This window comes from Taurulus bubalis, assembly GCF_910589615.1.
Source record: "Taurulus bubalis genome assembly, chromosome: 2".
Taxonomy (NCBI): domain Eukaryota; kingdom Metazoa; phylum Chordata; class Actinopteri; order Perciformes; family Cottidae; genus Taurulus; species Taurulus bubalis.
The window spans coordinates 6344597-6405544 of record NC_136590.1 but is presented as its reverse complement, the minus strand read 5'-3'; the positions used below and the strand labels follow the sequence as shown (position 1 = coordinate 6405544).

Here is a 60948-nt window from a genome sequence, read left to right as displayed (position 1 = left end):
AGCAAACAGCGTGAAGATGTCCTGGCCAGATTGCAGGCCCCCTAACCCCTTAATCCCACACAATTTCAGGCTCTGTTTGCAACATGGTTAATTTGAACTCACAGTTGGAGGATCTGCGTTTTTGTGATTGCGCTGCTCTGCGGCGGCTAAAACAACCCGCAGCCTCGCCGTCTTCCTTGGATGTATAGGAGCAGATACGCATCTAGCAGGAAATGGCAGATCAGACTTCCACATATTGCTTTTTAATGAACACGTGCACCAGCGGGGCTTCTAATGGGCTCACATGTGAGGCGTCATCTGCGCTGGACGCCAATATCAATCCCATATCACCCCGACGCCATCTCCACGGTTTGGCCTCGTCCCAGGCGACGCACAGGGTCAAAAGGTCAATACGGTGTGCATTTGATCTCCTTTGTGTATCGATGCGATTATCTCATCCTGCAGCCTGTGACAAAAAGGACAGTGTGATCATGTTGAATTTAAAGTGTGTCTGTCAAAGCAACGCGGAGGCTCCGTGGTCCGAACCAAGTCGGCTTACTTTATTACTGCTTTCAGCGTTTCCCAGATCCTATTCACAGTTTCCAGCCCAATCCCGACTTAAAACCAATCCAATTCAAGAAGAAAAAACGGCCAAATCATAACCGTGCCACAAACCACTACATGCCCAATAGAAAACACATCATCAGCGCACAAAGCTTCATATATGTATCAAATAACCAAATAATAAGTAGGGTATTGCAGTCAGACAACCTAAAACACAAATGGCCTCGTCAATGTCAATGAGCTTGACGTCAAAGTAAGTGGTCTTCTTATCCCGAACAACAATTGAACACCGCTCATGTCTATCAAATGTTCCTAAAATGAAATGCAAAAAAAAAAAAACGGCCAAATGTTGCCAAAAGCAGCCCAGATTTCCCCTGCCAGCCCTGCAAAAAAACATCATCAAAGGTGGTTGAACCAGTCCGATCTGGCAGCACTGACTCCTTCACATTCTTCCATTTCATAACAAATGCCATAGAAATATAATATTCGGAGGAGAGTATTTTGCATTTTGGTGGAATTAATTCCTCAAAAATCATATCCTCTCTAGTCCAGTGGTTCTCAACAGTGATGTATCCCCTAACCAGTGCAAAGCATTTTTGGTTGAAAAAACAATGTAATACACAGCGCTGTGCCATCAGTGTCTGATTTAATATAGAATATATACAATAACTTACACTTATATTATAGAATATTTATTAAATAACCAATTTTAAAGTTTTTTATTTATTCATGCTAATTTTAAATATACATTTTTGTAATCTCTTATATACTTTTGTAATATTTAAGTACCCCCTGGGGTGCCTTCAAGTACCCCACAGCGGTACTAGTATCTCCATTTGAGAACCACTATAAACACCCTGAGGGATGAGGTCCTTCATGAACAACATTTTCTACCAATGTTAGACTAATTAGTCAAACATATATCTATATAGATATTTCTGTATTCTGTATACGTCTGTGCACCAATCAGGATTTAGCAATATTTGAATCTGAATCTGATGACAGCTGTTGGGGTTGTGTGCTTTGTTGCGAGGCCACGCCCACACGATGACACTGAGGAATGAAACCAACTTTTCCGGAGGAATACATGTTGAATATTCATCTCCTGTTAAAACAATCTAGATGTGCAGCTCCATGTGGAGCATTTAAAGGCTGCTTCATACTTTAGTGACTAAAAGACACCGTGACATTATTGTTCTTGTACCAAGTGCATTTACAGATTCATTTGGACAATTGCCCTCTGGTTTTACGATGCCACGCAGCCAGCCACGGGAGCCATTGACCTTTTTTTTCTTTCTACACGAGCTCTTGTCTTTAAACCTGAGTCCCGGCCCATGGAGATGGACACACAACCTTCCAACTGGAACGCCGCCTCCCTCTCCGCCTCTCTCACAATCAGCTGCATCCTGCTGCCTCTCGGAGGAAGGAATGTGACACGAGATGTGAACTCAGCACACACAAGCTGCACGCTTTGGCGTCACACACACACACACACACACACACACACACACACACTGCGTCAGAAGGTTGTTTAATCTGGAACGTATTCACCTCGATGTGCGCATGAATTAATCGCCCTGTTGCTTTGAAGCGTAGCCTGTGGAATCAGGTTTTTAAACGTATTATAAAACGATCTTTCAAGGCAATTACTTACCCTTGAAAATATTATAACATGCATCAACTACATATAAACTAAATTATAGCGCCCTACCAATTAAAAAAAGACACAACGCTCATCATTTCGTGACATCTCCTCCTCCGCTGCTTCCGGCAGACATCAGCAAACACAAATCTTCAGACAAAGCATTGATGAATGGATCGTAATTGCATGTGTGCGTATTACAAATTGGCTGTATGCTGACATTTTTGAGACTATTTAGAGAAACAGCCCACTTCAGATGAGCATTAATCTGATTAAGAGCACCATTTATTTGGGTTTCCGTGCTCAATAGAGACCCTTCCTGTTCGGCGCACGGCCTGCCAATGAAGCAGAAGAACCCAACCTCAATGAATGGCCGACAGCTGTGTATATAGAACAAGTACATTTCCCCTTGCTGAGAAAAAAAACAACACCCTGTTTCAGTAAAACATTGAGTCATTGCTCAGGCACCATGCACGTATGTGTAAATACAGTGTTTCACATTTGCATGTATTCTCTAATGCCATTAACAGGTCGTGTGCCAAGGACTTTTTAACAGTTGCATCTGAATGTATTTTTTGAAGATATTTTATTGCCATCTGGGTGGTGTTGTACTGTATATGTTTTAGTTTTCTTAAGTTCCTACTAACATACCTAATTGAGCTCTGAAGTGGGCAACGCCATTTCAATTTTTCTCAAAATGAGATGTTTTTAGGAGATGAACGTCTGGAGCCAAGGAGCTGCCCGGCTTGTGTGGAAATTTGTGACGCTGATCTTAGTTCAGGCACGGAACATGTCGTAAATTATATCCATACAATTTCCATGTGTAAATCTTGTTTTTACTAGCTGCATCTGTTTCTAACCATGGAGCATTGTGCCTTTTTATTCTTTCTTTTTTTTGGGGGGGGACAATATTTCAATAGCATCAATTTTAGGGGCTGGGCATTCAAAGCTGAAAAGATGAATATTGTACCGAAAATAAAAATATTTTATCGCCACAGATTTCGGGTCGAGAAACATAAAGCCATTATGTTGGCAGTAAAGATGTCTCCTCCAAACTGACAGCTCCCAAACCTCAGTTCATAAACCTGTCTAGAAATGATGTGCATGGCTGAGACACCCAGTCTAACTACTTGGCCGGCTCCGCAATGGAAACAGTTTCTGCATGACTGTATTCTCGCTGGTGATGTTGCATTTGAGAGAATGAATGCACAAGTCTAGGTATGGTTTTTACATTTCCATGAAAACAACAATCAGATGCGGACAATTCGGCCGCTCCCTATTTTGGTTTTGGCCTGGGCAACGTGTTTGCTTTCCCATGGCATGCCCTGGGAATATATTCAATATGCAAAGAAAACTCAAGATTATATTCTAAAGTATAATAAACAGTTTGTGTTGTGTGCTCCCTTTAAACTTAAAACCCCAACTCTGCATCCAGGATTCCAAAAAGGCTGCGTAAGTGTAACCATAGTGCTGCAATTTGGATAAATGGCGAAGATGAAAGCGGAATTACGTTTTTACATGCCTTCGAGACTGCTTGCACATTTTTTTCTAAAGGCACAAATGTCTGGGTGTGTAATTACACACTAAATGCTGTTTTTTCGCCGAGGAAGTATACGTGTCGCTGCACAGACACTGAACCCGGCTGAAAATGGGTAAGTCGCTCAAAGATCTGCTGGTGGACTAATCAATGATCTTTATCGGCGGCCCCTCGTCACGAATGTTTATGTCTCGTTTTGAGGGGAGCAATCAGTGGGCGAAAGACTTTTGAGGTTCTCAAATATACTTTTTATTCCATTATATTTCATTTAAAACTTTGTAAACATTGTCTTAGCTTTCAAAGCAGATGATCATTTTATGAAAAATGACACATTGCTTGAAGATTGCTACCGAACAGTATTCGTTATATAATATCCTGTTTGTTATCAATTGAAGCAGGGAATCTTATATTCTATTAAACATTATATATTATATTAAAAAGTAGCCCGACCTCGACCAACTGCAACATTACAATTCTGCTTCCACATTAATGCATCAATATTGATAATATACCATAATTTACGGGGGGCATTTTCCTACATTTATTTAATATTACTTTTTAAGTAGTTTTATATTGCAGTGTTTTTACTTTTACTTTAGGAAAGGATCTGAATACTTTCTGTACCATATAGTGCGTGAAGAAAACATTCAAATAATATTAATATATAATTAAATAACACTCAGAAAGTGTCCATTCTTCAGTAAAAGAACTTTGACTGGTACTTGTAACCGCATATTTTTATAATGCAGTACTACAACTTTTACTTATTAAAGGAAGTATTTATTCCACCATTGAGGTAAACTATCCACTATTTAAAAAAAAAAAATCTAAAAAAACACTCTTATGTGTGGAAGACATTCATTTTGGATTCTGCCCTTTCACGTTAATCATGTCTGACCCATCAGATATATCTTGTGACCTTTGTAGGGGCTCCAGACCCAGAGGTCAGGACACTCTATTATTGTAGCTTTCATAACTGTTTAAATACATAAATAAATGAATAAAGCGTGCGAGCGCTTTATCCTGCACCGCATTTAATTTGTCACGAATTGAAAAGAGAATTACGGCATTATTTTTACTTTAGTTGTCTCCGATAAGAAGGCGTGTGAAGCCATTTTGACCTCTGTGAGGGAATGCTGGTTGTGTGTCATCACAGTGGGTTCGAGGGGGTCGGGACAGAGAAAAGACACGGGGTGTGATTTGTTAAATGCGGGACACCCCCTTGTATTGTTTGGACAACATGGGGGGACATCTGGCACTGGCAATGTAGCCCAGTGTTGAGGTCTCCATCCTCTTTCTCGAGCAGTGAGCTGTGCAGCATTGAAGCACTGCCTGCACATTCTCATGCTAATACCCAAAAGACAGGAGCAGATGTGAAACATTTGGTTCTGTTCTTGTTCACTTGTAAAGGAATAATGTGCCCCGTTATCATTATTTCACTGTTTTTGTTCTGCTGCGTGTCGTAAAAACAAGAGTTCGTGGTGGAGGGCATCTTCTTTGGTGGCCTGACTTCAGCTGCATTTTGGAGAAATGGCCCCGCCACCCCGAGTGTTTTGAAAATCGGAGGAATAATTTTAGAGTTTTGGCATCTCGAACCAAGCTGCTACAACTGAGAAGTATGTGTTTTTCTATTATGGTGCGTTTCATTTTCAGTGTATTTATATGCTTATGCTGTATATGTTCAATTTTGTGAAAATGTCTCGATTAAAACAAAAAATGTTGATCTCGGGGGAATACAATTTAAATTAATGAAATAAATGTACTGAATATGTATGTTCGTCTGCTTTTTCAATGCTTGCAAACATGTGTGTGTCATGTCTCTTTGTTAATTATGGTAGTGTGTATTTTAGTTTGTGTCTACGCAGCATTACCCGTCACCTCACAACTTTATGTTGTGCATGAAGAGCCCCCTCTAATTTGCCTGAGATGATCTGTGCATCAGTGGTCCCGCCCACCTGGAGTATCATTGGCTCCTGTCCGCTTCTTGTCTTCATCCCATTGGCCAGAAAAAGATGCCAGTCAAGCATCCTGACATGCGAGACAAGTTTACAACTCTATACACGTGCGGGTGGCACATCAGGGCTCGTGGTGGCATCCTGCACACAGCGAGGGAGGAAGAGCAGAGAGTTCAACACCTGAGTGCAGAAATCGGTGCACGCGCACCTGCGTGCTGTTATTTTCTTTCCTGCCGGTTGTGGGGCGTTTTCTTTCTCACCTGTGAGCAGCAGGTATCTTTTTTTTTCTCTCCTTTTTTTGCGGGGAGTGTGTGGAGGAGACAGACGGTGCTATCCTCAGCGCACTGTGGATGAAGACTCACTCCCCGGTTTCTTCATGGCAAAAAGACTCAATAATGTGTGCCTAGCATGGCTGTGGCTCCTGCACCGACCACCCAGGGACCGGTATGGCTTTTAGCCGCATCAGTAAACTGGACCCCCCGTCCCGAGGCATCTTCAGGAAAGCGGCGGTCATGCTGTGCTCCCTCCTCACCTCCCTCTTCCTCCTGCACTGCCTCGCCGACCGCTGCAGCCCCTCGCCGGTCAGGGCGTCCTCCCGCCGGGCCGCGGGGCTCTTCGAGGACTCGAGGTCGCCGAGGACTAAAAGACCGGCGTACGAATGGACCGCCGGGTCCGAGTTGACGGGCTACGGGGCCGCCAGGCGCTCCTCGCGGGTCCTCGCGGATGAGCGCGCGCGGCAGGTCTCGGAGCCGCCAGAGGAGTCTTTCATCTTGCCGCCTCCGGATTTAGTTGCGTCCTCCAGGAGAGTGTCGCCGAGGTTCGCAGGTAAACTCAGTCCGCTCGGGGAGGGGAGCAAGAAGCTGCCCCAGGCGCTCATCATCGGGGTGAAGAAAGGAGGCACCCGGGCTCTGCTGGAGTTCCTCCGGGTGCACCCGGACATCAGAGCCGTGGGAGCGGAGCCGCACTTCTTCGACCGCAACTACGAGAACGGGCTGGAGTGGTACAGGTGAATATGGACATAATTAGATTATTCAAGGGGGCAGAAACTCAGAATTTAAACACTTTTTCAAACATATTTAGCGTTAATTAATAATATGCATACAATGAAACTGATGTAGCTGTAGAGATTACATGAATTAATGCCCCTCTCAGCAGGCTGAACTTCTGTATATTTTTAGTAGTCATTAATTAAATTGCCATAATGATAAATTGTGTTTATCCAACTTTTTTTTAAAATTGTGTCTACTTCATCACTGATAACGATTAGTCTACACTACCCAGAGCTCTTTATTTAACGTCTCAACTTGAGAAGTATTGCTGCCTGTTGATTTATGACGCTGCATTAAGCCTGCTTTCATTAGATGTTATCGGGTTGCTCATTTTGTTGCACATTTTCGGGTTGACTGCCTTCAAGTTGCTCTGGTCAGGACCGGAGTGGAGTCACGGGTTACAGCTCGATTAGGCTGGGAAATAAGACAAGGACGAATGCTAAGTATGTCCAATTAAATTAAAGTGCCAATTTACTTATTTTTCTCTCTGTTGAAACATTAATGCCTTACATAACATCTGCGTGTTAAACCTCAAACAAGTTTCTGCACAATTTGTTATAACACATTTTTATTTTATTAAACTTTATTTAATATTAACACTGTAATGTCTGTGATAAGTATTGCTCAGTACACAGACAGCATCACTTTTCTACTTAAGTTCTTCTGCATTTTCTTGAAACCCATTTGTGCCATTAAAATTAGACCCTAATCGTACTTGTTTCAAATTAATATTAACATTTATTTATATTGTTTATGTCCATTTCCATTTGCAAGTAAGCTAAACTCTTCCTGGAGCTGCTAATCTATATGGTAGAGCAGTTTTTTCTTTTCTTAAAAGCCAGACTTAATGCTGTGACATGCCGACCCTTTAAAAAAAGTGCAAAATGAATTAACAAAAGTTGGAATGAGAATATTTTACTGCAGTTAAATTACAACAGGACAAAAGTTTGCCAATGTTTTTTTGCATCATGAGTAAATCTATTTAGTGCATCAAACAGTTTTTATATTGCGTGGTTTATAAAACCAACTTTGAAGGTCAAAAGCAAAAGTGTGTCGTCGATGCTATTAATCCAATGAGGCAGTTTCAGTCTTAATTTGCTTAACATTTTTGAGAAACTGCCCCCCATATAAACACACATGTACTCCCCTCCGACGTCTCCATGCCCGCATGGAGGAGTATGCCGCGTTCACCTCGCTCAAGTCGAATTTGTGATTGATTTCATCTGTCACTGCGAGTGTGTGTGAGTGAGCGTTGTGTGTTCACATTTCCACACAGGCCTGTGGGGAATAATGGCTCTCTCCCTCAGCGGTTCCCCGTCTCTAATGGGGCATTGCCGACATTGCAGCTCTGTTATTAAGAGGGATTAGGGCCATAATGAAAGGTTACCTGAGTGTCTCAGGAGGTATAATTCACCTTTTGATTGAGTTAACACCAAACAGAGCACCCTCTAAAAGCCTGGAAACAAAACTTTTACTCTCCCTCGCTGACAACCCCTCCTCCACCAAGACCCTCCTCGCTCTCCCCCTCTTCTCCCCCAAACGCTCTGGCTCTCTCCCATCTCCCACTCACACACCTCCCTCTTTGTGCCTCTCTGAGAGTGAACATTCTCTTTTCGCCATCACTCTTTCACACCCTTCTGTTTACCTATTCATCCATTGTGGGGTTTTATATCCATGAGGGTCCCATCTATCCCGAGGAGTTGCCAAGATTCTCTGGAATTTGGACCGTGCCTCCGAGGACAGACCTTAGTGCCGGTTCCCCCCTTAAAGCTGTCCCATTTAAAACAGAAGGACCCTTGAATTGAGAAGAGGAATAAATAACTGTTTCAACAGCGCGGCCCTCTCTGCAGGAGTCCATCTTGTCGGCTCTCCTCGACAGCGTCTGAGAGTCTTCCCGTCGATGGCGTTCGCGGAAGCTTTTGATTGAGTCGCTTTCGTTTGAAGTCGTTGGCCTGATGCCCCCAAAAAGTGCTTGTGGAAACCCAGGATATCAGTCTGATGGCATCCGCTTAACTTTTTCCCGACTCAACCTCGGAGCCACAGTTACTGTATCGATGCTTTTAAGATTGCCGTGGGCCGCACACTTTAAACATGTTGGCAAAGTTTTAAAAACAAACTCTCAAATGCTAAGAAGCAGCTCAATGATTCCAGTACATGCAGAATACTTGGTAATACTGTCCTTAAAAATAAAATAGAAATCAGTTGGTATCTGTGCGAAACAAGGCCAGATTTTCTGTGACTAATCACCGTGTCCAATTTGCTTTAATTATGCGAATCCTTTCATTAGCGGCAGTGAATACTTTAAAACGTAGCAGCCTCCGTCTCGGGAGACTCTTTGTTTATTGTCGGGGCCGATATGTGTCCTCGGCACCGAATCCCTCGTCTCCGCGTCCCGATGGGAATGTGCAGTGTACGGTAACACCTCTAAGCTCTCGATGCGACTCTTTTTTCCCCCAGCTTTCTCAGAGTTATACTTGTCTGACTCGTGACGGGACTTTCCATCAACTGCCCCGAATAAGTCCGCCGCACACCCAAAAAGCATGATGCAAAAGAATCTGTGATTTATTGAGGAGGATAAAATGTCCCGTTTTGACAGCACGGTTGTCAGAGCATGAAACATTGGTAGCTTTAAACTTTTAGCTCCACTTTTATGTGCACTAAGACTCAAAATAGTTGGGGTGAAATTCTGTTCCACCATCTGCATTTATTCAAATCTTGGTCACAACTTTATATAATCGTTTCTTCCTCTTTTTCCTTTTTTTCTTCTTTTTAAGTGTTGTTCTTTCATCTATGAATATAACTTCAACTCCCTGAATAAAATGCCGCTCTTCTTCCGGAGACTTTCAGTGGATTCGGGCCTTTTGTCAAACGGGAAACCAACACCCGGCCGTCAGTGTTACATTTCACTGCACATTTCTCAGCGGTGTATCCGTATAATCACATACAACCTGTTAGGCTTTTGTTGTGGAAATGGACACTGGGAGCGAACAAGGAGGTCAAGCACAAACACTGTGAACTAAAGCAGAGGTCCGTGCAACAGAGTAGTCAGTATTGTGTTTTTGGTCGACTTGGGTTACCGAACGCCCAGCTTTCACCTGTCTAGACCCGGCCGCAGTTTGTGTTTGATGTCTGCAGACCGGTTGGATTAGTCCTCACCAGATCCCTTAATGGGTTAATTATCCTTCATAAAAACATGTGTGACCCGTTAAACACAAGGGCAATGTGCCACCAACTCCGCCACACACACACATTTATCGAGATGCAAACAAACACAGCGGTCCTCAGCGCAGAAGTACGCATTCAACTCAACCAGGCTTTTGGTGAGTCTCAGCTTTGACTTGAGAAAAAAAATAAAAAATACAGGAAATAAAAAGGTTTATGTGTCAGAAAGTCATTTGTGTAAGTTGATCAGAGTTCGTGGATCCATTTCAGCTCCTCCTAAAATGTTAAAGCCGCGATAAATCAAACGAAAAGAAAAGAAAATACAAAAAAAGCACATTAAATTAGGGGTTTCCCTCTTTGTAAAGCTGGCTTTATTTGAAAGGACGTTCTGTAATGGTAATAAAAAACGACTCGATCATAAAAGCAGTGACCCAGCGGGGATTTGTGTTAGAAAGCGGCGGTGACGATTTGATTTGTGTTTCTGTGCCGTACATCGGTCTCGCGGCAGGACGGCTCGATAGAACAAAATCAAAGATAGTTTTTTTTTTTTTGTTCTCTTACACAAATACAGATCCAGATGTAAATATGTGGAATAATAATAATACGAACCCGATCTGTGTTTGAATTACATGAATACATCTTTTTTTTTTCTTTTCTTCATTAGTGTTTTGCATTTCCCCCTACATTAGGCTACCCGGTCGGGTTTCTTTACACAACTTTAAAAAAGAAAGAAAATAAAGACACATTTGTCGAGCGCTGTCGGTGAAAAGCTGCTGAATTCCCAGCATTTGAAATGAGGCCGACGTCCAATTTCTCATACGTTTTGGCCGTGTTTAGAGTGTGTGTCAATGAATTGGGTGGCACAGTTTAAACTCTGGCCTTATCCGCGTGCTGCCTGACGTTTCACTTGTCATCCTGAGTGTGGAGAGGTTTGGCGGACCGGTGGAAAGCGTGACACAACTCCAAAAAAAAGGGGAGAGGCTCAATGTTAATAGTGAAGAAATTACTTTACTGTCTTCTGGGGCGGTAAAGTCGTCGAAGCAGTCGCTCCAAATGCCACCCGTGCATCTCTCAACCCTCTGTTCCTACTGTATAATTGTGACCTGTTGGGCTACAGCACACAAAACAAGTAGTAACATGCGTCTGCACATTGTTTATTGCACCGGGTTGTCATGACAAAACCGCACACCAGCTGGAAGGAGAGGCCAGATTAAACCGAGCGTATACTACTTGTCCGCATTTATGTGAGCATGAAAACTCCAATGGGCTTTTGGCGCTCGCTGCTGCTGCCCTTGCATGTAACCCGGCCTGGAATACAGGAATGACATGTTCCACGGCATTTTAAATACAGCGATATAGAGTTCAAAATAGTTTCCACCACCCCGCTCCCCTTCGCACCACACTGTATGCCGACTCGAAGAATAAGTCACCCGCCTGTCTGGATTTATAAAACCATATCAGCCAAAAAATATGAACGTGAGTTTTTTCTTTTTCTTGCTGGTATTATGTGTCTGAGTGTGCAAACCCTTAAATATGTGTCTCCGTGGACTCGGCAATGAGGCTTAGCAGAGAGCCATTTGTTTTAGTTTTTCTCCAGGACACAGTTGAGATGTTGAAAACCGATTCAACCCCGTTTCCCCCGATTGATCCCCCTGATTGGTTCAGCCTGTTTTGACATTATATTGGAAAATAGCAAGCGGCCTATGACATACTCCTAATGGTCCTGAGAAACGGCTTTTGAAAGGTAACTTTCTAATGCAGTTAGACCTGCTTCGTCATGAAACAGGATGTGGGAACGGGGCTTATTTCGGAAAAGGTGAGCTTTTATATACTACCCAGTACATAAAAACATGCAGGTCTACCTTCACGTTTTAAATGAAGTCCGTTCCAAAATAAACCGTCTTTGGCAAAGTCTTGCATGTACTCATTAAACTTGTAACTTGGATTACAAAAAAAGGATCTCTTCACAGGACACGACTGGAAAGTGAACTAAAATGCCTTTTTGTGCAGAGTGAATTTATAATAATCGAAAAGAGCGTTAGGTGGCTCTGTTTTTTCCCCTGCATCTGCTAACATGGGGGCAGGTTTTGCGGACGGCAGGTGGAGCAGAGCGGACCGGGGTGGAGAGGTCACGGTCGGGGGTTGTGGAGGGTTGCTCACGCAAGCGGACGTAACGTGATCGCCAGAGACCTCCTGAGCGTGAGGCCCGAGCTGCCTTTGGATTGTGAAAGTGATTATCGGGGAGTATAATTGTAAAACCGGGACGCTCACCTCCTGCTGAAGGCATGCAACCCACCCTGCCAACTCCTTGACCTCCGCCACCCCCACCGACATCTTTGCATGCCCTTAGCAGCTGACCCTTGGAGGCCCCCCGTGCAGGGGAGGCAGATAGCATTGGAGGGGACTGTCCAAAGTAGTGCCTGTCAGCAGCTGCCCTCTGGCATGCTGGGAATCTGCCCCCCCCCTCCCCCCGATGGGTGAGTGAGGACAGGCAGCAGGTGCAGGGTGCTCTGCAGACACCACCTGGATCCCCACCAGACGCTCACACCTGATGTTTTCACCTGACGCACCTAAAATAAGAGCCTGCTCGCCGGACGTCTTGTAACCGAGCGAGGCGATGGAAGCTAGCCGGTTTACTTTAATGCACATATTTTGTTGCCTCTGGGATCAGGAACCCCCCCGGCTCAGCTTTGATGAACATGTGCAGAAAGGGGAGTGTGATTGATCACAGCACAGGAGGGTCACTCAGAGGGCTGCCACAGAATGTGCCACCCTCAGAGTTCACAATGCCAGCAGATGGTACTGTAACATTAGGATCGGGTTACATTGTTTCTAGGATTGTGTTGTTTATTCACTTTTGGGTTTCTGTGTACACTAGTCAGCAACCTGTTTGACCCCGTCGTATCTCAGGCCCGTTCGGCTTAGCAGCTGTTGGCCTCTTTTTTATGAGGTATTAGCCCATACATTATGTAGCATTTATTCTGGGATTCGTATTTCAAAAGAGTATTTGAGGTCACTTTTTTTTATTGTCCCTCGCTGTACAAAAATACATCGCTCTGTGAATTTCGCCGCAATCGTTTCTATCGTCCTGTCGTCTCTGAAGTTGAGATGTTTGACCTTTTTCAAGACATTCGCTTTGGGGCTGCATGCTCGCTATTTTTTTCGTGATATACCTGACGCCCTTTTACCAGTTTAGTGGTTTTCAAGCAATGCCCATGAATGTCAACGGTGTTTATTTTCTTTGAACTTCATGGAAACCCGGCAGGTAATGTTTTCTAACATCACAGCAGCTCTGCCTTCGGGCGCTTTATGAGCAGTACGACTTAAATGAAGAAAAAAAAAAGAAAAGAATCGTGTTTGCAATTTTTCTTCCCGTGCTGTATTTATGTTCCTCTGTGTGTTTTGAGTTTTTCTCCTTCTTGGCAGTCCAAGGTTGATGGAAGTTAAGTGTTATCCCTCCACAAACAAAGAGAGACTGTAACCCTATCATTTGGCACTGGCGAGTCAAGGGGCTTCGGACAAGACGGTTGCAGCTCCCTCACAAACAAACCGCGAAACAACCCCCAGAGTTTGCGCATATCAAGAGGTTCAGAGGATTTGCCAGAGAGTGCTTGAGGATTTTCAGAAACGTGCCGCCAAACCCATGCTATTTGGGCACAGAAGGGCTCGGTAAATGATGCATGGACGGAGCATGTACGCGTTACAGCCCTCCGTGGTGCGGATTGGCAGGCTAAACCAACGCCTCGGCGTGATGGATCTCTCTTCCCCATCTCGCAGGCAACAGCTTTATCACAGGACAGGGAGCCCTCCATATTTTCCACCAGAGAAAAAGACAGAGACAGACAGAAGGAGAGGGAGAACCAGAGCTATGGAAAGCCTGGGAACCAATAAAAAGAAGGAAGCCCTCTCTCCTCTTGGGTCCTCCATTTTTCCGTTCCAACTGCGATGTTTTCTTTAAAATACTTGTGCCGCATATTTAAGAAAAAAAGAAGAAAATGCCTGGCACACAACTCCGTCCTGTATTTCAATTCCCTGTAAAATTAGAGAAGAAAAAACACTCAAGTGTTTACTACTCGAGGAAGTTGGAGGTTCATCTTTCCAGCCCTTTACTTCCATTCACTCAGCAGGAAAGTCTCTCTCTCTCTCTTCAAGGGGCTTTTTTTCCCTTTTTTTTTTTCGTAAGGCTTACCGGACAAACACTGGATTGTTTCCCTCTCTGCTGCTGTGCTTAAAGGCACGGACTCTGACACACTCTGCCATGTGTGCTATCTGCAGCTGCCTGTGTGGCAAAAGGATGGCACCGAACATCCCTTTTCCCTCTTGTTCCATCGGGGCATAGCATGTGCCAGTCGCCTTGGCAGAGTCCGCCCCGGGGCTCCGCCAGACGGCACCTCCGGCACAACCTCCGTTTGACTGCCCAACCTCTGTCTCCATGCAAAAAACGCAGAGTTTACACTGCAGCTCAGCTCGAGGCGCGCCAGCGTATACGTGCGTGTGCGCGGAGGCTCTTGGAGTCCATCTGAAATGAGGGATTGGCATTTGTTTGGCGGGGCCGACAAAGAGGCCAACACATTATTTCCTTCAGATGTTATTTTCCAGCTTTCAGCACTTGCACATCCAGTGTATTCTGTGTATTCCTGCTAGATGACGAACAAAGAGTCGCATGGCGGCGATGAGGGAAATAAAACATGCTGAAGATTAGGCGGTTTGGCAGCGCTATAGAGCAGGACTTGAAATCCCGCACAATTTTTTAAAATAGCTAATAATGGAGGTGGTGAATGGAGGGAGAATGACAGAGTGGCATTTAATCTGCCTTGAGGGGTGTTTTTTTTTATTCAAACAGAAGCACCGCAGATCCATTGTATGTGTGGTTTCTGAAGAGCTACCTGGTTCCTCAAGTACAGGTCCAGCTGTTCAAACAAAATGCTTTAATACAGTCTATTGTACTTTAGGTTTGAAAGGTTGCATGGCACAAAAGAGCCATTCAGAGGACTCAATGGGAGGATTTCTCTTTACAAATGATCAGCAAAAAATGTATCACAAACCCTCGGTGGACTCGCACACAGAGTGCAGGGCGATTTCTCACAAGTCAAGCGAGGTTCGTCACAATTTTCTTCAATTTTCTCTAACGTTTAAATTCATCCGGAGAAAAGATGGCGGACAGCTTTTACTAACCACCTCCGAAATGCCAGGCTGCTTGATTAAAGAGAGGGAATGTGTTAGAAAATGAGTTTGCCACGCCGGACCAGATTATTGATAGATGGAGTGCAACAGCACAGCCTGCGTCTTTTCACATAAAGATGGAAGAGGGTGATAAAGGGTCTGTGTAGCGCACGGGCCGTGATTGATATGCCCACAGAGGAGTGCAGCGAAGCCACCCGGTAATTCAATTAATCTTAACCTGAACGCTGGTAATTGCTACTGTAACTAGGTCTGACTGTACATTAGACAGGAGGGAGATTGCTGTCAGAGGAGCATGTCCAGCTAATAGAAGCAGGAAGGAACATCCTCAGTGCTCTGGAGTTGCACAAAAGGGCTTCTCTTTCTTCCTTTTTCTTTTTTTTAATCATCTTTTCTCCTAAAGATGAGGATTTGCATGTTAATGAGAGGAGCAGGGAACAGATTTCCTCAGTTATGGACCGGCAACAGAGAAGTGAGAGATGAATCATGGAGTAGAAATTACGGATGCAAAATCCCGGAGAAGCTTTTCACTGCCCTAATAAGAAGACGCATTCTCGCAATAAAATTCTGTAATCATCTGTGAAGAAAATGTCATAGTCGTACAAATATTCCCCTTTTCTTGCCAAGAACGAGATGAGGAGATACATACCACCCTCATATTCCTATCTTATATTTGAAGTTACGGCCAGCAGCTTAGCTTATCTGAAAGATTGAGGACCCAGAATCAGAAATCAGAAACGGTTTTGTTGCCAAGTAGGTTTGCACATACAAAGAATTTGGCTTGGTGCTTTGGTGCATGACGATAAATACAGGGCAGAATCCAAAATGCGCAATATTACAATGGAGAAGAGAAAAATATATAAGATGCATAAATAGATCTGTTTTTAAAGTGGAAGAGCTACTGTACAGTTTGTGCAAGAATGAGCCAAATGTTGATGTGCAATGGTAGAAGTATGAGGTGCAAAGCATGTGGACTGTTGTGTTAAAAAAAAAAGTACATTTTTACGGAAGATTATGTGCTTGATATGACTACGTCTTGTGACTCTTTTGGATGGGTAAAAGAACGCTAAGCTAAGATAACCGTCTCCTGCTTGTAGCTTCATGCTCAAAGCTACGATCAGTAACTTTAATGAAAAAAAACGTTTGTCACTATATTGTGACAGTAGTGCATGAGACGGATACTCTGGCAGAATATCAGGCTTTTAGGGCTTCTAGTGGCATAAGAGTGGAGGAGTCTCTTAACGCAGCTGTTGACAGGTGTGAGACTCCTCCACTCGCTCGGCTCTGATTGGTTGGATATAGAGAGTTTATTAGTATTAAGTAGCTTTAATGTTGAAAATGGTATCGATCTTATCGTCTGAAAGCAAACATGTGCAGAATTATCCTGAAACTTGAAGGTACACGTTGTGTGTTCAGATGCTCAAACCAGAGGCGAGAGCCTCATTAAACCAACACAGGTGTGGTCTTCATCGTCTACAGGTCATTGTTTGTTCAGTTCCTTTGTGTCCCGCAGCCCTTGAGCTTTTTTGGGGGGGATTCCCCCGAAACCCTTTGTACACGCCCTGAGATATTGATCCCATTGCTTCCTGTAAGAGCACAACAGTGGTTTGAAGGTGTTAACCCGAAGAGACGGGACGTCTTTATGGGCAGGTTTTATGCATCCTCAGGAAACTCGACACCTCGAGAACGGCGGGTAAATCACGTTTACGCTAAAATCTATTTTCCTCGCCCTCCAATGACCCATTCTTCTTCCACCGCTACGTCTTCCCATCAGCTCTCGTGAACGTCAGTTCCTGGATCGCCAAGCAAAAAAAAACTGAACCCTGCTACATCTATTCTTTACGTCTAAATTTCCGCCTCTCTGCAGTTTTGTCTCACGCAGCTGGCGAGTTCTGGGTCAGTTTGGACTGAGGGTGTAACAACACTGGGGAGCCTGTGGGACTTGACATGAACCCGAGTCATTTTAACCGTCAAACATGTGGTGGGGCCGGGGCTCATTATATCATTATCCTGTCAGGGCGATTGTTTATTCTGACATTTACGTCTCACGCGCTCACGTCCTCCCCCTGCAGTCCCATCGTCAACAGGAGGAGGAAGCGGGTCATTTGGAGCCACCGGCACAGACCCATGTACAACATATAGCGCTCAAAGTCCTCTCCATCAGGACGGGGGCACGTTCTCGATCCACTGCCGCTCCCTCCCTCCTCCGCCTCCTCACACGCATCAATTATTAATCCAGCCAATTAGCAGGGCTGCATTATTCACCAGGAAGCTGTGATCACATCCATTAACAGCCCTGCCTCGCCTCATTGTGGCTCTCCCACGCGGCTCGATCAGAGCCCACAGACCTCCCCGTACATTGTGCCAAGATTTGACCACCAAATCGCGTTTCCAGCACTTCTTTCCACAATAAAATGAGACGAAAGCGAAATAAAACGTAACCTGTGAAAAGAAAAACTAAAAACACTTAAAGGTTACGAACTGACCGTGAACTGCAGCGTCTCTGGTTCGAGTGCGTCAGGGACCTTTTTGTTGCATTCGCTGTAATCTTTCTGCTGTCTGCAACGGAGAGAAGCAATATATCCGGTAGTCAACGGCAAGAGACAAATACGGTTTTGCCAAGAATTACACATATAATGTTTATCAATTTAAAAAGAGTCAAGAAAGCTGCTAAATTTTGCTGTCAAACTGTTTTAGTAAAAGACTGAAAACACGTAATTAGTAATAAAGGTTGCGTTGAGTGACGTCTCTCTCTCCAAAATGTTCTCACACCAAACTGCGGGTCCTGCTCGTTCTTCCGCCTCCCGGAAAAAAGACGAGTCGCTGGATAAAGTGCAATCGGGTAAGATAGCGTTACATTTGTGCATGAAACGTAGCCAAAGTTAATTTTGCATGCTGGCTGGAAACAGCCATGTGTGCATGACGGGAAATGATGATGCAAAATAAATATATATGTATGTATTATGTCGTCCGTTTGTAGCTCTGAAGAGGAAGTCATGTTTCACAGCGCTCTGCGAACAGAGCGGTGACCCTGATTGCTCGTCACTGCGATTTATGGAGCCTCAAATCTCAAAATCTCTTCCTGTTTTTGTGTTTTTGTGTGTTTACCGTGCACATTTGATAAACAAATACTTATTTTCATGTGCTTATCTGCTTAATTGATGTCCCCCAGGCCTCCCTGGCGGCCGTAATTTCATTACACAAACAATTTAGACAAGTTTGATGAGTTTACATGTTGTTCCTACATTGACCCTCTGGCTCCTCCCATGTACCACAGCCATTAGTAACCACTCCCCATCACAAAAGACAGTAAGCATGTATTAATTATGACTCATTCATCATTCACTGTGATTACAAAAGCGTCTGCTAACATTCGGAGCGTCAGAGCGCCTCTAGTGCTTTATAATCATCGCACTGTAATTTAACATGCGTTTCACACCTCGCCGGAATGAGCCAATACGTGGCCGATTTAAAGTCCTCGCCCTCAACCAGATTCTCATTACGACCATTGAGACGCAACCGTATTGATTTTTGTTCTTGTTTGGGATCCACCGCCGGCATTGATTTATCGCCCCTTACGAGGGAGCGGTGTGTAATTAGGCTCATATCGTCCAGGGTTCGCCCCGGCTGTAGTGCTCCTCATTGATGATTCTGTGCTTTGTTTGCTCTCCCTAACTGTTATGTGAGCGCTAATGGAGAGGCCCTAACACACACACACACACGCACGCATGCATGCATGCTCAGACTCAGTGGCTGTCGTGGGCAGGTCTGTTTCTGACATACCATTTATTACATCATATTATTTTCCGCTCAGGCCAGCAGCAGCAGCAGCATTGAATATTCTCTTTCACCGCCCTGTTTTTGCTCTTATGTCCCCGTCTCTCTTTCTTGCATCCAACTGGCTTTTAAACCGGGTCGGCCGTGGCAAGGCGTAAATCCAGCAGAAGGGCCCCCCCTCCCCTCCAACACACACACACACACACACACACACACTACCAACCCCCTTACCCACAAAGCTTTTACTTCTTGCAATCGAGTGCCAGTGCGCGTCTCTAGCTCTCCCCGATGAACTCTTGGATGCACATTACAGCAAGAAAAAAAACAAAAAAAAGGTCCCTTTCGAGGAGCTCTTTTGAGTCCCTAGGTGAATGTACAAACACGCACATGCAGACCGACACACTCGTGTTTGCACTCAACGTATCGCACACTTTGGCAGACCAACATGCACTCGCTGATACATTTTTTCTCTACATGAATTCACTGGATTTAACTGTTGCTTCGCCGCCATTCCCTCCCCCCCCCCAGGTTTACAGTTGCATTACGGGCGCGTAATGTAAATGCAAATGTGATTGAAAGTGGTTCATAATGGCCTCCATTCAACTGTCATGAATATGAATGGCACTAATATGCATTTCGTTTTGGTTTGTTTCTTTTCTCCGCGGCTGCGTCCTCTCGAGCGATCGCGCGCCTCCTCGTCATTGTCTTTACACTCACCTTATTTGTTTTTTAATTGCGATTTGGGGCCGTATTTATTCACGCCGCAGCCTCTATCTGCATGTGAGGCACATCCGTCATTCAAGCCTGGCAGAGTTTGACTCGATAACAGCGCACATATCCAGCCATTATCTCTCGGCGGAGCACTCCCTCAATGTTAATGTGTTTTTAGGACGATTAAATCAATGTGAATTATTGAAAAATAACCCCTCTTGATAACATGAATCATCAGGACTGTGTCCCCTCCCCTCCCTTGAACACCTCATTTACCATCTCCGTGGCAAAAAGCTGGGGAACTGCCGCATTCGATGGGGTTCTGGTGCCGGCTAAGTAATCAGATGGGCAGGAATTAGAACATCCGTTATTGGACCGACGCGAGCAAACGGCTGCACGGGCCATTCCTCTGTGAAGCCAAAACATAAATACGCCGCAGACGTGCTCGTAAAAGACCGAAGTGCAACATCCCTCGTGGAGATCGCCGTTCGTTTATCGCTATTCAAGAGGTTCGTCCGTCTTCTAGCTCAGCTCCAAGGTTTACCGGTTTAACAGTTCCTCTGGATATCGCGGCAGTTTAGGTAAATATAGCTTAATCTTGCTAAAATATGACAGTTGTCGAGCTGAATCGATTAGTTGGTCAACCGACAGAAAATGTATCTGCAACAATTCATTCAGAATGAATAATCAATTTGAGGTTTGAAGCGATTGCACAGTGGACGTTGCAGTTGATGCTGAAATAAATGCCGCAGCCTCTCAAGGCCAACGGTGTTTTTTTAACCAAAAACAAACAATGTCCACCGAAGGTTTCCTTACCACGGTCTGAAAGCCGAAGTAGGTTGGTTTGTCCGTTTTGGGCTCCTGTAGAAACACGGTGAGCACGGTGATGTTACATACCAAACTCTTGTTTCAGCTTCTAAGTTAAGAGAATTAGCATGTTTTCCTATTTGAAGAAATCAACCTGAGTTCATGAGAGTGCATAAACTATTTTTCCCGATTATTCCCGAAAGTTGACACGCAATAATATTGAATTATTGCACAGTTACATTATTGCCCATTATATATAAAAAGAAGAAGACTGGTGCAGGAGTTTATTGGGTGGGAAGCCCGTGTGGATTCACCTTGTTGCTGCATCAGCACTTCTTACAGGTTACACGCAGCACAAACCTTCCTATAAATCCGATGTTTCATATTATGTTAAAAAGACACATCATTTGCGTTTGTGGTCGGTGTCAGTTTTTGTCTCTGTGCTCAAACTCACTTTCCAGCTACAGCGGGACAGCTTTTTAGTTTTTGGCAGGGAGAAGGAGGAGAAGAAGAAAAAAACAGAAAAGCTCCACTACACTATTCGCATTGTCCTAACCCCGACAATGAGGCTCTGCCCTGTAATTACATTCTATTTCTAAAACCATCCGTCTTTGCTCGCCGAGAGCTGACAGGCTAAAACATTAGCACGTTGTCAGCGGCTTCTCAGAATGCCGCGGCTCTCCGTTACACTTCATATTATCTCGCTCCCTTCACTCCGGCTTCCCAGATGGGGTTACCTCTCGGCAGCCCGGGGAGGAAGAGGAGGTGTTTTTCCTGTTGCGCGGCGGAGGGGGGGACGGGGGGGACGGGGGCAGTTTAGCTCAGTCGTCACGGGGCCTCCTGGTTTTTTTTCTTCTCACTGGGGGTCTGTTGAATTCTGGGTCACAGCCCAGCCCCAGGCAACCGCTGGCTCCGCGTTAGCCATTCGGTGTCGTTTTTAGCCCCCGTGACACTGTGGGTGATTTTTCACCTTTTTTCTTTTCCGGCGACAAACCTGCTCTCCGCCGCGCCCCACCTCGCTGACGCTGCTTTCAATCGGTCTGTGTGAGCGACTGGCGCCGATAGCTTCACCTTTTCCTTACGCGAGGCACTGCCGCCTCGACAGAAACGAGCGGCACGGAGTTCCATTTCCCCCACGGGCTTTTCATTTAATGGATAATGCAAAGGATGGCAAAAAAAAATATATGGAAATCATGCTTCCGGCCATGTCTTTAACCCCCAACTGCATTCGTTCTCATCCCCGTTGAGCGTTAATCGTTTCGGCGACTTGTTATTACCGAGCTTGTATTAATTCTCCAGGATGTTCAAGAAGAAGCAAAACATATATATTTAAAGCTCCTACATCTTAATCTTCATCCGCCTCTACCGGTGTCTCTCTGGCGCCACGATCTCGGGGGGAAAAAAGCGAAAGAAAGGGAAGATTGAGCGAGCCAGTTTGTAATGAGTGAACGTCACAAGGAGCGATAAGAGGGAGCATTCATACATGATCATCTCTGCCCCCTCCGCCTCTCCTGTGGTGGCAGAGGGCGCGAGCCCGCCGGTGTGGCCCTGCTGTGGCTTGGCACGGAGACGGGGAGAGCGCCGCCGCCGGTGCCAGGCGCTTTGTACTCTGAGCCTGGGAGTAAAAGGATGGAGGGAGGAGGAGGGGAATTAAATGGTGGGGTGAGGCGCGGTAGACAGAGAGGAAGAGAGCACGGAGACAGTGTAATCACTTTTACACTCCCCGGTACTGCTGTCCGCCTGACGCTCGGCACTTATCCTCAGTATCTCACCAGCCGCTCCCTGCTTTCTCTCAGCAGAAACCGGAGCTCCCAGGGTTTTTGTGCGTATTGAATATGCGCAGCTATCTCGTTAACTTCGACTCTCCCGCGTTCGACTTCTTCTTGTGCTCCTAAAACTGGTGAACTGTCAAATATTTGGCTTTCGCTAAGTTGCCGCGATCGAATTTCATATGAAAATGATGTTTTACGGCCTCCCGCCCTCTGCTGCTTGTAGGTCCTGAGACAGAGTACTGTAAGAAAAATATGACTGTAATGCAATTCAACATGATGGCAGCTGAAACCGACACCGGCTCGCCGCTGCCGTGAGGCCGTCCGCGGCGTCTGGGAGGAAAATACAATGATGTTCTGAGTTCACAGGGAGGAGATGTGCCAAGCCCGTCTGCTGGCTGAGATGCTACCTGACTAATTTTGGCTTGGATATACGCTTATGTTTGAACAGGACAATGACTCCCTTTCAGAAGTTGTTCTATTTTAGAAAAATCCCAGGCGGTTTACAGTCAGAGCTCTCAGAAGTACGCCAGCAAGAGGCTTTCAACCTGTCAAGTTCTTACTTTTATGGTGCGCGCAGTACAGTACGGTATGATTTTGAGTCCGCTGTATGATTATGAGGGCATAAAATATGCTCCCCTGTGCGGTGGTTATGAGATGGAGGTATTGTTGGGAGATTAAAAGCAGGTATTCAGATTTAGGGGTTTGAGGCTGAGATCTTTTCTACAAGATTTCAGTCTAGTTGAAATGTGCACAGACTAATGTATAATGTAGCAACACACACACACACACACACACAGTCATGCCACCACATCTAGCTCTTCCTCAGCCTTCTTTAAATCCTCCCTTTTCAAACTGCCCTGGATTGAATCATCATTTTATCCTACTAATAGTTTTTTTAGTCCTCCATTGTTGCTCAAAACCTGTTACACACACACACACACACACACACACACACACACACACACACACACACAGATATATATATATATATATATATATATATATATATACATATATGTACTACTATATGTGACGTATCCTCATGCACGGCTCTCGTGATATCTTACAAAATCGTACAATTGCTCATTTGCTGTGCGTTCTCCAACGTCCAGCAACATTTGTCAATTTTCGCTCGTTACGATGCGATCCTTTCAAGATAAAATTCCTGTCAGCACAGGAAACAATTTATTTAGGTTTAGGAGCAGATTGTAGTTTGGTTTTAAATAACGACAGCTGTGTTTCTGCAGACGTTACGGGACAAGTATATCAACGTTGACACTCCCATCTTCATACTTCCTGGTTCACCATTTCATGCATTATAAAATAATAGTGCATAACGTCTTGTAGGTATATGTGTAACCGTGTATGATAACAGCCTGATCTATGAGCCACACGCTTTATGTGGAATCAATCCAACATGCACGCCCCGGCTGCCAAAAACAATCGTGCGCTGCAGCTGAAAATGGTCCCCAACAAAATGCCCAATTTTCTTCAGTTTCATGTCTTTGAAAGAAACCAATCGGCTCGGAAACAGAGTGCCACAGACTGCACGGGGAAGTCAGAATGTATCGAGAGACAAATTAACATTTTGGTCTTTTCGTGGGATTTGCTGACGAAAGCAAACATTCGCAGCCTCGCGCTTACTGTGACCGACTGGGGATGACGTCTTAAACGCTCCTCCCTTTAGGTAACCCCGACCCTGACATGTTTTCAGGAGCTCCCCACTGGATGCGAGTCGACCGTTCTGCTGAAACACAAGCCTTAGCGACTCCTGCCGCCATGCCTCTTACAGAATAATGGAAAACAGATGGAGCGTAAAACCACTGAGGGTTAAAAGCAACTCCGAATTTTAAATAAGCTGTGATTCATCGCTGCACCCCTCCACCCTCTGTTTCATGGTGTTTATAGCCGGATAGGTTAATGGAGCGACGTTTGATAAGGACACACGCGTCACTGACAGAAATAATTACACAGGTTTTTTAAGCGACATGCATGAATAACGGTGTGTTGTATCCACACGCTTTTCGGGGCGTGGCCACACTTTTCAACGGCAATTTCTAGAGCGTTCCCAAGAGTTTAATGACCGAGTGCCTTTTCCCCGTCTGTGAGACGAGCTCCTGAATCTGCTCACGTTCCGTTGCACCGATAACTATAATGAAACCTTCATCTCTGCTTTAACAAGACTGTTTAATAAGCCGCCTATCGGACCACGTATTAGATCACAGAGGAAGAGCTGACGGATGTCGAGAAGCGGATTAAAAAAACACCACCACCACCACATCTTTGTTGGGCTGTTCCTTGATTAAAGACCCCCACCAAAAAAAAAGTATATATAAGGAGAAAGATAAAAGTGCAGCACACCAACGTACAGAATATCCGGAACATTTGGGAGTTTTCCCCCCAATAAAAAGAGGAAATGTTAAATGGTTTAATGTCCGAGAAAGCGAGTGCCAGTGTCTCTCAGGATTGTCTTTTTGCCAGCCCATCACTTCATGTTCGTAGAAAGATGTGAAACTGGGCTTTAGTTATCAGACTTTAGCCTTCACATTTTTAAATCACAAGCTTTTATGTCTTCTGAGCTCCAATATGCCAGCCACTTCCCAGCAGTGGAGGCACACACGCAGGCGGCATCTGTGCCAGCAGAAATGTGGCTCATAACCGATATCTGTTTAGCGACAGTCTATGTGGCATATTCAAGCAGACTGAAATGTTTATATTGAATGTTTCAGCAGCTTGAGAATCACCATGGTAATGGTCCCAAAGACAAAAGCCCTAGCCTTTTTGTCACGGGTAATTATCGCAGAGCAGTCCCCTCAAAGCCTTCCATTTGGCTCTGAACAATTTCACATTTAATTTTGCTCGCATGCATTTGACAGTGCTTTTTATAAGAAAAGAACTGTATTCAAATCAGGCTTGAATGTAGAATTTAAATACCCATTGAAATGATTTCCGTTTGAGGCAAGTGGCTCATTTTTCTCCTCAGATTATTTCGACGCTAGAAACTATAGAGGAACGGATAAGGAGAGTTATAGAAAGACCACTTGGAATTTCCTAATGAAGCCACCTTCAGCATGGGAGCGAACATTCAGGAATCACAATACCTTGAAAATGAGCTTCAGTATTAAACCCAAGTTAAGGTGTCTTATCTCCCACAAGCTGTTGAGACCCTGAACACTGACTTGGCGGAAAGAAGAAATAGCATTGAGCTGCTGCCAAAGCCGATCCCGCCGAAGTGTCATCTCCGCACGCTCTGCCTCAAACTCCATGTAACTCTGAACAAGTGGGTCAGAGGAATATGAAAAAGTAATGTGTCTGAGAATCCACTCAAAGATACACACACCCTATGCAGTGACATTAGATGCAACGCAGAGCTGCTGCTATGGGTTGTATTTAGTGATTACAGTAATTGTCATGTGAATCACCAAATGCAGAATACAGCCTCCTCTTAGCTGTCTTTTTCTGGGTTTTACCAGAATCGTTTCTCGGGTAATTCGGACGTGGGCTTTTACTCTCTTCGTGTTTTTTTACACCTGCCGCTGAAATGCATCTCGAGTGATCACATGTCGATGTAATTGCACCGATCCGCGTGAAAATCCAGGTGTAAAAGCACCAGAGAAGCATTGCGGACAGATTAAAATTCAATTGCTCAAACCACCTGGGGAGGTGTAAAATGGAACAACTTCTCCGGGCCACATGTGCATTTTTTTTTTTTACACTTCACTCAAATCACTGTATCCCCGACAATGTTCACAGATAATTAGTGCTACGTTGTGACTTGATCTGAGCTGAAAACTGAGAGAAAAATAAACATCCTCAAGCTACAGGAGACCTATATAGACTCAACAGCAGAGGATAAATGCTTTTAAAGTGTGCGTACGTACAGGGGGGCATTACCTACGACACATGGCATTTTAAATGTAGCGCAACCTGGTGGTAGTGATGGTCGCTCTGTGCTCCACTCCCAACCTCTCGACAGGATGGATATATTGTCCAGTTCATGATCCCCAGAGGATGAAGCTCACAATGTTGCTGATCCCCGGACCTCTGCCAGCGGCAGCGTGAGGTTGACGTTTGTGGTTTTTGAGTGAAATGTCTCAAAAACTTATGGATGAGCTGCTATGGATTTTGGATCGGACATTTATATTCCCCTCCGGATTAAGGATGCACCAATTGGACTTTTTCAGTCCCGATGCACGACACATGATACCCGAGCTTTGGGTATCAGCCGATAGCAGTTTTTAATAAATGAGCTGAAGTGACTCATTCCTTTATGTGTCGGAAATGTGTGTTTATTGCACCGATCACTAAGTCAAATTATGTGTATGTGCAAACATACATGGCATTCTGACACTAGATATAGCAATCTCGCTGAGTCAGCATGATGCTTTAAAAGCTGTAGTGTGGTATACACTTGTTGTAAATGTGATATTTCTATCTGCGCCTGTTTTCTTTCTTCTATTTTCGGTCTCTCTTTCTCTCTGCCCCTCATCACTCTCACCCACTCCACTCCTCTCCACTCCTCTCCACACCTCACCCCCTCGTCCCTCTCTGCTGATACACAGTCTGGATCTGTTAGTTGAAGTCTGAAAGGCTTCAGACATCTTGGATGCTTCCTGCAGCCTCCCTCTCCCACCACAGTTAGAGAGGGTGAATAATTCACAAGCGCGTTGCCGTAAAGATAAAGCTTGTTTTTTTTCCCACCCTTAAGCAATGAACCGAGGACTTCCACTCAAAACCAAAAGAGAAAAAAAAGTATTCTGTTTAAAAATACTGCTGATACATTTATAAGAACATACTGCAAAGATAACTCTATAAATGTTTTACTGAATCCGATAGCCGTCGTATGGAAAGGGAGGGAAAACTCAATGCTCGGTGGTAAGACGGGTGTCCATCAGGGAGATTTATTTGTACAAGACTCCATGAAAAGAAAATGAAAAAAAGCTTTTTTCTACAGTGTGTGAAACACTATTATTCCTGTACTCCATTTATAATCAAGTGCACTCAGAAACAAATTGCATGTAGGTCCGATTATTTATTTTTCTTTTCCAGACATTATTTATGAGGACTCTAATATCTGAGTGTTTGTGGAAAAGAGCAGAAGTGTAGCCAGACGGTGATGAAGGACAACGGCAGCAGGCCAGCACGATTTTATAAACATTGTGTTTAAATGCTTTTATCAGCTAAAAGCCAATGCGACTAAATCTTTAATTAAGTGAGAAAAGGTGACTTTCCCCCAAAACTACTCTGTTATTTTATTTCCCTCCGTCTCAGTTTAGGGGAGGACAGCAGGCGTTCTCCATGCTTCCCACTTTGTCCCGGTCTCGTACTATCACCGGGAAGTTTTGAACAAAGTTGTTTTATTAACGACGCTGAGGTTTAGCGTTCAACAAGTTTTCCATTTCCAGTCTAATTTCCTGCTCTCCTGCCAGACGGAACCACCGCGAGCTTTTGGAAAACCATTCACATCCCTTCTCGTCTAATTTAAAACACACCCAATCATCAATCTGACGACGAATTTCCTGTTATTTATAAAAAGCTGACATTTTCAAACGTTTTTCATCCGCGGTGACATTGTTATCTTGTGTGTCCCCAGTGTCGTCCGTTTCTTTCCTTTCCTACTTACCCTTTATCAAAACCATGTCGTTTCCCAGGGGAAAACAGAAGTCCCTGTCCTCCCTTGTTGTTTTCCAAGAATAGATGACTCTTATCTGGTAATTATATGACTCTCAAAATTGCTTCCTACCTCCTACAGTTCCCACGTACCACTCTGATTTCACTCTTTATTCCAGGAGCCCACCGTGGTTACATTTCTACTTAACTCAAAGTGCAAATTGCTGATAAAATAAACTAGTTTCTTGAAGCCACCCTTTACGAAATGTGTCCATTAAGTCCATTGTTTTTTTTTTGGTAGTCAATCTGTAGCTTCCTTCTGTATTCAAACCCTCACATCCACATTGATGCCAACTCACAGCAGCAGTAGAGCAGCAGCTCCAGTGTTCTGCGAGGTGAAATGACTGTTTTTGTCAATGGAGTCTTGTAGCTTTGAAGTGAGCATAACAGCTTCACTTCCCCGTCAAAGCTGTCTGTCTGATCGCGAGATAAAGCCATGAAAATATTCTAAATATAGTGTTCACTTATACTGATATAGAATTCTTTTTTTTTTTTTAGACGGCTCAAATAATTGTATCTTTCCGTCAGACAGCCCTTTTCGATGAGCATCTGAAGCCGCTATGTCGTTCTCTTAAAAGACGCCAGACTCCATTACTAAAACAAGACATTTTAGCTTGGGAGTACACATACAACACCAAATCCAAACTTCACAGCTAACGTTGACTCAGCCGGTGCTCGTGTTTACGCTTATCGAATACAGATTGACTCAACCAGCTATTGTTTGGACAATGGCCCCATCTTCACCACCATTTCATATTGTGTCCATCGCTTCTCTACACAGCTACAGACAAGTCGGGAGTAAATTATGTGGAAAAACACGCAATGTTTTGTAAATATTGCCTTGACAATGCTTTTATGTTTTAGGTTCTTTCTTATTTGGATTTGACCAATTAGCCACATCTGAATCTAGGTCTATGTGAAAAGTCCCTCTTATGCCCTAATGTGTAGCTTTGTGTAAAGAAAAGTCAGAACTTGGTCAGAATTGATCAGTATGATGAAAACTAATGAGGCTCCCGTGAGAATGTTGAGGTTTTCCTCTAAAGCAGGGCCCTCTACTCGTGTACCAAGCGCTGCTGAGAGCGTGCAAACTGTCATTACAATCAAAGGCAACAACAAGTGATTTCAGTGTTTGAACCAGGGAGGGAAATCCCAACTGGCCTTCTGCAGGAATGAAGACGTCCAAAAGAAACCTCAAGATGCTCAATTCTCCTACGATTCAGACGGCGGTGATCCTGCGTAGCCGTGTGGGAGGAGTACTTAACTCTCCAGGAGATGGAGGGGATTTAGAGCTGTAAAGTGCAGGCACAAGTGACATAGTGAGGACATGAAGAAATGGTCAGGTTGGCTGATCCTGGAGGACTGAGACCGTCAGGGTCATAAAACAAGACGATTATCCGACTGCTCACACCTGTCATCCCAGCGTTACGAAGTGGATCTCAGATGAGGATGGAAGCCACATTGCACTGGCCACCCTTTAAAAAAAAAAGTGATTTATACAAAGGGAGGTGAATTACCAAACGTGTCATTTGGTCATTCATTAGTGTTTTCCATGGAGTCCTTTGAAACTCTGCGACTGCGGCCTGCAGGGCAGGTGTTGCTGCACAAGGCTGGCTGAGCAGTAGAAGCCCCGGGCTTTCACCTCACCGCGCAGCAGCCATCACTCTAAATCACCCCCCCCCTTCCTCCTCCTCCTCCTCCTCCTCGTCTCTCTTTGACCTCCGCTAGCATCCACTGACCCGGAAAATATCGGGTGAGTCCAAGCCACCGAGAGCGGCGCTGGCCTTTGCCTCGCCTGCTAACAGCAGAAATATTGAGCCAATTACAAGATTATTATCTGGTGGTGGTGGCAGGAGAACACTGTGGGAGTGTAGTCCTGCCTGCCAGGGCTCCCTGCTGGAAGAGGGGGAGGAAATGAATCAAAGGCTTGTGGGGGGAGAAGTGGACAGCACTCATGCCCACTTGCCTCCATGTCTTTACAATTCCCCGTCAATTGACAGACATTGGCCCGGATCCAAGCCGCTTTCCAAAAGAACCCGGGGTAACACCAGGAAATGGCCCGTTCAGGCCTGATCACTTGTTAGCTTTTTACTTCCCCCTAATTCAAATGTCATGTTGTCATATTATGCGTGCACCCGATTTACAGTAAATAAGACCGTATGGCGCATTCAGACTTGGCATGTATAACAGCAGGCAGACATGAGTCACAGCCTGTGCATGAGGGCAGAGTTGAGTTCAGTAGGGAAACGAAAGCAGTGATGCGTCAGGCCCCTTTATTCCAAAGTGGTCGCTTTATAGACGAGCCTACAAAGGACACATTGAGTGATGTACTGCGCATTACTGTGTACATTGGATTTTAGTTTTTTTTAATAGAGCTGCCTGAATGAGTCCTGGCATCTCCCTCCAGCTAGTTAGTTCCATATGAGAGGAATGACGTACAATTACAGCATGTGTTATGTTCTGTCATGTACACAAACTGTTTGTTATGTTCTAAACTTCTTCGTCACCTTAAATATATTTTCTGTCTCTCTCCAGTACTTTATGTGTGTGCCAAAGCAGTGAATTTGATTTAAAGGCGGCCCGGGGTTCATGTGCCGCGTTTCTTATTTTGTGTTTTTTGGGTCCGTGTCTTGTTTCGTGAGTGGATCCCGCTGCCTGTGTTTCATGCCTCAGTGTGCTCAGGGAGTCGTATTTTAGCAGCACGATGAAGACATCAAAGCGGGATCTGGAGCTGCAGTAAATATCAAGCACTTGGACAGTTTGTCATCTGTTACATCACCTTCTCTGCCAATAAAGTTTCATTAGAGCGCGCCGCATGCGTCTCCTGCCGAATGGAAAGAAAACCCCCAGTGGGGTTCACTCACTGCCGATCTGTAAGAAGAGTTTCTTGCTCTTTTGTTCAACTAAAAACCTAAAAGTTCAGAATTGAAGTGCTTTACTTCTAGAAACTTTGGTGTGGTCGTGGTCACGGAAAAATGAATCAACAAAATGATTTGTTTGGAAAGAAATGCTCCACATTGTCCAGGTTTCCACGATTAGCTTTCGAGGTCTTTATAAATGTTGGACCCGATCCAAAACAAGCCGTTTCTGAAAATCCGCCCGAATGCGACATGCATGAATTGATTTATGAACAATGAGACCTGATCCGCGGAGACCCGAGTGCAGTCGGACCAGATCCACAGAGATCCAAAGATAATTGCACCGAAAACAGAATGTGGTGGACCCGAAACACAGCACACACTTCCTGATTGGACGGACTCGGGTCATGGATACTGGGAACCACGTGGACGTTAATTTACCTCTGCTGTCAGTTTGAACCAGTATTTCTGAAAACCGAATTTCTTTGAGCTTTCTGACTTTTGGTTGGACAAAATGAACAATTTGAAGACGTCAACTTGGGCCCTGAGAACTCATTATTTACACACATACTTGACACTCTTTATTAAAGGGGAAGGTGCCGCATTCACACATCAAAGTAAATCTGTTTACAGGTTTTTTAGGAGTACCATTGCAGAATTTAAAATACCTACGCTGAGAAGGGTTGAAAAGGGATGGAGGGCACGCTTCATCTCTTCCTTGAGGCTAAAGGCTGGAGGCTACGTTAGCTGCTACTAACATAACCCAAGTCTCTGGAGGAGGAGGAAGAACGAGTGGGATAAAGATACAATAGCTCTGCTACATCTTTTTTATTTTCATTTATTGCGAGTTATAGAACGTTGTAGAAGTGCAATTAAAAAATTGCTTGCATACTCGTTTAAACAATTCATCCAGAATACATAATAACTCTTAATGTTTAGTAATTTGCCTCAGAAACAATCTAAATGACCTCTAATCAGAATCTGTCTCCTAAGGATGAACCTGAAAACATTCTCCCAATAACTATAAAACGTACATCAACCTGCGTACATGAGCCACTTCATGACTCTTGACCGCCTTGGACTTCCAATCGTGGCCGCCTTCACGTTGCACACCGTCCCGCATACCTCACCGACCCTGAAAGTCTCCCCGGGGTCGCCCTCGCACACCGACGCCGTGAGTGCATCGACCACAGAACAAGCTCGACGCACGCCATCAAATATGGATGCTTCCTGTAGTACGGGCTCGTTTCTTTTTCATAAAACAATAATGTTCTCTTTTGCATCATGAAGTCACGGCACACTGCAAAGGGCTTCTCTCTCAAGTCGAGCGGATCCCAGATCAGCGTTTTGCTCAGGAAGACTCCCCATCCCCTGTCAATAATTGGTCTCTATGTTCTCTTATTTTCGACGTGTCAGCTTAGCCGGCGTTACAGTCTCCGGTGGCATTGGGTTTGTTTTACAGCGCCGTCATACCGGCTCGCTCTGGCCTCTCGGGGGCGACGGGGCAGAGCTAATGCGAGAGGAAAGGAGCCTTGTCCGTGTTGCTCTTTACACGGCTGCAGGAGAGGTCGCAGATACCGAGAGGACTCTGGAGGTCAGGCGATGGTCAAAATGTTGCAGGCGGATGTCGAGACGTCGGTGCGCCTGTGTTGCGGCTCTTGCGCTTATCGACCGCTTCCTGCGGGGCCCTCCCTTGTGCTGACCCTGTGATCCGTCTCCACTCAGCCACACATAGCATGGATGTGTTTTGACATTGCCCTGAAGGTATTGACTTATGGCTTTTAGATCGGTTTCACTTCATACGATGAGCCGGCAGCCAGCAGCAGTTTTTAGAGCCACAAGGATAACTGGCACACACGTGCTGTCACCTCGGGGACCGTGGCTCTTCAGCAGTTTGGGATTCCTCCTCCGACATGGTTTCACTGTCTTAACTCGACTGATTGTGTTCCATGCAAATGAACATCATGTTGTATTAAGAAGACTTGAACCCAGCGATCGAGATGATGAACTCATGTTTACAATGTTTACTGGGGGATTGAATCCAGCAAGAAGTAGGGTCATTTTCTCATTGACTTCTATACAAGCGAAGGAGTCCCCTGCTGGTCAGTTGAGAGAATGCACATTTTCAAACACTTCCGCATCGGCTTCACTCAACAGAACCGGAGGTTGCTGCCCGGTGTGGAAGGAGGAAAAGACTGTCTTGAAAGCATAACTTGTTCCAGCAAATGCTTATATTCAAGTGGGAAAGATCTTTAGCGAGTCTGAAAGGAATAAATAACGTTGTTTAGAGCAACACAGTTGGCAGAAGCTGGAGATCCAGGGGATTGGATGGCTCAACAAAACGCTGGATGGGGATTTTTGGGGATGATTGTCCGCTTCCCATTTTCTACTGACAATCTTAGATTGTAATTGTTTTACCCATCTGCATCAGACCAAAACCAATGCTTATGTCTCATTCTCAAGGGCAATTTAAAACTTTGTACTTTGTTGTTTACTCTGGAGGACTTGTTGGGGGGGGGTGTTGTGAAACCAGCCATCTCGTTCATCGTGACAGCTGCCGTCTTTTATGAGCGCGCTCTGTTTGTCTAAAGCTCTTCCTCTGCAAAGATCTCCGTGCCCTCTGTCTCATCTCATTCCGTGTATGTTAAACGGAGCATGATTGTTTACCAGCCTCATTCGGCAAAAGGCAGGAAAATAAAACGGTGCCCGTCACATCAGAGAGAGACGCTCGGCGGTAAGAAAGAAGGCGCCGTACTTTGATAGCGCGTCCTCGTGCTCGCCCGCCGCATGTGAACACCAGGCTGAAGTGTTGTTTGTTTTTTTCAAGAGGACCTCCCCTCCTTTCGGGGTCTCAGTAGTTCTGTCAAAAAAAAAAAACTGCGTCCGCCCTGGGAGCAGCTTGGGCCACTTTGTCAGCGCCAGCCCTGCCTTTAAGCAGCACCAGCCAAGCAGATGAATAATTAACGCCTGCATTCTGTACTTTGGTGAATGTTAAAGCTGTATTCTGCAGGGGCTCTAAATGGCAGAGGGAGGCCGCGTTAATCATTCATAGGCTGCTTTTACCCGCTTTGCTTAAGGTCGCAGTCCTGAAGGCAGCTAGGTCAGAAGCAAAGTAGAGAGCGAGGAGGAGACGGAGAAGGGCGGTGTGGGGGGGGGGGGGGGTGATCGGATGGTTTCCCCGTCTTTTCTTTTGTGAGGTTGTTGCTGGACTCAAACGCACATGGCGGGATTTTTATATAACTACAACTGCAGTTGTTCTGAAACCCGTATCTGAAACACTGGAGTCTATGCACCAATCAGATATCCCGTTTTTTTTAAAGAGTCTCGGTACTGCGTGTGTGTAAACTTGTGCTACACATCTTCGGTTAAACACTCGTGCACCTTGCTTTTTCCCCTGATAATGTTCGAAAACAGATCGGTATTGAAATCGACAGGAGAGCTAGCTAACGTTGGCTGTTGGCTAAATAAACGAGCTAACAGCTAACGGAGGTTCCATTGAGTTACATTATGATGCTTTTAAGCTCCATAAAATATGAAACATGTTATCGATAATACAGTTGTTTGAGGGAGATGTTTTCACAGCAATATAAGTCATTTAAAATACCAATATATGGCCTGTGTGTGTGTGTGTGCTGCTTTTTATTACAACGCCTACAAACAGCAAATCATGTTTCAAATGAGTACAATGTTAAACCACAAGAACATTTCTCACTATCCGCCAGAGGAATACCTTTCTGATGCTCTCGCACCATTTGTTGCACGAGTGAAGGAGATCAATTATGCTGGGAGGGCCTTTCGGCTCAAATATCAATATTTTATAAGCAGCGCTGCCATAGTATGGGTTTAGAGATTGACGTTCTTCTTTTCACGCCGTATGAGGGTGAAGAATACACCCTTTCAAAATGGCCCCCGGGGAGTCCCCTTCTTGATTTCATAAGCCCTCCGGCTACATTAAGGAACACTTGCTGTAGCATCTGCATACCATCACCACTAGAATGTGTTGAACATCCGGAGCACGGCGCTGCGCCAAAACTGCAAATCAACATTTTGGTCACACCGCTTGGCAGCTAATTGAGCTCAAAGACACCTGATCGAGATCAAATAAATACCCCACTGCAAACAAACCGTTTCCAGTGTTATTCTTGATTGATTGGACTCAACGTTTTTCCGATGACATAGCTGTCCGGCTGTACTGTTTATTGTAATAAGAGCGGCTGTACGACTGCAGCAGTCGCTCCGTGCGGTTCAGTGCAGGTCAAACAAAAGGCTCACTTCCTTCTTCTGTTTTTTTTCTTCTCCTCTCAGGGAGCTGATGCCCAAGACTCTGGAGGGCCAGATCACCATGGAGAAAACCCCCAGCTACTTTGTGACCAGAGAGGCTCCGGCCAGGATCGCCGCCATGTCCCGGGACACCAAGCTGATCGTGGTGGTGAGGGACCCCGTCACCAGGGCCATCTCGGACTTCACGCAGACGCTGTCCAAGAAGCCCGACATCCCCTCTTTCGAGAGCCTCACCTTCAAAAACAGGACTACGGGGCTCATCGACACCTCGTGGAGCGCCATCCAGATCGGCATCTACGCCAAGCACCTGGACAACTGGCTGCAGTACTTCCCCATGGAGCAGATCCTGTTTGTGAGCGGCGAGCGGCTGATCAGCGACCCGGCCGGAGAGCTGGGCCGCGTGCAGGACTTCCTGGGGCTCAAGAGGATCATCACAGACAAACACTTTTACTTCAACCAGACCAAGGGCTTCCCGTGCCTCAAGAAGGCCGAGGGCAGCAGCAAGCCCCACTGCCTGGGCAAAACCAAAGGGCGGACCCATCCCAACATTGACCCCGAGGTGGTGCAGAGGCTACGGGACTTCTACAGGCCCTTCAACATGAAGTTCTACCAGATGACGGGGCGCTTCTTTGGCTGGGATGACTGAATGTGTTTTTCACTGAGGACTGTCAGAAATACTGGAGCGGAGTATTAGGAGCACTCTACTAAGGGGGGAATAATATTTTCCCAAAAAAGTCATGATCTTACAAGAAACATGTCTAATATTACAATTTTAATGGACATAAATTGTAAAATGTATGAAAAATAAATTGTGTTTTGGCAAGCAAAAATATTTATAGTATTTATGGAGTCAGGCAATGCTAAAACATGCACATCTAATTTTATCAAGCTTATGTAGTTATTTTATTTTGTTGTTCTTGAAATCATAACAGTTTAGTATAAAAGTTCTAACTTATTCTATCATTATTATTATTCTTACTCGTAAATATGTTACCTCATGCTTATAATATGACTTTGTTGGACTTCATTCTAGTCAAATATAAGATTAAAATATATTTAATAGGGTTAGTTTTAAATTCACAACATAGTTCACATAATATATAAATATATATTCGAGAACATAACAACCAAAATGTTACAGTAAGTATTCTTAAAATATTTTTGCCAAAATACCTGACATTTTCTCAAAATATGGGATTTTATTCTTGAAATATTACAACTATTTTCCTCAAAATAATATGACTTCAATCCCCAAACAGTGTTCCTAGTACTCCGTCCTCAGCACTAACCCTAAGCAATACAAGAGAGGAGGAGGCTCCCAGATATGCAATATTTCACTGTTACATTTTTCATCGTCAGAGCTGCCTCTAATCCACAATCACGGAGATATTTTCTTGTTGAGTTGTTAAAGGATCTGCGTCACATCTCCCTGCACTATCTGAAGTTGTTCTTTCTCCCAGTTTGGGAGTCCTTGGCTGCGACACAGAAATATTGTATGCAGTGCTTCTTTACGAAGATGGGTGAAATCACATTGTGTCCAGGGGCTTTTGATAAAAAAAAGCAGTGTTTTAATGCCATATTTTAAACATACATAGCTGCTTTCAAATTTGAAATTTTTTCTAGCAAAAAGAAGAAAAAAAAGAATATGAAAATATATGTATTTTTGAAATGTATTTATTCGAGAAGTACACAAGCAGTACGTATGTATGTTGAATAACTCCTCAGAGATTATTTGCTCTCTAATTTTTCTTCCCATGCCTTTTTTTTTTTTTTTTTTTTTAGTGTTTTCTTTTTGTTTTCTACTAAAAACAATGTTATCCTCATTTTAATTTCAGGTTGTCTGAACGTTGATTTGCTGTCCCGTTGGGAACGCTCGTCTCCGCTCGGCTTTCAGTGCCGGAGCTGCGAGTTATTTTCCCTCAAAGGCCCGCCCGCCCGCCTTCAGCTCATGAAGTTACGGGCTAAAGACAGCACTCACTGTTATTCAAGCAACAGCGACTCCTTCCCAAACTGTGACTCAGATTTCCTCAACATGCCTCCTCGTGAATTGAATACACTTGATGTCACTGGCCTTCCTTGGCTCGAGGCGGTGTGTGCGTGGAAGTGTGTTTAAACCCGGGGAGCCGGAGAACAATGGCTGAGTTGTGTTCCTAATTTCTGTCTACTTGTATTGTGAGCCACTTTCTGAAAGCAGATGTGCCTCAAAAGACTCAAAACCATGTTGTGTTTTGGTGTGAGCGTCAGAGAAGAAGCTAATATAGATTTTCTTTGGTTGGGGGTTATATTACCAATCTAATTGTGCTGTTCTGACTGTTGTTTTCTTAAGATGTTGGGATTTTTAAGGCACTTCTTGAATAAAAAAAAAATGCTATATGTAAATATTTTCTTCATACTGGCCTTGAAATATATATATTTTTCAACTTCTTCATGGAAATGATTCCATCTAAAAAAAACGCATGCATACAGTGTAATAACAGACCATATGGGCAGCATAAGGGACTCATTACAGTGCCGCTCACGCAGCTAACAAGCTCCGCTTCCTGCAGCATCGTACTGCACTCCCTCGCTCCCTTCCCTATCTCCACTGTTACACCTTCACACATTGTCTCTGCTTATCTCTGTCCAGCCTCCGGGGCTCCGCAGCGTCAGAGGACTTGAAAAGACGCTCGCAATCTGGAAGCCTTAGTCCAGCTTTCCTGGCAGCGAGAAGACTTCGAGCTGTTTGGGGGTCACAATGTCAAGAAAGTTGGAGTGGCTCTCTCTCCCGGCTCAGAAAGGCAGCTCTTCCTTCCAGCTTATGTGTGTCATTTGACGTAAAAGAGCACAACAAAACTGAAACAAACAAAGCAGATTGTTGTAATACCTAAGCTGGGGAGACACTGTTATTAATCGTGTGTGTTTTGATAACTCGCATTACACTTCTGCGTGACTTAAATCAGGGTTGGCCAAACGTTTTTGATTGAGGGCCGTAGACAGAAATATCAAAGTCACGGGTCAAACAATAGTGCGTTCACAAATCACCCCATCAGTCATAGAAAACTCATTTTCAATTAAAATAACAGTTTAATGTTTGATATTACCGTATTTATCGGTGCTCCCACATATTACAAAACAATAAATCTGTATCTGCTTGCTCCTAAATTTACATTAAGTGAAGGAAATACTTTTTAAGGGCCGTCTTAAAAGACTACAAGGACAATTTGAATATGAGATGTCAATCTTTGAGTTTAATAAGATGTAACAAACAGAACAGGCAGGAATGTTAACATGTTGGTTTCAGTGCCGAGAGGTTAAGACAAAGATAATTCCACTTAATTCAGTCGACAGCTGGTGTGTAAACTAGGTGCAATGGCCACTTAAAAACCAGCAGCAGTTTTGTTAGCAGATTTGGTTTTGTATAGCGATACCCAGTGTTAACCCTGATATACTGATGGAGGAATAAAGACAACGTGGGGCATCACTTTAGTAAAACTTTTTTATCACATGTCAACTTGACAACTTGAGCACCTAATAGGCTGTTCAACTTGTCCATCACAACAGTTGCTGGATTAACCCCATAAAGCCTGCATATGGCAATACACATAACAACATATAGTTGAGAACACACTTTGTGTATGTTAACAAGTTTGGTCACCAAGGGTTTGATCGAACTCCCGGTAAGTTTTATATAATTAAGTTGTATTGAAACAATATGGAACAAAATGGCGGTTTGCTCAAAATGTTGACGAAAAAGACAGATCGGCAATAACATGGGAGGAAACCAAAAAAAAAAGGACAGGTCAATTCGGACAACATCTTATTTCCATTTCATTTAAACAGTCTGCAGTTACACATCTGGTTGTGCAGCTACACAAGCAGGCTGTGTATATTCTGTGTGTTGATTAATCTGGGCTTGACTCCGCCTCCTCCTGGTGATGGTAAAAGTGACGGCTTGAAACAGCAAACACCTCCGTGACTGTGCAGAATAACTGTAGTCTTAATGTAATGGTGCGTTTATACAGTGCATCAATCACAGCTTGTGCCTGAAGGGACCAGCTGTCATTTCTCCTCTCCCCGGTCTCCATCTTTTCTTTCCTCCTCCCGCTGCACCTGTTTGTTTTTGCTTCGCTAAAAGGAATCTCCCGGCCTTCTTCTCCCTCAGACTTCTGCTGACGGATTTGAGAAATTGCACTGACAGGCGAGAGCAGAGGGCGGTTAGGGGGGAGAGGTTGAAAAGGACCTGTTGAAAAGTCGACAAATTTCTGAAGCGGATTCACGCTGATCGTCTGATTCAGAGTCGTGGGAGCAGAAGGGAGCGGGAGGCCGACGTCCATTTGTTGACTTGTTCAATTTGCTTGTGTATTCTTCCTGAGTGGGTCAGCGGGGCGGCGGCCTCTTCAGAGACGGCTCCTCGCCGTAATAAACAGAGACAGTTTTCATCCTTTCCCAGCTCAATCCCCCTGAAGGGCAGCTAAGTATGAAAGAGAAAATGGAAGGGCCACATCTGCTGCGGGACGGCGCGCAGATCAATCCTGTCGGGGAGCATTTGGCTCAATATCAGGGTTGGGGAACTTCAAGTCCTGTCTATTGAAAAACAGCTGACCGCATGTCGCTGGGTTTTTTTGTGGGTAGGTCGAGCTACTGCAGAAAGACAGGAATTTCTGGTAGCTTCAAAAACCTCTTTGATCCGTTTTTCTTTTTTCCTTCTTATATTCCCCCGTTCAATGCTTTTTTTGCCCATTCCATCAACATGGCATCACTCTCCCTCACAAACACACACACGTATATATAGACGCCAGAGCACCTGTGTGGAGTCACCTGTGCACAATTAGCTTGCGCCCCCGCCACCCCCCTTTAAACTCTAAGTAAGCCACCAAAACCTCCATTCATCCAGACCCTCTTCTCCATACACGCAACTCTGAGCCTGTTTTTGCACACACGGACGTTAAAGGAGCGTGGCAAGGGATGGGTGGGCTGTGCAATAACAACCCGCCAGCACTTTATAAAAACAAGGTTCAGAGCATGTGTGCGTGCGTGTGTGTGTGTGTGCTTACATGTGACCGTGCCATGAGCCTCATATAGGCCGTGTAAAATGATGGAGCGAGGGGATCAGAGAGGTCGCTTTGAAGGAGAAGAAGAAGAAGAAGAAGGCAGCATTGACAGCATGTGTGTGTGTGTGTGTGTGTGTGTGTGTGTGCACACTTGGAGTCGTCGGTGCATCTTTCCCTTAAGTGCACACACTTATGTAGATACATGCAGACGTGGCCTCACACTGTTGTCATGCTACGAAACACCACTCGCACACACAAGCGCCGTCGCCACCCACTCGTGCCCCGCGGAGAAACATGGAGGGGATCAGACCTCTGTTTTCTCTGTACAGCAGAGGAGAAGCCTTTAATCCGCGGCCAAGTCTGAGCGAATACCTCCGGCAGACACGTTACACAACCTTGATCAAAACAGCCGAAAGGGCGACCGAGGCGTCGCACTTTCCATTTTTTTGTTTGCTTTTTTTTGTCGAAGACCCCGTATGGTAAAGAGACATCAGAGCAGAATGTTGCGGGTTATCCGGTGCACTGTGGCCAGTAACCAAGAAACCTGTGTACATTCAACATAAATATACATTCAACATAAAGTATTTTATGCATCGACTGGGGACAGAAAGACTTTCTTGTTATTTAATTTCGATATTTTGGTTTTGAACCACACTGTGGATTTCCCCCACTGTGACAGAACATTCGGATTGCGGCCTGCAAACAATGTACATGCTGCGGCGAAAATGTTGTTTTTTAAAGTTTAAAGTCATCCTCGTGAAAATGACCAATTGAAAAGGCATTTCACCACCGGTTTGCATGCTTGTAGTAATAAGGAGGGGGGACTGCTCTTTGAACTGTCACTTCTGTGCGCGGCGAACAGCAGACAACGTACAACAAAAATGTGCAATTAAGATCTATCTGGGAGCGGGACTCTTTCCAGACATGTGTGTTTTGACTTGGAGGTTTTCACGCATCCTTGCTGAGGAGAACCCTCTTCAAAAGAGCTGCCTGCTTCTCAAAAGGCCGATAATTGATCCTGACACGTGACTAAATGTGTGTTCATGTCAAGCTCAAATTTTCCTTCTCCTGGATGGAAAGCAGGGTGACAGAACTCGAAAACCAGACAGCCAGATCGTCTGAGAGGGCAGAGCCCCCGAACGTCCTCAAGGGAGGGGAAGTTTGCCCCGTTAGCGCAGGGCTCAGCACTGGACCTTTTTAGTCAAAAGATCACGCATGAACGCTATAGCGTCTCGGTTATATCGGGTCTATGGGAGCGTCGTCTTCATGTGTTTTACGCAGCATGCACACAGAAACCCAAATATGCTACAGGCTACTTCTAAATAAACTAGAATACCGTGGTAGAGTTAGCTGATTTGTTGACTGAACGCTCATAAATGTGTGCGTTAAAGTTACTACGAGGAACTTTTAACAGGTTATGAAAACGTTCTCAGATTCATTCTGATGCCTCGGTACGACAGAGCTCACGACTGCCCCTCTGCTCGGCCCCATAAGCAGATAGCATCCACCCTCCGGGTTCCCCTTCAGGTAAAAAACGTTAGCCACGTCAGCACTTTTTTCCGTTGTTTGAACTGTTAGCGCTGTCAGCACTGTAATCTTTGAGCCGCCGGCTCTACTACACCACGTTGAGAGCCATTGAGAGGCAATTGAAATGCTCCCAATCTCATAACTAATAATAACATAACATAAGTTGTTTAGTGCCAGGAGGCAATTAGCTTAGCGTAGCATAAAGAGTGAAAATTGGCGGGGGTGGGGAGATAGCTAGCTTAGCTAAGGAAAATCCACCTACACAAAACCTCTAAAGCGCACTAATTAACGTGATGTATGTTGTTATTTAATTTAACCGCACACACAAAAATAAATTCAAATTTTTGAGAATTACGTGCTTCAACTATTTCCTAGCTAACGCTAGCCAGGCGCAATGACTTCCCAGAGTCTGGCTGTCACAGTGAGTTTGAAAGGCAACCAGTGGAGACTCTGCACAGAAACATTTAGGGAGTTGGATAAACTGTTGTTTGTCACAAAATAGCACGTAACTTCATGCACAGTAATAATAGTAACATGATAGGCAGTCAGATTTAGTCAAATACATCCAGCGGAGAGTGATCAATGCAGCCAGAGACTGAAGGATTGATCCAGAACTGAGTTGACAGGAAAAAGTTCCACACAAAATGGAAACTGACAGAAAGCTGATTAATGTTCAAATATTCAGGCAGATGAACAATCTGGGAACTTTTTGTTTGTTTTGTTTTATGCATTAAGATGATTATTTATGTGTATATGTGATAAACATCGAGTTCATTAATTTACGTTATCTAAATTATAGAAAGGGGTAGGACCTTATAAGAGTTCACTTCTGCCTACTCATTTATAACGACATTTAAATATGTATTATTTATGTTCACTGTTCATTTTATTGGTTATTCATGTTTTGTTTTCTTCTCATTTGCTACATTATCATTTGAAATTAAATCCATTTTATCTAATCAAAAAAAGCTGTTGCATTATCTTTATTTTCTGGGTCATTAAAATATGGGTGTTATTTTGAGACAACACAAAGGCGGAGTAGAGGGACAGAGTTGGGGAAAGAGTTCTGTTTGTTTTTCGGGGGAAATTAGCCTGTGTGGCCTGAAACAAATAGCTTTAAATAAATCATCACACACTTATTCCCATTCACTGCACACAGTCTCTGTTTGCCTTATGAATAAATGAGAACTCACCCCTGTTTACCTCCCACTCATTATAGACATTTGGCCATAATGCTCAGAGGCCCTTACACACACACACACACACACACACACACACACACACACACACACAAACACACACACACACACACACACACACACACACACACACACAAAACACACATGCACAAGCTGCATTATTGCTGAAAAACTCAGCAACCTTTTTACACTTTGGATCACTTTAAGCACCTTTCCTCTCCTTCAGAAACACTCGGACTCAAAGATATAAACTCAAACACAAACACAAGTGATTTGAGTACAATCATCTGTCAACCCACATTCATGCGGGCTACCTAAAGTTTATTCTTTTCCCCCTGTGGTATTATTCGCACAGAAACAACACAAGAATCCAAACACACACAGAACACACTGAGGCAGAAAAGCAGCTTGTTAATAATTGACGCTGTCAGAGTGCCACAGCGCTGAGCGAGGGGACAGCATGCAAACACCACGGAAGAAAAAGGCAAGACTCCGACGAGTAATTATTTATCACCCGAGGCTGTGGATGCAAAGTGTTACTGGAGGGAGCCAACGTGACGAAGTCGCCTAGAGGAGAGCCTTTACGAGGTGCTGCAGACAGATTCAATATTTCCTCTCAGAGTGTATTATGGTGGAGAAGGCGTTTGGGAAATCGGAGCTAGTTGGTCTTCACTGCAGAGAATTTAGGTCCATTTGTCCCTTTGATTGGACTGAGTTTGATTTAGTCTGTTGCTTTTCAACCTGCTTTGGGAGTGGGGTTGTTAATACTAAGCACCCTATGACATGCAACACTGTGTGTGTTTATCCAGCGTCACTCCCCATTCTGTCACTCCAGCCAACTTGGGGGGTTTCTCCACTCCCACGGTTTTGGTTAATGTTTGTCTCGCTCTGACAAACGAGTGCTCCGTAGGGGTCATTGTGTTAAGCATGCCCCGAGCTCCGGCTGCTACAAACAGAGGCCCTTGCACTCATGAATATGACAGGTATGGCAGTTTGTTTCTTTTTTTTTTTCTTTCTCCAAAGGAGTGTGTTGCCACAGAGGCGTGGGTGTAATCAGGTGATGGATTTGTTTCTGGGGATGCCACGGTAATCAGCGAGGTTGTCTGGAGGATCATTTACACGCGCTGTCAAGTGTTTCGCCACTCGCTGACTGCTGCAAGGTATGTTCGAGTGTGATGCATTGCTGCCCACAATGCCGCCTGGCTTTTATAAAACAGTCGTAAACTTTGTGGACATTTCTTATTGTGGCGCTCTTTTCTCAGCGGGCTTCGTGGTCATGCTGGTACACGGCATCTAACCTTTATTTGACAAAGAAAGTGAGATTTCAAGGGGTATCCTGGCTGCACAACAACACTGAGTTAAAACTGTGACACAAATACATACCACAAGACTTTCACCCAGTTGACTGCTGTCCATGTCCCGTGTGAAACTACGTCAACATTGACTTATTTTAACGTACTTTTGTTACGTAATTTACGTACTAATCTAAGGCCATGTGCGTAACTTAAGTAAAAAACATAGTAACAAACTAACTTCAAGCCAAACCACAATCTTAACAAAGTACTTTTGTTGCCTTAACCTAACCAAGTAAAACTGCATTGGAAGTTTATTTTGAAAGGACTCTACGCATGAAATAAGACTTTCTTCGGCGTCATAGTTTGAAGCGTAGGACCACTGACCACACGTCTGTATTTATTGGAATAAGAATGTGTTTTATGAATGACATTGGGCACCAGTACCAGTGGTGGTACATCTGGTTTGGTTGTGCATTCCAGCACACATTTGGCCTTGTTTACTGGTTGGAAACCATTGAGGAAACCATTGCTGCAAAAATACCACAGCTTCCTCCATTGTTTCCAATGTAAACACAGTTAGTTGGTGCTGCCACCTGATTGGGTGATTGTTCTTCTTTTTATTTGTCAACCACAGATTTTGTTTTTATTAAGAAACCTGTAATTTGACTGGTGTCTTGAGAGTCCTGAATCCATCGCCTGCTGAACAGCAGAAAGGAAACAGTGAAATAAAGAGAAACCCTTCAAAGTCCGATTATCCATTCTGGGCCAGCAAACAAAGGTTATGATATTATATAGCTGTCAACTTGCTGTTTGAATGAATGGTGTCATGTTGCGAAGCCTTTTAAGTTGCCACCTGCTCTACTTGGCTATGATGAGATCAGTGAAGGTGCTGTCCATTAAAAAAAAAACAGAACATGCATGGATCATGGATGTCATGGATCACATGGCACATAGCCGTCCACAGCAGAGTTAGCTGTGAGACAAATGGACTTTTCAAAGTGGCCAAAGAAGGTGGGACCCTAAACAAAAGGACAGCCTAAGCCTCCAGTCTTGACTCAATGTTTATTCCCTGACAGAGAGCGATGCTTGCATGACTATACTATCCAGTAAGAGTGAAAGAGGGATACCGTTGGCATCTGCATCTTTGTGTGTGTGCAGCCCAGTCTACTGTACATGCGTGTCAGGTAAGTGATCCAGGTGGATGGCAGCAGAGGGGCTCGGGTGTCCCGTTTCAGGCAGCAGCTGGTGAGCGAGGCCCGGCCCGAAGGTCACCCTCGGGGGACCCTGCCCCCTCGTCACCTACCGCCGGGCTCCGCTCCACACTCGGCCTGTCATCGTCATCTGATCCCCGCATCCATCGGGAACAGCAGCTCCGGCCGCACGACAATGGAGCTCTTTTTAATTATCGGGGACAGTGTCCTCGCTCAAGTGACGACGGCTAAAATGCATTCGCCCCAGTCGTGGGACGAGCGGTCCGGGAACTCGGGCGCGTAGCCTCAGAAGGCACGGTGATAATTGATCACATTGTGGAGGCGTGTACGCGACACAAAGGCCACGGTGAGTCGTGTTACTTTTAGCCCGGATTACCACAGTGTCGAATGCGGTGTGCATATCTAGAATAACAACGGGTTGAAATACATCCTCAGATGTGAACAGAGACCTTGGAAAAATCCAACCGTACAATGTAAACAAAAGAAGAAAAAAGTGCGGCACCAAGAATCACGAGGCATGTGATGCAACAATGAAGTACTACACACACTACACAACCTCCGCCGATACGGGACGTGCTACAAAAGACTTCAGCCGCAAAGACACAAATAATGTTTATGAAGAGCCAACTTATGAAATCAATAAAACGCCATAGCCTTAGTGTTGAAAAATGAAGTATGCCACAGCTGCGCATTCCATGCAACTGTCTCGGCATGTGCTGTATTTTATTATGTACTTTATTACAATTGGAGTGTGTCTTTTGCTTTTATATTGCCATACTTGATGAGCATTCTATAAAAGCTATACTGCATTTCAGGCTGTTATATGTGGTTCAATTCACCACCTTCGCTTGTCTGTATACTTCAGAGCTTCAGTGTTTGCCACAATGACCAACGTGCAGACGCTTCTATGGACGGAGGAAGGCTGACTTGCTTCTCCATGTCTTTCGCTCTAGTCCTATACATGCCTATAACTTGATGGTTCCATGCCAGAACCCCTCGGAACCCCTTAGAACCCATCCAAACCCCTCAGAATCCCCTTTAGAATCCCTCATAAACCCCTTAGAATCCCTCAGCTAACAAGAAAAACACGCCCAACAAGCCGCCATGGCACTTTATACCCTGACACAGGATGTTTATATAAAAGCAGTCGGTGCACCAAAGTTAATGTGATAGCTTTCTGTATTTTGAACTGTCAATCTGTCCGTTCTGCATCGTTAAAAACTGTTTTCCGTTGGTCATCAGTGTGGATCAATCATGTTTAATTCACAAAGTTCAACTTTATGTGAATAAAATGCGTACAGATTGCTGCAAATTCACTGACCGGTCATTTGATTGAAATGAAATGATTTTGCTAAGAAATGTCTCTGCAATAAACCGTATTGTGAGCAAGCTGGTGGACCGCAAAATCTGAATCGCGTGTGCTTTTGTTCTTTTCTTGGTTCCCTCTCAACCTTATATGACAGTGTAGGGCAAGTATCATAGAGCCCTGCATGTATGGGAACTGTTAAGAGCCCTCATGTAAAATAACAGATTGGGCTTGCTAATAATGAGAAACGGGGTTAATTTGTTTGGCCTCATTTCCTTTGCTGACAAATTTTCCACATTATGATAACAACATAAAGACACAGACGGATGGCAGAATACAGAGGGTGTTATTATTACAGTTACAAAGGGTCAAGACTCTGGGATAGGCATTCTTCTGCTGCCGGCTCCTCGGCTCTGTCGGTCTGCACCCGAGTGAGAGGTTGAGGAGGATACTGTATGTGGGACAAATTAAACGGGCTTTATGCTCTGGGTTTTAAAGCATGGCCTCTTCAGCTCACCAAGGAAATTGAGTTTGTGACCGAAAAAATGCACTTTCCTCTTAACCCCCTGACCAGCCGTCACAGACACACAAACTTTCTCTTTGAAGGCTAAACGGGCAGAAACGAGGGAGGATCGGCTGTTCTGGGGAGTTATGGAAGCCCTGATCCTATTACCCGCCCCCCTGAAAAATGTGTCTGCAGGCCCCAGGAGCTTTTAACCTTTTGCTGCTCTGCGCTTTGATTCATGGGAGCGTCGGTGCTGTGTGAGTGTTTTCCTTTTTTTTTCTTCTTTTATTTTCGTCAATAGTGCGTCGGACACCGGAAAAACGTTGAACCGGTGCATTTTGGCCAAGAGGTTGGCCTGACACTGTCTTTCTGTAAGGGGTTCCTTCCATCTGGAGAAAAGGAGGGGGCAAGGAATCAAGGAGTTAAGTGAATGAAAAAGCAAAGCCTGCTCTATGTCAACAACAGAAATAGGAAGTGAAGTCCTACTGTGTGTTTTTTTTTTCTTATAAAGTGGTCAACTAGAGACAAAAGAGAAGGGGCTTAATTAATGGCACATTAAGACAACGTGTACACTGTGAATTGCATTTGTTTTAATTAGAGTAAACTACGACACATTCATGAACCCGCGTGTAAATGGGGACAAAGAGTTTCTGAGAGAAACAACAAGAGGTCTCAATGGAGACTTCGGAGAGGGGATTCTGTCGTGTCTCAACAAAGAGGCGAACACACACACGGTACATGGCAACAAACTCACGCACATGTTTATTTGATAAGATTTCTAAATGGTTCGTTTCACTCGAGGGCGTCTTGGGGCTCTGGGGAGAGTTTCCAAACAAAGATGTGTCGTCAGTCAAAAAGACGGCACAGAGACGGGATGCAGTTAATTTTTCAGAGGATGTGTTTTGTCGGTATTTAATTCATCAAGAAAAACAAAATGCAGATCCGATTTATTTCTCAGTTTAAACTATTTTACAGATGTTATTTCACCTTTTTTTTGTGAATGCAGCATCAGTAAAATGTGTGATACCTGCAAGCTAATATATTTCCGATAGTATTGTATTGAATGCAAAGAGCCATAACATCAAGAAGAGCTGACAAAAGGCACTTGGAGGCCTGCTGCTTTTGTTGTCGAGCAACAAAGAAGAGCCTTCGGGGGTTTAGCCGATATTTCATGACATTGGCCTCTGCGATATCTACTTGTGTGGCAGTTCATAACTCGCCGTGCACCTCTCGGCTAACGTGTTGGCTCAAATACCGCCGAGAAGCTCTGAAAACAGGCATTAAAGTAGGCTAAATCCCCCGAGTAGCTGTGTGCTTAGCATGGTCTCTGAAAGGTATCCAACCGTTTATGTGAAACCTAAGCACTTCTTGATCAAAGGCTTTCAGAAGACTGCGAGGTGAATGAGGAGCCTTGTAGAATTCTCAGTTGATTACTTTTTTTCAGTCAGTGCATGAGAGTGAGTGTGTGTGTGTCTGTGTGTGTTTAGTGTCTCCATAGACAGGAATCTTTCACCAGGGAGAGCGGATTAACACATCAAATCCAGCCCTTCAATCAATAGGGAGGTAATGGAGCGATAGAAAGTATCTGCACACTGCCTTCCCGCACGGTAGATTTAAGCAGCTTTCTCTTTCGCACAACCCAATTTACACACTGTACTACAATCTCACAAAATATGACAAGCAACGACTTACAACACTGTTTTTATTCAGGAACAGGAGACTGGAGCCAGGAGATGCTGTTCATTTATGACGGGGGTACAGAATTGGATATGGATTTGATGATAGAATAATAATAAAAAAAGCAGATGTCGTAGAGAGTAAATATAGTGAATAATTATGAGGAAAAAAAAATGTATTTAACACTGCACATCTTTCTCGAGTTATGAGAAGACACGGCTCATACGTGTTCGCCACCTGAGTTTAGCGTGTTAGCATGCTAACATTTGTGAATCGCAAGTAACTCAAAGTACAGCTGAGGCTGATGGGAATGTCATCATTTAGTTTTAAGCGACACAAATTTTAATTTGGATGCCGGCATGGCTAAAAACAAGTATTCACGAATGTTGATAGCGCTGCTCTGTGGTCCATTCTGTGGAGAAAAGCCCATAGAAGTATGAGGCTAACTGGTCTCACTTCAGCGACCTCATTATTCACCACTGTGTAAGACGTCTGAAGCCGGCACAGCTCCCGACAGTAGCCGGAACCCGCTGAGTTCATGTTTGTACAAACTTGACCCCTGACCTCGTCCCTTGGGCTCGCGACCCCTCGTGCTGACCCGTCAACAGACTAATTTGTCAACAGTGACCTCGCAGGTCGGAAACCAGGCACCGTGACCCCTCGGCTCCGGCCTCTGCAGATAGCACTCCTTACAATCAATAGCAGAACTTAGTAAATACTTAGAGAAAGAGCAGAGCCGTTAGTGCCGACTCATAAATATTAATGCGTGCGACTGCCTCTGTTTTATAGCACATGTTTGGTCCCCAAAGCTAATGTGGTGTTTAACATTAAGCTTGTGCTACACTCAGCACTTTTAATAGCATACTCTCTTATTGCCACTGCAATTGCACTGAATGGTGCACTTTCTTCTTCCTCTTTGTTTTCTTCTTAATCATCTCTGCAAGGAGGATCATGTGATCTGTCACACACGTGCGTGCTTCTGTTAGTGAGTGTGCAACTCTGTGTCTGTCCGCGGCTAATCTCACATTCTGCTGCAGAAAAAAACTGGATAATATTTTGGGTTGCATGCTCAGGGACCTCCTGGGGTTGCAGTGACTCACACGTTTCATATTGCCATTTGCGTGTTTCCTCCTCACTCACTTCACTTCACTGGCCCTCGGACGGTAGGGGCCTTAAGTGCCAACACAGCTGAGGGTATCGTCGAACCCACAGGCACCGCCGAGACACAGTGTAGGGAAACAGTTTGCTCACTTTTTAGTGTTTTGAACCGTGTGTTTGGCGAACAGCTAACCGCTAACGGAACCAACAGTACACACACACACTGATGAGTTCATCGCCGCAACTCAACCGCCGCTACGCTGGCAGACAGCGTGGTGACTTTAATTTAGTTTTTGGCAAGATTGTATTGAATTTGACTTTGAGCCCATTGCCTTCACACAGTGCTGATTGTTTTAGAGTTTCAATGAAGAGTGCTTTACGACGTCTTACAGCCCATTGGTGTCTTGACACGGGTGAACCGATCGTGGGTTGTAGTCGTTTTAATCAACACAATCAAGCAGTGGTCGTTGCAGACACACCTGACGGGGATCTGCACTCTGCTGAGTGCACCTTTCTACTATTGGACATGATGTTGGTGGTATTGCCTCATGAAACATTCTCTCCTGTGGCAGAAGTCATACCATTCTCATAAAGCGGATTAGAAATATGAGTATAAGCTACATGCTGGTGAACAGTTTGTGCCTATAGGGATTTTCATACATTAGGCTCAAAGTATAGTGATGGATAGGCAGTATGTTCTAGTCATATGAGTCATCACAGGTTGTCTCCGAAGTTTAAAATATGTGTTTCTTCTATATGTATTTATTATATTTATAAATCATACATTTCTTTTTTCAGTTTCACAATCTGCTGATGAAGACGGCACCTCCAGGCTTCATACTTCTTCATATGTTTTGAGCACATTTTCAACCCGAGATCACAGTTCACATATGCTTTTGAATATGTGGATGTGTACAAACTGTTCATAAAAGTGTAAGTATTTGTTCATGTGTGGAATCACTTATGAGTAAGTATTGCAGCTGTTATACAGTTTTACTCATTCAAAATGTTTTTCTATACAAGAGAAGTTATTATATATTGTCTTGCATTTGTATATCTTCAAATGACATTACATTGTGTTTTTAAAGAATACATTTAGTGTATGTATACTGGTTGTAAACGCTAAATAGAGGATGTTAGAATAAAGTGATGACATAAAAACCTTTAGATTTCTCTTTCAAGCCGTGACTTAGTTTTTTAAAGAGCTGTTCTAAAATAAATCTAGCCAAGTAGACGTATGTGAGACGTGGGCTACTTGTAGCTGTACGTTGGAGAGAGGAAGATGTTGCAGGAGCGAGAGCAGGAGATCAGATCTGTGATTGGCACAGAGGAGGAAGCTAAGCGCAGGATTGGCCCGTGTAGTTAATGACTGACGGTGGATCCCGCGGCGTGGCCACAATCCACTTCGTGTAGCCCCAGCATGAGGCCAGCTGTGGAAACGCTTTGCTCCACAGTTTTTCCATGTCTGCCATGACAAAACATATTAATGGCACCCTCTTCGTGAATCCGCGTCATGCATGAAAGCGAGAAAGAGAAATCTAAGAAGCCCCGTTAAGGTTTCGCGAGAAGGCCGTCAACGATTTCATGTTGCTTTTCCTCGCCGTCTCTTCATCATCTACGTTTCCGTACCCGCTCTCTCTTCCCAATATCCCACTTTCTTTCGCTGCCTTCCTCCGTCTAGTCTCACGCGATCAGAAACGGCGCCAATGAAAAACCACATATTAATCTAGCTCCTCTCACTTCCCCTTTAATCTCAACACCAGAGGAGCAAAGCTGGCATCAGTTAAGCAGTAGCCGTGAAGCTCGATGACAGGTCGAACGTGTATAGAAGAGGAGATTACCTTTACGAAAAGCAGCACCAGGGGAAGTGCGCCTCATTCGTACTTAACTGAAGTGCCGACTGGTAGTTTAAGCTGACGACTTCCCACCCCTGATTTTTTGGACATGATTCCAGTGGCGTGAGCTCTTATCAATAATACTGACATGCATGTGCACACACACACACACACACACACACACACACAGCTACACGTTACATTCAGCAGTGGGTTACTTGTGCGGCGCCCGGCGCCTCCTTGGCATGCGCCGCAGCTTTCCACAGCAGATGGAGAGCGCCTGCATTAACGCTGATGGTACTGCGATTCTCTGAGGCCTCGTTCCTCTCATTCTCTGTTTTCGGCGTACTACAAACAAAAGCAGCATTTCAAAATGGTCAAAGCTGCAGAAGGGGACCGTGTGTGAAAAAATGCGATAAGACAAAATGACTGCCGGGGGCACAACGGAGATTCTGGAAGGTAGAAAGACAAACCTCCCTGGGTTTTACTCTTGACAGCCTGGGTTTGTGAGGTGTGTCAGGCACTAGAATGGACAAAAAAAACACAGAGTACAGCATGTCATTAAATGTATTTCTTTAACAAATCCCAACAGTTTTGAGACAAGCAAAGAGAGTTGTGGTGAGAGTTGTTTTTTCTAAAAGTATCTTTTCTCTGAACTGACATATTGATCCTACTAGCTACCAGGAAATAAATCCCTGGTTCAGAGACCCGATTGTTGACCCTTAAAAATGCATTTTAATTAATTTGTGCTGGAACTGTTTCACCAATTTCAGAACAAGACTCTTCTTGTTTCGTTGTTTGCAAAGTATCAGCTACTGGCCAAAAGAAATGCTAAACATCTCAAAAGTTGTCCGAGTGAACATATGAGGTCAAACAGAACATGAAGCGGCAAAACAAGGCGCAGGTTTTTAAAATGAAGCTGCGGATAGGAAGGGCCCTGTCACCCGCACACCATCCATTTGTTCACGGCAAAAGCATTAATGGTTGAGCCGCTCGGAGCCAAAACGCTTTAATCAAAACTTGCATGCATTACCTCCGCTGATCCAGGCAAACGTTTGCAGAGGCCGGACAGATGGGGAGCAACAGTCTCTCGAGCGCAGGCGGGGTGGGGTGGGGGGGGGGGGGGGGGGTGTAACTCTTAAAACAACTCGGGTCCCTGTGCGTGGACCACATGTCGGGGGAAATGAGGAACGTGTGCAGTATCAGAATGGGGGCAGGCGATGGAGGGTTTGAACACGGAGGTGGGATTAGGGCTGTCAATAGACCACAGTGTGGCTGATCCTGTCAGAGCTGTGCCGGAGGTTAAAGACCAGGAAATCAGTCTCCCAGCACACACACACACACACACACACATGCCGACTTAATGCCGTGTGGGTGAGGCTCTTGCAGACCTTCCTTTGCTGGCTGATGAGGTGTCTTAGCTGATTAATGCCACACAGAACTTTGGAGGTCATTTCCAGGACTTTAATTAGGCCAGGCACTAACTAAATCACACTTACACAATTGAGTTCTCAGTTGAGTATCTTCAATTAGGCTCTGCTGAGGGCCCGGAAACTTGATTACTGTGTTTACTCGAGGAGCGGCCCCAAATTTAAAGGTCATGGGGAAAATAATGGAATACCGGTTACCTACTGTAGATACAGGAGATTCAGACGAAATGAAAAGTTATGAAGGCTCTCTTGGGTAGTTGTGATAAGTGCAGATGTTGTGCGGGAGACTCCTGCTAAAGCCAGACTCACCCAAATCAGATTAGCGTGCCAATTCAAGTAATTTGACCAATCTGAAGAGGTTAATCCCATTACAACAATGACCCCTCCTCCCTTAAACCTACAGGAAGTGGCTTTTTAGGGCCTCTAATTAATTGACCATCAAACCTGCCCACCAGCACATCTGTGACAAGTTAGATCTTATTTGCTGATTCATAGCTCATCCTGTTTGCAGAGCTTTGTTCAAACAAACAGTGTTTTGTGTCTCATTACAACACAGAGCAGAGGTCTGTCGCGCCCGAGGCCTCAAGTGGAAGTAGCACACAATGTCAAGGGAAGTTAGGTATTTGTTTTAAATGTTGACCATTAAAGCTTGTATATAAAAGTATAGTGCTTGTAGTGATGAACCCACAGAGAATTATAACCCACCTCTGCAGTTCCTCTCGGCTCCACAGGGGAGTTTTAGCAGCTTGGTTCATTCTTACGTCTCTCATCAACCTTTTGGGGCAGCTGTTTTCAGCTGTAGTTTGTGACCAGCCTGTGAGCGTAGTGGAGCATTTAGCAGCTAAAGAGCCAGATATTTCCCTCAGGATTGGTAGAAACCGAATCAAAGCTAAGCAGAGCCAGTTCTTGTGCTTGAGACAGAAACCCAACTCCAAATAAACACAAATGTCTGCTGGATGTGTGAAGAGGCTTTAGAAGACGTTAATATGTCAATGTTGTGTTTACAGCTTGCTGTGCTGCCCCCGAGTGGCCAATAATATACAGGGAAATGAAAAGAAACAATATTTTTAAATCGCATTAATCATTTAATTTATTGTTAAAGTCAAAAGAGTATTTACATCAAAATCCCTCCATTTTATCTTGCTTGTATTTGTTTACGATTTGTTTTCTGGAGATGTCGCGCTTATGTTTTGTCCAATGAAAAGTCATGAATCTCACTGTGTGCGGAGCTTACATTTGACAATGGATCAAGTTTCTGTGCATTGGCAGTTGACAAATATTCTGTATATTCCGATTTAACCGTTAAAATGTTTCGGTAGCCCTCACTGCCATGTCAGTGTTTGCATTTGGAGCAGTAAAGCTCAAAGACTGTGAGAAAGCTCCGCCAGTGAATGGCAGCTGACATAAATCTGGAAAGAGTGGAAATACAATTTCGACCCAATTACCGCAGAGAGATTGTCTCCCCGCTGACGAGTGCTGTTGATGGGTCGGGTTAGTCAGCGCGGCCAAGAGCAGCCAGTGAGCGAACGCCGGCGCCAAACAACACATTGGATTAAACCATGTGGGTGATGGATTTAGCCAAAGTGCTCGTGGTGCCTACCTCTCTCTCTCCCTCCCTGTTTCTGTCTCCGTCACACGCCCACACACCAGAGTTCATCAAGTGCCATCAAAGCCTTGTGCGGTCAGAGGGAACATGTTTTCTTTCCTGCTTTCACCATTTTTTACGAGCGACCGCAACCTATTTCCCATGTCTCCACATCTCTCCTCTCTGCCTCCTTTTTCCTGTTTCCCTTCTTCAATCTGTCCTCCTCTGTCACTGGCGGCACAACGCTCCAAGTATCTGGCTAATGTTTTAAATGTTCGGTTAAATACCCACACGCTGGTTTAAGCCATTGCTCTCCGGGAGCAGGCATTCATAATTCACACAGAGGAGAGGCCTGGGAGGAGAGAGAGAGAGAGGGTGCGGCGGCAGACGACAACACATTAGTCTGATCACAGAGGGATATTCCATCTTGTTGAGAAGCGGTGTTTAGTAATGCGTCATTGTGGGATATTTTAAAGCAATTCGGAGGAAAATGCATCGGGAGAGGTCTTGTCTGTTGATCGGTCCGGGGTGGGGAAAGGTGGAAGAACTCCTACCAAAAGCTGTCGGCCGGCAATCCTTTTGAGGGAATTGAAAAGATCTCAAAGCAAATGGGGGGCTTGATCACGAAGCCAGTTGAACTTACTCTCTTTGGCCTCACTGAGCCTATCATTGGGGATTCCTTCAGTAAAAGTAAGTAAGAGTGGACACATGGTTGTGCAATGTGCAAATGTTTTGGCATAAATATCGTTAGCGAAGGGATTCTACTCATCCGGAAAAATGTCTCAATTAATCTTTATTACATGGCACTTTATTGCAAAAGCAATGTTTTTGTCCACGTCAGGATCCCGTAGGTATGATGGATCAGTCTTCCCTGTGATCCGATTGGTCGGTAGGCGGTCGGCTGGTTGTTTGATGGATGTAATCGTATCCACTCAGCCGTGCAGCATATAGTGTACTCTTGTTGAAAGTGAACCAGTTTTATGATCTTGGGAAACTTGAGCCATCCCCAAAGATGGCCTGCTAACCCGCTCATCTTGCTTCTTGATGTGTGAGGAAACGGATGGCACCCTCAACTGTCGCGTCACGGGTGGGGAATGTGAATCGGATAAAGAAAACAGAACAACGTAGTGACTGAACGTCTTGTGACATTTTGCTTGTAAAAAGAGTTTTTCTGTTCCACCCGGCCTGAAGGTTAACGGCTTGTCCTGCACTTGTTTTCCAGACGACTCTTGGAATTCCAATAAAAGTCGCCTTATTTCCGTCTGCGCTCGGCATCCTGTGTGTGGACACGAGGGGAGAGAGGACCCGCTGAGATCTCTTTCACTAACAGATGGGAACTTGCGGGTCCATTAGGCTGAGAGGCACGCTTCAGCAGGTTCAGTCAGGAGCGCTGCAGAATCGATTGATTCTCCGGTGAAAAGAAAATTACAATCCAGACATCTAGTTTACAATTTCTTAGGAGCTTGCCGGAAAACCCATCCCGTTTAAGTGATAGCGCCTCGCCCCCGAGATTTTTTTTTTCAGTCGCAGATATGTGAGGCTTGAGAGCCGGGAAGATGATGGATGTGTGGCACATTCGCCACCTTTGCTTCCACAAATGAGACGGTGTTGATCTGTTTCATATTGAAACCCCATTCGTAAAAAAACAGACACAATTAAGTTCCTTGGCATATTTTCCACTTACAGTTTGCCGTTGTTGATCCAGGTTGATCCCCGCACCCTGTAGAGGACCCCAGCAGGCCTGAATCAACCTCAGGTCCCCATGGCTCCCCTATTTCAGGCCGGCTGTGGGCCGTTAATGGGGGGTAATGGGGCAGAAACTGAGAGTCTGTCAGGTAGAAGAAACAACAGGGCTGCAGCAGAATAGACGCAAGGACAACACAGCAATGCAGCTGTGCCCAATCACAAAGGCAGGAGCGTGACTACCTGTCCTCAAAGGCAGGGCGGAAAGCGTGTTGTTGTAGGAGACTGGTGGGCTATTGCAAGGCCAGGGTCACATGACCCACAGAGACATTCGGCTAGTTGCTCTTCCAGAAAAATGAAATGCATAAATAAAGCATGCGGCAATAGTTATTACAGGCAGTCCAGTAGTTAAAACTCTGGATCAAAACTCTTGTAAATGTGGTTCAACACATTGATTTTTACCAAAAAGGATGCGCTAAAACATTAAAAAACGTTGTTGGTGCTAAAACATCATTAGATTAAAATTGCGATACTTATTTAAATTTCGAGGCTGGCTGAATAACTGCAAACAAGAATTTCGTCCAAAACCGATGTGCAGGTGTGCAACACACAAGTCATGGCATAATCAGAAGGAAGCCTTGAAGCCATTCTGCCCGGAGACAAGGGCACAGTACAAGCTGCTAAGGGTAGTGAAATGGTTTCAATATTATTTCACTTATGAATACAACACGTTTTTATGTAAACAGAAGTCGAATCTTCCTATTTTCACATCTGTTTACAGTTCTTAGTCCTACTGCGTACGCAAACAACTATACTTTTGGAAAGCGTTTTATGGCTCCAGCAGGAGCTGCGTGAAATTTGATCAATTGTCTCAAGCGATGTTGGTTGTGATGTTGCATTGTGGGTATTGTAGGCACCACATTTTGATAAGGAAAAAGAATGCATGGTGTAAAAAAAGACTGTGGTTGTCCTGAATCCATTTCGTTTTAAACTGTGCAATGCAAACTAATTTAAGGATAGCAGATGATGCTACACACAATATGTTGTCTCAAGATGACGTTCCATTCATAAGAAACTAAATCAGCTGGTTACACAAGTTTAAACCTGGAAAGTTGAACTGTAAGTATACAGAGCTGCATGTCAGGAATGAAGGAGCTGGGAAAAATACATGACATCAATATTTTGATGATACATATCAAACTCTTTCTAGCTGACTGAAAAGCTATGGAGCTAAGTTCAAATAAAGCGTTTTCCTTATTTTTTTTTGTATTGATTTACTTTATTCTGCTGATTGTAGGTTCTATCAGATCTCACTGATGATATCTGATGAAGACATCATGCCGAAACACATCAGCAGATCTGTTTGAATCAACTTGAGTTTGTTTGTGCTACCTTCTGGAGAAAACAAATACTGTGTAAAATATGTTGTACGCCATGCTCACAGAGTAGCCTTGAAGAATCAGTTTGGCTATGTTGGTGTCCCGGAGGGAAGAGTCTGAAAGCCGCCGCCACCACACTGGTCACGTAAGAGAGAGAGGACGTAAGGACCGGCTGGCGAGCAATCTGAGCGAGCGCAGCAGCTTGTTTGAGAATCCTATCTGCTGCCGGAGAGCTCCTGCACGAGCTGCTGCTGCGAGAGAGATAATAGTTCTGTCCCTCCTCCAGGCGTCTCGTCTGCAGACTGGCCCATTTATGAGACAGGAGGAAAGTACGGGAGGGAGGGAGGGGTGGGGAGATTGGAGAGGGGTGTGCGGAGAATCTGGCCTCGGGCGTTGAACAATGTCAAAACCGCTGTGATTCACGCGCTGCCAGTCGGGGAGGCAGTATTTCATGCCTTGTTTTGTGGGGGTGGTGGTATCAACCTGTACGTTGCTCACACGGTTGCAACCGCAGTGGTTACTATAGGACGCGGCAATTTTGAGCCGACGTGTCTGTTTGGTCACGGCTCGCCTCTCGGCCCGTCAGTCTTGCGTCCCCGCGGTTGCGCCTCAACAGTTAAGATAATAAATAAGGCCGGGTGGAATAGATTCACTGTGATTGAGGGAAAGAAATGCACCGAAACGACTTGATGGAACACTGCTGGAGTAATTAGTGAGGCGTTTGATGAAGACAGACTATGATAAAAATTGAAATTTGCAACGCCGACGGAGGTGATTTGGTTTTTCACTTCTGCAGTCTCTGTCTGGGGTTCACAAGTCGAGGCCTTTACAGACCAATATGTTACTTTCAAACTGACTGTTTTGGTCTTGAGTACTTTCACACACACCGCCAACATTACGCGGCAAATGTAAAATGTAAAATTCTGCACTTTTGCTCGGCGAATAAAGGCATCGACCAATCATGTCGCCCGTAGTGCGAACCAAGATGGCAAACTTTATTGCTCCTTTCTACTTTGACAGAGGCAGCCCATATCAGATCCACTACACCTTTCACAATAAAAGCCCTGGACCAGAGGGAAACAAAATGTACTCAATAAAATAGCTTACAGTAAAACAATGTACCTCAGACAGACTGCCAGATGCTGTCTGTGTGAATCTTATCGAACGTTTTTATTGAAAGCATCGCAACTGCTGCAAATTAGCATTGCTGCCGCTATGAATTGTTTTTGATGCTAAATATTATTCCGTGTTTTCGTGCCGTTTATTTGTCATTACATTACGTGTGGAAAGGCCTTTAGTCATCAGGCACCAGCCGCTCCTATGCGTCATCTCTATTGCCATTTAATAGCATGCAATCAATTTGTCGTTTAAGACTGAAATACAACTCTTATTTAAGGTGACTTAAGTAGCTTTTCCCAACAGAGTCATGTTCTCCATCACTGACGCAGGTCTGTGCCGGGTGTGTGTAGCCGGCCTACAGCATACCTGTGGTGTTTATTCTCTCCAATACGGAGAGGTTGGAGCAGGCTGCAGTCCAAAAGTGAGGCCGACACTCGCTCTGGCACCAAGCGTTTGGATTTCTGGTCGAGTCTGTGGAAGTGCTTTTTGGCTGGCAGGAGATCGAGCAGAGAAAAAAAATGAAACCAACGCAGCAGCCTCTGCACCAGGATGAATGAGCTGTGGACAAAGCAAATTACTCTTCATTTTTGTCACATCCAACTTGCCGGCAACCATACGCTGGGATAAAAAACAACAAGGCACAGAATTATGATGAATGAAAAAAAAAGAAGCGGCTGCTAGCTCGTAACAAGCTGCATGCATACGCTCCTCGAATTTAGTTTAATTCGTGGGAGCGGAGCGTTTCGTTTTAGATTAAATTACTGCTGTTGCCAAATTAATCAAATTTCCTCTGAGATTTCCTCGCCCTGCTCGTATCATTTTTATGTCCGTGAGACGGCGTCGGTTTTGAGAGCATGTCACGCTTGATTTTACACTTTTACACAAACATTTGAACAGCGCATGTAGCTACCTCCCCTGCCTTGACCTCCTCCCTGCAACAGAGCCAACACCCAGGACTATGACAGGCTTTCAGCGGTGCTCAGGGTTATCATCAAGTGCATCCAGCAGTCTCGGGGCTAATATCAATGTCTCAAGGGTGTGCAGATAACCATCATTTCCCTCCCTCTAAACCCTCCTGTTGGTCCCCGGAGTGGAGGCTCAGCTGTCTCCTAAAGCCTGTTTTTACTTCACCCCTTTGCTGCTGTCACAACATTTTCATTACATTGCAGCTTAAGCCCTTAATGACCCCCTTCTAAGACTAAACATGAGGTCAAACAGGGTGTTGCCCGGACAAAAAGCAGCAGAGGCGACAAGGGATCTGGTTCACAGTCTCCTTCTTTACGCCTCTAATGAAATTTGCTTGATAGAAAATTCTCTCGAGCTGCAGAGAAATTATATTTGTGTGTTTTTTCTCAAGGAATGTGATATGATATCTGAACTCGCCATATTTGGATCTTATATCTGGATTTCTTTCGTATAAGAAAGGCTCCTCCCACTCTTACTTCAACAGTAAACCACTTCTCCTCGCCTGTACGGTCTCCGAAAGCTATTTCACTTCACAGCTGTTAGATAAAGAATGTAATGAGCACTAAAAAGAGTAAAAAGCCCATATTTTGTCCCATTTACATTTACTCATAAAAGCCACCGCTCTTATTTAACTGCTATTGGAGCTAACGGAAGTTTCTCCAGAGTAAAAGCAGCACAACCAAGAAAATAAATAAAATAATGTACATTTGGTGACATCATTCTGTCCTCGATTTTATTTGTTATCATTTTTGCACCCTGAAATAAATACATTCGTACCAACTATTTATGTTCTTTTGGATAAAATGCAATACTATTACATGTGTTATATTTTTCTTGGGTGGTCCCCTTCTGCTGTACAATCTCCCCCATCAGATCACGTCAGATGCTAATCTGATTCATACAGCTCTCTCGTGGGTTTTCTCTCGGTGAGCGTATGGTCCGCTTAATGAGAAATGATCTCTCCGTCTCATTAACCAGGAGGAGAATTATGCTAAGAAACGGGGACAATACCTGGTAGTTTAACCTAGACCATCTGTGGTGATCTGATTGTCTAATGTATTTGGATGTATACCTATATATATGTATGTTTCATTTTATTTCATTGTTGATTAGGGTCTTTTTTAATCAAGTTTGTGGTTGTATAATTTGTGACATTCTCAT

At 44.5% G+C, this 60948-nt stretch overlaps 1 protein-coding gene across 1 annotated transcript; it reads left to right on the top strand.

The window, feature by feature from the left end:
- Positions 1-6090: 6090 nt before the first annotated feature.
- LOC306752100 (heparan sulfate glucosamine 3-O-sulfotransferase 3A1-like) lies at positions 6091-35588 on the top strand (the record flags this gene model as incomplete). The annotated part of the gene is made up of 2 exons (XM_079235801.1): positions 6091-6683; positions 34967-35588. Exons 1-2 carry the CDS (start codon positions 6124-6126, stop codon positions 35586-35588), a joined length of 1182 nt encoding a protein of 393 aa, XP_079091927.1. The 5' UTR covers positions 6091-6123.
- Between the last annotated feature and the right edge of the window lie 25360 nt (positions 35589-60948).